Source organism: Leucopleurus acutus (assembly GCF_964270905.1).
Source record: "Leucopleurus acutus genome assembly, chromosome: X".
Classification (NCBI taxonomy): domain Eukaryota; kingdom Metazoa; phylum Chordata; class Mammalia; order Artiodactyla; family Delphinidae; genus Leucopleurus; species Leucopleurus acutus.
Window position 1 is genome coordinate 32,064,614 of NC_139148.1, and position 72,089 is coordinate 32,136,702.

The window sequence follows — 72,089 nt, forward strand, 5'->3', positions numbered from 1 at the left end:
CCCAACATGAATATATATGCTCCCTAAACTTGTTTTAAATTGAAATTGGAGGGTGGGGGAACTGGGATGATATTGGTCAAAGGGTACAAGCTTCCAGTTATAAGATGAACAAGCTGTGAATGATAATATACTCCATGGGGTTAACAGAAGCTGGCGCCTTAAGTGATTGAGTGTGTCTTACAGAACAGCAGATAAGGGAACAGTTTGTCAAAAACCCTTCTGTTTGGAACCCTTTACTTTACTTTAACCCTCCCTTTACTAGTTAAGCCTGCTTTAGGTGTTTTTTCCTTTCTTTAATTGTATACCCTCCAAGCTTCCCATAGCCTAGGCAATATATATCACCAGATTTCTTGACCAGATTTCTTTTCTTTTTGGTTGGAGCGTACAGTTCTGTTCCAACAAGATCACCCAGCTTAGGAAGCAGAAAACTAGCCTCACTTGGCAGACTGACAGTACCTGTAGGGCTTGGAAACTGAAAGAGGAAACGAACCCCGAGTCTACAGCATCCTCCAAGTGCCAGAAGGTGGGCAGGACAGCACAGTGAAGAAATGAACCCAAACTTCAGACACTTCCCCATCTTGTTGAGAGCTGTCAGGCATCAGGCTCCTCTGACTAAACAGTTAGGTACTTATGACAAACTCCAAACAAGGGGAACTGTTATCAGACTTGTACGATTTCATGTCCAGGATCGCCGAAGTATCTCTTCTTTGGACCTCAACCAGGGGGCAAGGAGAGCTGTCGTCATTGAAGCTACACAGGTAGAGACAACTCAAACGAATTTGAGGCTCATCAACATCCAGGCCGCTCTACAAAAAATGCAGATGTGTTCTCTGATTACCTTAATAGACACTGAGATGATGCCTCTGACTTACAGGTCACTAAAATAATATGGAGGCTCGAGTTGTTTTCCAGGAACTTGGAGTCAGCTCCTGTCCAGTTTAAGATGGCCAAGACTGGTTGGGACCATTGACCCCAAAACTGGGCCTGTGCAGGTGTCCGATGAACAAACTTGTGACATCTGAGGGCTGAAAACTCCACCCTCAGTTCATGCTAAGTGCATTTTTGAACACGTATCTCATGAAGAAGTATGTAATCCAGATATGCCTGCACAGAATACCGACTACCTCACCTTTTCCCTACCTCCAATCCCCTTTTCCATGCCTAAGACCACCTGTCTTTATCCCATAAATAGTTGAAGCCCCTCAATTCAGGAAGGTTGATCTGAGATTTATTCTCCTGTCTCCTTGCTTGCCTGCCTTGGGAATAAACTCTTTATGGGCTACAAACCGTGGCATCTCAGCATTTGGCTTGCTGTGTGTCGGACAAACAAGCCTGGTTTGGTAACATGGTGATCTAATTCATGACATGGTGATTATACTTAGAAATGTTGTATTATATACTTTAAAGTAGTTAGGAAAATAGATCTTAAATATTCTCACCACACACAAAAAAAGGCAATTATGTGACAGGATGGAGCTATTAGCTAATGCTTTGGTATTAATCATCTTACAAAATATAAGTGTATCAAATTAACATTTTGTACCCCTTAACTTTATGAAACCAAGTAGGACCCTGTGGGGCCTTTCTGGGTAGAAACCCCTCTGTGTCTCCAGCTTCTTGTTTGTAGAAAAAGCTTTAGTCTCCTAGGCCTTCCCCAGGTTCCAAAGAGCAGACTCAAACAGTTACTAATTAGAGAAATGAGGGAATGCCAAAAAAAAAAAAAAAAGACAGAAAGGAAAAGCAGTCTAGCAAGAAAAGTAATGATAGCTTAAACAACATTTCCACCATAAGAGAGAGTCACAGGACTCCTAGTTCCTCCTCAAGTGATACAGATAACAAGCTGATGCATATCCCTGAGTTTTGCAGAAACGAAGATCCCCACCAGGTAAAGGTTGTTGACTACAAGCTGACCACAAGCACACAGACCCCAGAATGGTTGGAACCAGAAGGCTGATGATTGAGAATCCTGAAATATCACCTTCCCACCAACCAATCAGAAGAACGTCCATGAGCTGATCTGGTACCCTGGCAACTCTTAACCCCTTAAGTTGCCTTTAAAAACTCCTACCTAAAAGCCATCGGGGAGTTCAGGTCTTTTGAGGTTTAGGTGCCTATTCTGCTTGTTTGCTGCCTTGCAAATAAACCCTGTACTATCCTTCACCACAACCCAATGTCAATAGACTGGTTTTGCATCTGCAACAGGTGACGTTTGGTAACATGTACAATGTTATATGTCAGCTATATCTCAGTGAAGCTGGGAAAAAAATCAAAACTGGAGTACCAGTTTTTATCACATAAAAGTACATAATTTAAAGCAGCAAACAGACAATTATCTGGTTCAATTGAATGTCCTTTGACTTATTTTTTCAGATAGACATGGCTTTTTGTGTGGGTCACAGAACACATATAGAAATTAGGAGTCATCTGTTTGTGATACTGATACATAATAGGCATGATGCCGTTCTTTGCACAGATCACAGGCAAATGTGTATCCTCTGAGACACAAAGATTCATGCAGAAATGAGGAAAACTGAAGGTCCAGTTCTCAAAAGAGGAAAATCCCAGAAACAAGAGGCAGCACGAACAGCTTCACTGATCATTTATCCACCTGGGATGTCAGAATGTTTGTCTAGCACAACGTTGATGATCTGTGACATATGTTATCTATGTTCTAATAGAGTAACACAGAAGAGACAATATTTGCATGCTTATGGATGATCTATTTCTGCTGATAAACTTGTAGCAGGGCTGCTAATCAAGAGAAAAATGCAGCTGTTTTTTGGTGATAACAATTGCTTTCCAGTGACTGACTGTGCAAGTCAATCTTCTGCAAGGGAAATCAAGAGTAAAGGATGGCCAGTAGTTCCATCACATTGCTGCACACCCGAAGAAAAGTAACTCATATGCAAAACACAGGAAAGCAACTCTTGAGAGAATGTCATGGGACAAATAAGTGGGGAAGCACTTCTAATTTGCAAATTCACACTGAGTTTGGGGGATACGAAAGGTTATAGGAAGTGGAGAAACACTTCACTGGGTTCATCTCTGTATTTTTCAGGTGTATTTGATCATAGATTCCTCTTTTCGTCCAACACCATGTAGCATGTCCACAGACATATGTGTACTGAGAGTTCTGGATGAGACTTGCTAATGTAAGGAAGGACAGACTTAAGTTGAGGAAAAGGATCCTGCAGCAGCAAGTAGGATAAAGGGGAGAGAAGAGGAGATACAGGCAGGGAGGAGTGTGGTGAAGAGAGAAAGACGAAGGTTAAGGAGAAAACCAAGGGAGAAGGCACGAGGGCTGTAGACATTGGCTAGACAGCTCTCTCCTATTTACAACACAACAACTACAGAGTTCAAAACGTCTTTTACATGCGAAATGACTTTTGTCAAATTTTGGACCAGTGTTCACTGTAACACTGTAGGAGTTTCCTTACTTTTTGGTTTGTTTTCCCTGAACATATAGGCGGTGCCCAACTTATGATGGTTTGACTTAGGATTTTTTGACTTTAAGATGGTGCTAAAGCAACACACATTCAGTAGAAACCAATCGTACTTCAAATTTTGAATTTTGATCTTGTCCCATGCTAGAGATCTGCCCTCTGGTCCTCTCTTGTGACGCTGGGCCCCAGCAGCTCCTAGTCAGCCGTGGCATCACGAGGGCAAACAACCGATACACTTAAATCATGCTGTACCCACACAACCATTGTTTTTCACCTTCAGTTCAGTGTTCAGTAAATATCATGAGATATTTAACACTTTCTTATAAACGGGCTTTGTGTTAGAAGACTTTCCCCACCTGTTGGCTCATGTGCGTGTTCTGGTGTGTTTAAGGAGGGCTACAGTAAGCTGTGATGTTCATTTTGGTAGTTAGGTGTATTCCATATATTTTTACTTACAATATATTCAACTCATCACGGGTTTACCGGGATGGAACCCCATAATAAATCGAGGAAGATCTGTGTATCCAGTGTATTTTCCTGTTTTATTTGAATGTGGTACATGTTCACGAATTTAGCCACTATCCCTAAAAAAATGCGGATGAAGGGCAGGAGGCAGAAGAGGATCTACAATAAAAATACATTCTTAAAATCCTTAAATCTAATTTGTGACCAGTGGCTAAGGAGGATCCAACCTCTAAGGAATCCCCTCACCCCACCCAAGTGAGCCACGATTGCCTGACTCCTTATCTCCAGGAGAGGCCAGGGGGCAGTTCTCTCCTCATCACAGTTTCTGGAAGTGGTCCTTAGGGTCCATGGATCTGCAATGGCAGAACTGAAATTAAATTTCCATCTAAAGAGGAGGAAATTGCCACATGTGGTTGGCATTTTCGAGTTTTCTGATGAAAAGTGACATTCATTTCTAAGCAAGGTTTAGTATCAGTAAATTAAATTGAAACGTTGACTAGAAAAAAAATCTGTCATAAACTCGATCGTACCACATCTCTTAATTAAAAATCTGTCTAAAATTAGTACCAGAACATTCTGGGTTTCAGTGACAGGTAACGCGCTAGCACTTTCTTACCACTGCAGCTAACAGTTCTCTGCCTGCCACTCACTCCAGGTTGAGTGCTGTAGATTTGTTCTCTCCCTACTCAAGGGCAAATCTGAATAAGAAATGGACGTTGCATTTTAAACTGAGGTGACATTTCTAAATGATTGAAGAAACTTGAATAATGAGAATACGGATTCTAAGTCAGTCATAGGAGTCTTAATTTAATTTTTTATTTTTTTTTACCTTCTCCATGCTTGAAGCAGGTTCTAATACTGTGCTGTGGACCTGTTACAAAGCATGTATAAAAAGGCACTGCAAAGATTATTTGCATGGCTCTTCAATGTGATAAAAACACTTTTTGTAATAAATTATTATAGAAGAGCCCTTAAATGTTAGTAGCATATTTATGAATGTTTCTTTACATTAAAGTGGCAATAAAATAGTTATTTCGTATGGAAAAAAACAACTGAAATAAAGATGTTATTTTTTCCAGACCAGAGTGAAACACATTTTCACCTTTTAAAAATTCTACTTATAGGTATTAATGTAGATGAAAATAACATATTTGAATGTTATATAAGACATCCAGCCTTTAGAATACAAAAGTGCTCTGTGAGAATATAAGTGAGATAGAGAAACTTTAAAACTGGATTGTGCACTATAATTTTAAAGCGCCCTGCTCTCTATAATCCTTAACCAGGAAAGTGTCTCTAACTAGTTATTCTCACTCCTGTGTAGTATATTTATGCTATCTTCTGGCAGTGGTCCCTTCAGCTAGGATTGTTCAATTTAACAGGCTGTACTAGCATCAAATAATTTGGTATTTCCACACAGAATCACTCGCTGTCACTTTCTCGGTTGAAAGTAATGCTCTAAAAGTGGAATAAGGCCAAAATAACAGCTCTGCTTAGTAAATAGAAATAGGATGATGTTACAACATCACTGTTCTGACAGTCTGCTAGTCCCAATATGCCAGGATAGAGGCTAAATATTCAAAAAAACAAAAAACTGTAAAAATTAAACATTTGGAAAATACCAAGTGAAGGGATGAAGCAACCCAAACTCTATTGCACATAGCGCCGGCAGAAGTCTAAATTGGAGAACAGTTTGGTATGTCCGCTGAAACAAACAAGAGCATAGTTGAAGACCCACAGTTCATTGTTTAGTAAGTAAGGCTTATACACATGCACTAAGCAATGCTTACAGAATGTCCTGAGCAGCATCGCTCCTAAAGGCAAAAAAATGTAATCAGCCTAAATGGCCTTATGTGGGAGAATGGACTAATTTATTCATTGGAGGAATATGCACTGGGGTATTATACAACAGGAAAAAATTAATGCACAGCAGCTGCATGCGTCACTATGCAGTTCAAAGAAGAGTGACAGAAAAAGACATGCTCTAGGATTACATTCATGTACCACTAAATGAGGCAAAATTGAAAAACAAATTGTTTATGTGTTCAACACATAAGGTAAAAGCAAGAGAATAAAAAATGCATTTGGACCGTGAGTACTTCTAGACTGAAGAGAGGAAGGGGAGTCCAGGGAGGAGCGGATAGGGGACTCTGAGCTACTGATAATACTCTCTTCTGAATTTGGTGCCGGGTACATGAGCACTCCTTTAATTGTCATTGTTTCAACTGGTATATGCCTTTTTATAAGTGTGCAGTTTTTCATAATAAAATCTGTGATTGTGAAATAAATTTATTTTAGGGTTGGCAGTTTGCTTAAGAGGCGGACTTTGCTGCGGAGCTGTTTCTCTAGAGTAGAGGACATTATTTACAATATTTACAGTGATTTGGACACAACTCCCTTTAAGGACCTGCCTACAACAAATTGGTCTTGATGTGTAATTTTTTAATATACTGTGGAATTCAATCTGCTAATATTTGTTGAGGATTTTTGCATGTATGCTTATGAGAGATGTTAGTCTGTTGTTTTCTCGTTTGTTCTTTTTTAAATTTCTTTTTGGCTACGTTGGGTCTTCATTGCTGCACACGGGCTTTCTCTAGTTGCGGCGAGCGGGGGCTACTCTTCGTTGTGGTGTGTGGACTTATTGCAGTGGCTTCTCTTGTTGCAAAGCACCGGCTCTAGGTGCGCAGGCTTCAGTAGTTGTGTCTCGCGGGCTCTAGAGCGCAGGCTCAGTAGTTGTGGTGCACGGGCATAGTTGCTCTGCAGCATGTGGGATCTTCCCAGACCAGGGCTCGAATCCGTGTCCCCTGCATTGGCAGCCGGATTCTCAACCACTGCGCCACCAGGGAAGCCCAATGTGTTGTTTTCTTGTAATGTCCTTGTCTGATTCTGGCATTAGGATAATGCCGGCCTCATAGAATGAGTTAGGAAGTATCCCCTCAGCTTCTAACTTCCGGGAGAGATTGTGGTAGAATTGATATAATTTGGTCCTCAAATAAATTGGTAGAATTCATCAGTGAACCCATTTGGACCTGGGGCATTCTGTCTTGGAAGGTGATTAATGATTGATTCTATTTCCTTAATAGATGTAGGCCTGTTCAGATTGTCTGTTTGATGAGTTTTAATTAGAAAATAATCTCAAGATACTAAGAAGTCAACCTGGATTTAGACTCCACCTAGATTTTTTTCAGATTATTTATAAGTTTTAACGTTGCTCTTCCCACATTTATTTTGACGATGTTTCTTCTCACCTTTATGGACTCACACCAAAGTACACAATCTAGTTTTCATACTAGCTACTCTCTCTTATATAGTTTGTATTGCTTTTAACTATTAATTAAATTATCCAGTTATCAGAACATGTCAAGTAGTATAAGGAATCTCATAAAAAACACAGGTTATTCTTGGAAAACTTTCATGTCCCTGTGGGAGAGGGCCTACAACAGAGCAGCCTACTAGTGCTGAGTCTTGAGTATGCCCATCGCATCAGCTGGCTTGCTGTACAGAGACAGTGGAGAGCACTTGTTCATTAGGTGAACTGGGTGAATAGACATAGGTTTGTTAAATGAGCTCATGATACATTAAATACGATATTCCATACAAAAGAAATCTGAACTAGAAAGCACGGGTGGCCTGACACTTATGATCTCTCAGTCTCCCAGGACTTCGGTTAATTCCTTGTACAATAGTGAGAGCGGAGTTACCCATGGAAGGGCTATCTTAGATGAGGGAATCTCTTGGGATTCCTTGGGGGGTGGTAGAGGAAAAGGGAGAGGAAATGCACATTTCTAGTGCATTTCACGACCTCTGCATATATTACGGAACACAGGGTTCTCTCTAGACCACACAAGTCTAAGGTCCTTATTTTAATCAATGCAAATTAAAAGGCTCCTTCTGTAAAACAAGATTACTTTTACCACACAGCAGTTGGCCAAGACAAATGACATTTTACAACTGATTATAACAAATAAAAGTTTAAAAAAATCCTGCATGCCAGATGTCTTCACTCAACCCTGGTTAATATAGTACTCATATTACACAGGTTTGTTTGTTTTATTATTGAGATCGTGCTCTACAAAATGTGAACCTAGTATGTGTTTTTTTGGTAAAGATGGCGGAGTCTGAAAGGTTAAGTCTCATGGTGAAGAGAAAGAAATTCCTGAAGTCAGGGAAAAAATGGGTTGAATGAGGTGTGTGTGTGTGTGTGTGTGTGTGTGTGTGTGTGTTTTCAGAAAATGTGAGTCACTGCTTTCTTATCCCAAAACAGTTTGTAAGTGGATCAGGTGAGAGACTATATATGAGAGAAACAAACAAACAAAAAGCAAGAAAAAGAGCAAGTTTTAAATAAGAAACAGTAATCATGTGTACTTTATTTTAAAGTGCCTTTTTAAAATTTCTGTTGTTTCGTCTACCTCTTCCTCTCCCTCCCTCCTCCCTCCCTCCCTCTCCGTTTCGTAGAGGGGCTTAGGAATAAATATTAAATAAATGAAATTAGAAAAGACTAAGAATTTAAAATACATCATAAATGAATGTAGAATTAAGAAGCATGGAATAACTTAAAGTATTTTATAAAGTATTTTAAAGGAAAACTTTTATCTATTTATTTTCTCGTACAATATTTTACAGTGAACTCAGAAACTGGAACAGTAAATGAAACCCAACTTGGTTTTTCTGTGTGCACATTTTGCTTCTTTCTCTTCAGATGAAGCCTGTCTCTGATATAAAAAATAAAAAAAACATATTCCAGGACAATCATGAGTATTAGGGGTGCCCATCAATTCAGTTTATGGAAGACGATGTGGCCCCCTAGGAGGCACATACTAAATCTTAAAACATATGACCAAATGAGTGTTCCAAAACTGAAACAAAAGTGGCAGTGAATTGGTAAAAACATTCAAACCATTAAAAAATTTATTTCAGTAGGTACCAAAAAGAATATATTGAGGGGAGAAAATATCTGAATGTGATCATGATTCACTTTATCCTTCTTACTTTATTAAAATTTGTGACAGCTTGTCAAGTAAAGATACTGAGGTATAAGAAACTCCAGCTTCCCTTTTTGTACTCCAAGGCAATAGTTAAAAAAAAGACTCTGCTCTTCATCACTGTGATTCTATGCCAGGCACGAAAAACTGCTCCCTACAGGGTTATCCTCTTGTCTTTCAGTCTTAACTGTCAACTCTAATGATCAATAATGCTTATTCCTCTTTTATTTTTTACATGACCTACCAACTATTCACATAAATTGAACCTTTATAAATTTTTTTTTTAAATATATTTATTTATTTTTGGCTGTGTTGGGTCTTCGTTGCTGCATGCGGGCTTTCTCTAGTTGTGGAGAGCTGGCTTCTCATTGCGGTGGCTTCTCTTGTTGCACAGCACGGGCTCTAGGCGCGCAGGCTTCAGTAGTTGTGGCACGTGGGCTCAGTAGTTGTGCCTCGTGGGCTCTAGAGCATAGGCTCAGTAGTTGTGGCGCACGGGCTTAGTTGCTCCGTGGCATGTGGGCTCTTCCCGGACCAGGGCTCGAACCCATGTCCCCTGCATTGGCAGGCGGATTCTTAACCACTGTGCCACCAGGGAAGTCCCGAACCTTTATAAATTTTATCAAAAACAAACTGTCTTTCATCCTAATTCTCTCTCCCTTGTCCAGTTCTCTAGATTCCATTCAGAATAGCTCTTCCACCCAATAAATTGGGGAGATGGGAGCTGCCCTCAGGTGCTGAGTCTACTGGAACAGCTCTTATGCAAGGCAGAACTGCTGGGGCCTGGGTACCATCTCTCGTTTGAATGCCATGGCGTCCCACTATTCTTACGTAGTTTTCATAGGTTTTGTTAAATAAATGCTTTTCTCTTTGTTGTATGCCCTTTGATGCATGTTTATCCATGAAAGACTTTAAATGCGTGTCTATGCCAATTTCACCAGCTCAACAGACATATCTCCAAGGAGAAGATTTCCCCAAATTCCGTACGCCACCATTCTGGAAGTCCAACCTCGCTCAGAACCTTAAGGGTGGGTATTTGAAGTGCCCTTGGAAGGGCATCATTATTTATCTTTATCCATCAGTTACCCATCACCAGATGCATGAGCTGCAATGAGAATAACAGCTCTGAGAAGTGGGAACATAATAAAGCAAGGTGGCTGAGAACCAGTGAGTCTAGAATACACTGATGCCAGATAAAACAAACAAAGCCAACTCACCATTTCCAACTGGACCAAGTCAGTGGCAATAGAGCGTGCTGATAAGTTGACATGAAATAAACACCTTTCTCCTGGTCACCAGGTAATGTGTTGAAGAGTAGGGTACAAAATGGTGAATTTTTATTCTGTTAGCAACTGCTTTGAATTGGCTTCTTTTAGTACAAGTTGAAGCTGGAGAGACCTGAGAAGATTCTGTAGATCAGTCCTTCTCAAACTTTACCTTGTGCATGAATCACTACGTATCCCATTAAAGTACAGATTCTGATTCAGTTGGTCTGGGGTCCGGCCAGGGATTCCGCATTTCTAGCAAACTCCCCAAGGATGCCAGTACTCCTGGTGTCTGTGGACCTTACTTTGAGTAGCAAGGATTTAGAGCCTTAGGGATGGAATCCACTGAATGAGCAGATGGAGAGTGGAGGAAGGGATGGCACTGACAGAGAAGAGAGGACAGATGTGGATTCTGAAGAGACAAGCAAGGTGTGAAGACTTTCCTCTTTATTATGTAGAACCCCTTCCTCATGACTTCGCAAGTCGTCAAGATTAGTAATTCAAAACTATATTTTTCTGGGGAAAAACAATCTTTTCGACAAACAGTGCTCAGAAAACTGGATACTCACGTGCAAAAGAATGAAGCTGGACCTATACCTTACGTCATATAAAAAAATAACTCAAAACGATTCAAAGACCTAAATGTAAGAGCTAAAACTATAAAACTCAGAAGAATATATAGGGGGAAGCTTCATGAAAGCGGCTTTGACAACGATTTCTTGGATAAGATGCCGAAAGCTCTGGGAACAAATGAAAAAGTAGATAAATTGCTTTTCATCAAAATTTAAAGCTGTCGTCATCAAAGGACAGTATTAAGAGAGTGAAAAGGCAACCCATAGAATGGGAGAAAATATTTGCAAATCATATATCTAATAAGTGATGCATATCCAGAATATATACAGAACACCTAAAACTCGTCAACAATAACGAAATCAACAAAAATACCCAATTTAAAAATAGGAAAAGAAGGTGAATAGACGTTTCACCAAAGAAGGTAAACAAAGGGCCAATGAGCACATGAATGTTCAACAGCAGTAATCATAAGGGAAATGGATGTTAAACTACCAGGTACCACTTCCCATGCATTAGGGAGGGAGGGAGGGAGGGAGGAAAAAAAAGATAATAAGTGTAGGTGAGGATGTGGAGAAATAGGAACCCTTGCTGGAGTGAAAGTAAAATGGTGTAATCGCTATGGAAAACAGTATAATATTTCAAAACATTAGAAACGGAATTTCCATATGATGGAAACTTTACACTTCTGAGTATATACCCAAAGCAGGTAAAAATCAGGATTTGATCAGATACTTGTAAACCAGTGTTCGAAGCAGCAAGATTCACAAGAGCCGAAAGGTGGAAACAACCCAAATGTCCACTGACAGGTGAATGGTTTAACAAAACGTGACATATGTGTATCACACACTCAATGGAATATTTCTCAGCCTTAAAAAGAAATTAAATTGTGATGCATGCTACAAATTGGATGAGCCTTGAAAACATTATGCCAAGTGAACTAAGCCGAAGTAGTTTTACAAATCCACTCATTTGAGATACACGAGAGGGGGACCACTTCCAGGAGCAAGGGGTGGGGGCGGGGCAGGCTTGAGCCTCTCCAGTCAGGAGCCAGAGCTGGACCCTGAGCCGTCAGGATGCAGAACTGCAGACCCTCCCCGGTGGGCAACGCCTCCAGCAGCCGGGGTGGGGCCGGGGCGGAGCGAGCACGGGCAGCGGGGCAGAACGCTGCGCGGGGTCGGCGGCGAAGGTTCACGGCGGGAACGACCCGGTCCCCGGCCGGCCGCCCCGCAGATATACCTTCGTGGCGCGGCGGAAAGCGCGCGGATCCCCGAGGGAGTGAGTCCCCGCGCGTGGCGGCTCGGCTGCTTCCCTCCGTGGGAGGTCGGGCTCCCGGCTCTCCGGACCCGCCTGGCATCCTAGTCTCCGGCGGGGCGGGCCGGCTGCGGCGCCCGGGACATGGCTTCGGCGGGCAGCGGCATGGAGGAGGTGCGCGTGTCGGTGCTGACCCCGCTGAAGCTGGTCGGGCTGGTGTGCATCTTCCTGGCACTGTGTCTGGACCTGGGGGCCGTGCTGAGCCCGGCCTGGGTCACGACCGACCACCAGTACTACCTGTCCCTGTGGGAGTCCTGCCGGAAACCCGCCAGCTTGGACATCTGGCACTGCGAGTCCACACTCAGCAGCGGTGAGGGCCCGGCGCGCCGTGACCCCTGCCTCCCGCCCCGGACCGCCCCGCGCCCCGCTATCTGGACAGCTACTGCCTCTACCCGCCTCTCCTGTGTCCGCCACCCTAGTCTGCCCCCTCCATCCTGGCCCTTCGCGGATCCTCGGGCTCCAGCCAACTCCCTAATCTCCACCCCTTAACCTCTCCCCAATCCCGGTCGCCAAACCCAGTGCAATGTCCCACGCCCTCTCCTCCCGTGGCCATTCCTCGGGCTCTGGAGTAACACGTATGCTATTTTGGGTAATTGTTATCATTTAAGGCGAGAACCATGTGGCTGTGTTGAAAATGCAACGCCTTCCACACCCGCGTTAAAAAAGACACAAGCAAAAGCGTTCCACCTCCACCAGGATGCTGTGGGTTCTCTCTGCCTTCCCCACTCACTTCTCCCTCCTCTCGAGAAAGAGTTTGCCTGAGTTTACCTCCTAGTGGCCCCATTTCTGCCTGTTCTACTCCACTTTATCCAGAGTTTTCCCCAGTGAGTTAAAGCTTGGATTTCACATCCTTAAGTTTTTGAGGGATGTAGCGAGTGGGGTAAGGAACAGGCTTAATTTCCTTTCCTTGTTTGGTGACACTGTCCTTGGTTGCAAGGTGCCCCTCCTTCTCTCCCACTCCAGTGCCTCCTCTGTCCTCCAGAACTTTCTTTTTCTTCTCCAGGAGCTACTCACAGAAGCCTGAAAAGTTGTGGCTTATTCGGCCAGCACTGGAAGCTGCAAATGGATCTTCACTGTGAGAGCTCGTCAGTTGATGTCAGAATTAGATCTTGGAGTGAAATAAAAATGCTCCAAAGGACATTATTGGAATGATTCTTGAGTTCAAATAGGGATATTAGACAATATTAATCAATGTTAAATTTCCTGATTTTGATCATTAATAGTGCGTGAGTAAACTATTTTTTATTTTTTATCTTTTTAGGAAATACACAGTGAAGTGTATGTTCAGGAGTAGAGAGGCACAGTATATCCAACTTTCTCTGAAATGATAGAAACAGTGTGTGTGTGTGTGTGTGTGTGTGTGTGTGTGCGCGCACACGCTCACACGCGCCTACAGGGGAGAGAAAATAAAGCCAATGTGACAAAATGCAATTGGCAGGTACTGGTAAATGGCATTGTTTGTAGTATTCTTACACGTCCATTTAAAATTTTTAACTTAAAAATAATATTGTTCACTGGTATCAAGTACTTTCAGCCCAGTGCATTTCAAAGGAGGATTTCCTTTCCTTTAAACAAAAATGATAAAGTAGGATGAAAAGTCATTAGCTTTGTGAAAACTCTAGAATATCTGCAATGTATTTTCCTTGAAAAAAACACAATATGAACAACCAGATTTTGTTTATGTCTTAAAAACATGAGCAAAATTGTACTCCAAACATTCTGTGATATTTGGTATAGGTAGTGAAGGTTCTAAATAGCATGTAGGTCACGACTAAGAACAGCACTTTATTCTATTTAGAGGATTTCATAGCTCGTGATTGGTCTAGGAATATGGCTACTTTAAGACAAAGCCAGTTATGTTAAAATACACACACACACACACACACACACACACACACACACACACACAATCATCTGAAGCAGTGTGAGAGTGAGAATCAAGATGTATTTGAATATCTTTAGCACATCTGACATCACTTGTTTCGTATATAGTGTTATTCTCATGGTTGGTGCACAGGAGTGGATCTTTCTATAAAGGTGCCTCTGGTAATGTCATTTGCAAGTGTGGAGCAGTTCCATAGAATTTGCACCAGTGCCTTCTGCTTTCCCATCCCTGTTCACCTTGAACAGCAATTGGTCTAGAGTAAAGAGAGGTGGAGAGGTGTCTTCTCAGAGTGGGGAGGGGCGTTCTGATATGCCTTTTCAAATGTTTTAATACAGTGTCACTATCTATTAGCTTCCTCTGCACTTTGTCTGTGGTCAAGCATGGTATGGTCATGACGGTATCTGTAACTTTACCGAACAAAGCCTTGTGTAAAACATGCTTCCACCTTGCTGAGATGATCGATCTCAGCTCAGCAGGGTCCTATGGAAATGGAGCCCTCAAAGACAGACCAGCACACAGGGGAAGTGAACCTAGGTCTGTCACCCACACAGTATTCTTAGGTGCCACATTCAGAGTCCTCTGAGAGGATAGTTTTTAACTGATAGCAATACACACAATTTGGGAATGCAGGTTTCAAATATACACCATGAAGGTAGGCAAATCTGTGAACATTTTAAAGAAATTGAAAATTTACTTATGTTTTTTTCATTATTTTCAAACTTGTCTTGATTCTTCGAATGTGCAGTCTTCTTTGCATTCACACTCAATAATTCCCTGTCTTATGTCTTCAAGAGGTTCATTAGCTCTTGAGTTGCCTTTTAATACTGAGTTGTTTTTTTCTCCTGTGAAGAAAACTAAAAAGAGCTATTATTATAAGCATAAAAAACATAATAAAGAACCATGTGGAAAGTTAACCTATAAGATGAAATCTGCTAAATGCTCTTTAGAAAATATAGCCAACACCCTAAACCTCTTTCTCTAGGTCAGCAGTGAAGTGACTTTCAGCTCTCAACCACCACATCTGCTGTCTTCCTCATCATGTGAGTGTGTCCTTTCAGTAGCAGTTGCCCTGGGCAGGGACAACGACATGATTAACGATGTTATATCCAGACTTTAGCACATTCCTGCCAACCATGGGTGTTTAAATATAGCAATAATGATACCAGTACTTGTGCTCATTACTGTAAGAGGATGCCCCCAGGCGTTCTGCTGTTGGACAGCAGCAATGAGATCAAAATCCAGTCTGTGGACTATCAGTCTTTGTCTGCCTAACTAAAAATAAATAAAACTCCAGTTGACCTAATATAAACCCCAAGACCCTTAGCTGTATGAAAAGAAGAGGTAATAAAACAGCATTGAGGACTTAAGATAAATGTGGCCATATCTATATCAAGGAAGAACTAATTATTTTTTTCTAAAAGTACTTGAGTAGTATATAGTGTGATGCTTTAACGTATCTAACCCCATTCCATTCGCCTTCAGCAAAAGAAAGTTCTTCTGTGTGATCTGTAGAGATATTGCACACAATCAAGATGAACACCCAAGATAGCCTATGCAATCAAAAGGCCATACACACACACACTTACGGGGAATTCTTTTTATTTTTCTATACAAGTAAATATAAGCTATAATTAAATTACATAACTCTAACAAGTATTTCTAGTGTGCAGACATAAATATAATGCCACCAGCATTTAATCCCTGTTAATGTAAAGGGTTTAGAAGATTTCTTAACCTTACAAACTCTAAGACTGAGAAAGGCACATTACAGACATTTCCTGATCATTTTTTAGTCTGTACTTTCCAACAAATTTTGTTAAAGTATTTGTTTTCTAAAGGACATGTTGAAATACATAAATGGAGAACAGAAAGTGGAAGTATCCAAACTGGAATCACCTAGATGCACTTGCATGTGGTAACAATGGTCAACCCACAATGACTGTTTCCACCCTTCCAACCTTATCATGGTAGCCATCTAGAACACAGACTTTGAGCGTGGCTGAATGAGCTCAAATGAACGAGCGTGGTAGTCGGCCAGTTCTCTTCCAAAAAAGTAACGACAAACTGGAGATAACCATTTCAGTACTCTGGAAGTTGATAAAAAGCATACAACAAACGAAGAATGTTTATGCAAGAATAACAGAATTTGTGGCATTCGTAGCCTAAGCTGCTCCTATTCTGCCTCCCCGCCCCAGGACTGGTATAGTAGTTCCACTAAGGTATAGGAGGCATGAGGCACAATGGCCTGGATGATCGAGAGGGTTGATTTCATTTACATGTGGAAAAATCTATGCTGAGGGCTGTTACTGAGAACAGTACATATCTCTGTGCCAAACCCTTTGGGAAGAGCTACATCACAGCTACCCTGGGGGTGCAGTCTGGGTTGGTGTGAACTAAAAATGGGAAAATCAGCCATAAATTTAACAGAGACTTCTGGCAACAGGGCAACTATCCTACACTTAAGAAGCTCCCACATATCACAGCCATTCTGGAAGGCTGTGTGCACTCAGGAAGGACCAGACAAGGCCACAGGTAGCTACCCGTCGCTGGCTGAACATGAAGCCTTGCATACCCAGGAAGTAAAAGCCAAGGCAGACTGGTAAACTTCCTGAACTTTGAGTGCCTTCCCCAATTCATGAGATATATCCATCAGGAAAGGCTGAACTTCTTGGCTCAGGTTGTATTATGGACAAGAAGTCTGTGTCCCCTCGAAATTCATTTGTTGAAGCTGGAACTCACAATGTAACTGTATTTGGAGATAAGATCTTTATGGAGGCAGTTAGGTTAAATGAGATCGTAAGTGTGGGGCCCTGATCCTATAGGTTTAGTGACCTTAGAAGAATAAACACCAGAGCCTTACTTTCCCTCTCCCCCATGTGAGGACATAGCAGGAAGGCCACCATCTGCAAGCCAAGAGAAAAGCCTCAGAATGGCCTACCTTGCCAGCACCTTGATCTTGGAACTACCAGCCTCCAGAACTGTGAGAACACCAGAACGGTGGCTTTGTTTAGCCGCCTGATCGACGGTATTTTCTTATGGCAGCACCAGCTGACTAAGGGTGTTTCAGCACAAAATCTGACCAATCAAAGCCGACCACTAAGGTATACTGACACTTGGGTGACCTCTAGGTAGCCAGGTTTGAAAATAAAGATAGGAATAAAGAAATGAGCATACATCAGCATTCACACACTACAAGGGAGACAGCCTCTACAGAAGAAATCCAGGCAGAAGTTGTAGATGCTACAGTACAGGATCTAAAATGTTCACATTTTAGAAAAAATTGTGAGATATGCAAATAGATAAGACATTTTGACAAACACACAGGAAATAAAGCAGTAAATAGAAACTCCCTGAAAGGGCTTAGATAGTAGACCTAGAAGACAAAGATGTCAAAGCAGCTTTTATTAATACATGCCAAAAAATTAAAGGGAAACATATTTAAAGATTAAAATGGGGCTTCCCTGGTGGTGCAGTGGTTGAGAGTCCGCCTGCCAATGCAGGGGACACGGGTTCGTGCCCCGGTCCGGGAAGATCCCACATGCTGCAGAGTGGCTGGGCCCGTGAGCCATGGCCGCTGAGCCTGCGCGTCCGGAGCCTGTGCTCCGCAACGGGAGAGGCCACAACAGTGAGAGGCCCGCGTACCGCAAAAAAAAAAAAAAAAAAAAAAGTAAAATAGGGAAATATCTATTTCATACAAACATAGAGTAGAGGAAGATCAGGGAAACAAAAAAGACATGAGATGTACAGAAAACCTATAGCAATATGGCAGACATAAATCAACCATATCAATAATAATATTAAAAGTAAATAAACACTTTAGTCGAAAGACAGATATTGTCACAAGGGATAAAAAAGGAGAGCCAATTACATACTGTCGACATGAGATACACATTATATTGAAAGATACAAACTGAAAATATAAAGAATAAGGAAGATATATCATGCAAAGACTGAACAAAAGAGTGGGAGTAGCTATACTCATTTCAGGAAAAAAATATATATATATTTTAAGACAAAAACTATTACTATGTGCAAAAGGAAACAATTTATAATGATAAAAGGCCCAAATCATCAGGAAGAGATAACATTATAAACAAACATACACATAACTAAAGAGTCTCAGATGCATGAAACAAAAACTGACACAGTAGAAGGATGACATAGCTAAGTCAGAAATAATGGTTGGAGTCTTTGATTCCCACTTTCCCTGGTAGAATAACTAGGAAGAAAAGCAACAAAGAAGTAGAAGACTTTACTAAAACTATAAACCAACTAGACCTAACGAATATGTATTGAACACTGCACCCAACAACAGATGAATACTCATTCTACCCAAGCACCTATGAGATACGCTCCAAGATACAGTTGATACAATATATTAGGACAAGCCTCAATAAGTTTAAGAGGATTACACTCTTGCAAATAATATTTTTTGAGCAAAATGGAACAAAATTAGAAATCAATAAGAGAATACACAAATATGTGCATCAATAAGGAAATGAAATCATATGAAATGTGCATCAATAAGGAAATGAAATCATATGAAATGTGCATCAATAAGGAAATTCACAAATATGTGGAAATTAAACCGCAAACTTGTAAATAACCAATGGGTCAAGGAAGAGATTACATGGGAAATTACAAAATACTTTGAGATGGATGGAAAAGAAACACAGTATACCAAAACGTATGGGATGTAGTAAATGCAGTGGTTAAAGAAAAATGTGTAGCTGTAAATGCTTATTTAAAAGAAAGAAGATGTCACATTACATCATTTTCCAAATTAAAAAAAAAAAGATGACAGCCAACTACACTCAAAGGAAGCAGAAGTAAGGAAATATTAAAGATTAGAGCAGAAGTAGAAGCAATGTAGGACAGAAAAGCAATAGAAATAATCAAAAAAAAAATCAAAGGAGGTTCTTTATAAACTCAAACAGCAGCCTCTGGGTAGACTGTACAATAAGAAATAAGAGAAGACACATTATTAAAATCAGGAGTTTATCTGCATTAGATAATTACATATAAGGGAATACTATGACCCAGAGCTAGGTACGCCACCTAGATGAAATGGAGAAACTGCTAGGAAGACACAAACTACAGAAACTGACTCAGAAGAACTAGAATATCTGAATAGACCTATACTAGGTGAAGTGATTAAAATAGTAATTTTAAAACTTCCCACAATCAAAAGCCCAGGCCCAAATGATGTCACAGGTGAACTCTATGACGTATTTAAAGAAGAATTAATACGTATTCTTTGCACACTTTTCTGAAAAATACGACAGGGAACATTTTCTAACAATTTCCCTGAGGTAATACTTACAGCACATTCAGAAAAAGGCATCCCAACAATACTACCGACCAATATCCCTTATGAATATAGATACAAAAATCTGGATTTGGGTCGTGGGCTGTAGTTTGACAACTCATGTTATAAAACAAACCAGTTTGTGATAAAATAGCGGAATGGACAAAATCCTGTGTGTGTGTGTGTGTGTGTGTGTGTGTGTGTGTGTGTATGTGTATGTGTAGTTAGCAACTGTTGATTCAATAATTGTTGAAGTTAAAGTAAATTTTTAGTGTGATTGGTCCAGGACTTGCATGATGGTCTGACTGAGTGAGTTGTGTAAATCGAGGCATCATCATTATTTTCCAGCTCTCCAGGTGATTCCACAGTGCAGCCATGTTTGAGTACCAGGTTGTTAATCCATGTTTTTAACACTTCAGAGTGCATATTCGTCACCTGAGATCTTGTTGAAATATAGATTCTGATTCAGTAGGTCGAGAGTGGGGCTTCAGATTTTGCTTTTCTAACAAGTGGCCAAGTGGCTTCTGATCCATAGACTATACTTTGGGTAGCAAGGTGCTCACACTGGCTTCCACTGCCTGCGATATCAGAGTCCTGCCCCAGGGGACTCTGATGTACTTGGTTTGGGAAGTGGCCTGTGCATCAAGAATTTTAAAAGCTCCACAGGCGACTTTAACGGCAGAAAAAGCTAAGAACCTTTGTGCTAAAGTGCATGATGTTTTATAAATTTTAATTTTTGTTTTATTGGGAGCCCTAATATGGTCCCTTTTGCCTGTTTCTTGCCCTATTGTACACTCTTCATGACAAACATCCATATATATGGTGGGAATCAGAGTGAACCCTTTATCCTGCTCTTGTCCATCTCTGACGAATGAGAAGTAGTTCAAGATGGAAAGAGAAGGATCAGGTAAGCCGGATTGGAGAATAAGCTAATCATGTCTAGGGGGCTCTTTACAAGGAAGGTTGGTTGAGACAAAATGGGCGGATTACCACGGAAATTTGTCACAGTAAAACTCATTTCCGGGCTTGGCTTGGGGCAACATAGACAAAAATCTTCCTTCCTGAGTCCTGGCTGAACCTGACAACCAGAGAAGCGGCAAAGGATTTTTTTTTCCTTCTCAGTACACAAGGTGACACGGTTGGCCAAAATGCAAGAGAGAATTCCAATGGCAAAGTCTAGACATGCGGTCTTTTCCCCCAAAGCATAAAGTACAACATGGAACTTAAAAGTGACTGGAGACTGATGATAAAGATGGTGATGTTTATGGTAATGATGATGACCAGATAGATGGCTAACACATAAAGTACTTCTACTGTGCCAGGTGATGTTCCAAGAGATTCACAAACATTAACTCGTTTAATCTTCACAGGAACCCAGTGGAGTCGACACTTTTATTATCCTTATTTTAAATGTGAGGAAACTGAGGCACAGAGAAATTAAATGCCTTAACCACAGTTAAGATGAGTGGCTAAACTGGCATGTGAACCCAAGCAAACTGAGGTTAAGAAACCCTACAGCAGAGAAGCAGGTCTGTTGTTTCCTTGGCAAATCTTTTTACTGGGGAATAATTTCTTTCTACCCATAGCCAAGACAAGGTAATAGGCTAACGCCTCTCCACATGTAGAAAGGAGAAACCAGCGGCCACACTGAAGTTAGGAACAGGCTTATTCTGAGACAAGCTCTGAGCAGACACAGGTGGCCACAGTCTGGAATGAGGTAATGGTCCAGGTGGGGCCAGCAGCCCTCCGGATGTTCCAACACCTCATCCCATCCTCTGAGTGTTAGCTGCCCTGGGTGTGGGGCTGCCTGTGCCATAGTCTCTCTCCACGCTTTTGCTAGTGAGTTTATCCACTCTTATGACCCCAGCACCATCAAAAGGATGATGTCTCCCCTTGTTTATTTTCAAACCTGATATTCCACCTTGTTACTCAACCAAACTCTGGTCCACTCCCCCAAAGCACAGTGAAGCCAGTCTACTGGCATTGGTTTGGTGAAAGAAAGTACATTTTTTATTACAGACCAAGCAAGGAGAACCAGCCACTCATGCTGAAAAGACCCGAACTCTCCAGCTACTTTACGGGGAGGGTTTTTAACAACAGTGTGAGGGAGAGGGTCTCGGGGTGTATGATCAGCTTGTGCTCAAGTCTCTGATCGGTTGATGGTGAGGTAACAGGGTGATGTTTTCAGGAATCTCAATCATCAGCCTTATGGTTTCAGCAGGTCTGGGTTATACATTCTTGTGGTCAGCATGTAGTTAACTTTTTCTACCTGGTTGGGTTTTAGTATCTGCAAAACAACTCAGGGATATGGCTCAGGATATTATCTAAAGCCCTGGAGAAGAAACTGAAGGTCCTTGACTTTGTTTTATGGCTAAGCTCTTATTTTGTCTTAGTTGACTGTTTTCATTTGTTTCTGCACATTCTCGCTTCTCTGATGCAATTTGCTCTAAGCTTTTCTTCAAACAAGAGGTGGGAGGGGGGCCTACGGGGTCCTATCCCCAGAAATGACCCACAGAGTAGTGCTTGATTTCAACCTGAGATTCACATTCAGTTTTCTGGCTACGTGCAAGACATTTCCACTTGCATATCTAATAGGCATCTCAGACTTACATGACAGGCTTTCCCCCATCGTTTTTGTATCGCTGCTAATGTTCCCAGATGAATTTATAGCAACACCTTCAACCCACGTGTTCAAGTCCAAACACTGGAACGTAGATTATTTTCCCTCATTTCCCATTCCTCACCTCTTGCCCATAGCAAATCTTGTGTCCTTGTCCAAAATCCATCTGGAATGTGTGCAGGTCTCTTCATTTCCTCAGTGACCACTGTATTTCAAGCCACCACTCTCTCTCTGGACCTGCTACAATGCCTCCTAACTTGTCTCCCAGCCTCAACTCACCCTCACTCCCCTACATTCCTCAAAGCAGTCAGAATCACTGGCTTAACATTCAGGGAGTTTTATTCTATTTTATATTCAGTATCAAAAATTTGACCTTCACAGTGAGCACATATTTTTCAGCCCTCCTCATGAGGTAATTTGAGCTTTTTTTGGTACTGTGTTAGTTTAATGGAAGAAAGGATACAATGGAAGGGGGGAAAATATATATATATATATATGTATGTATATATACATATGGATGTTTTTTAAGGGCAATTTGCATGACTAGCATGTGACCTAGGAAGTCACTCCCATGCCTATGGGAAAGTCAGCCTCTGGCTCAGTTACCATTATCACTGTTGTCCTGGGTGACATTGTCATAGAGGGACCCTGCCATACCTGTTCAGGACCCCAGGCTGCTACCCAGAAGTGATAAATGTTCACATTCACATAATTTAATGAACTAAAAGTTTTCAGGAAAAGTTGAAGACACCCTTTATTTTATTTCCTGTCCAATCCCATTCTTCACTTCTTCCTAAAAGGCAACCAGTATTTTGTATTCCATACTAAGGTTTTTTATATATTGATATATAATTTTACCATGCACAGGTACCCACATAGACTAGGGCTTAGAAGACCCACCCCACCCCACCCCTCTACACTGATTTTGTTTATAAGGGGAAGATCGATTTTGTGTTTTCCAGGGTCCCAAGGAAGACCATCTCCCTCCCTCTGTGGTGATCCTGAGCTGCATGTGGACCAAGCCGGGATGTGTTCAGAGACTCCTGGATGCCTGCTTTAAAATTTAAAAGGTGAGAGATTTGCCCACATGAATCAACCAGAGACCTTTATTTATTTATGAACCAATAACTTTATTGGAAGAAACGGAAAAACTGGAAGAAAAAAACTTAAGTGAACTTCTTCTGCAAGGGCACTATTGCCGTCTGCATGGCAGGCACGATGACCAGGGCTCTGGTCACCCCATGGCTCTGGGGAAGTCCAGTCCAGGCTCAGTTCTTGTCGCTGTCGCCCAGGGTGAGCTTGTCAAAGAGGTACCCTGCCAGGTCGACATCCGGGGCCCCCATCATGCTCAGGGTGGTGACACGACCCTCCAGCTCTCGGATGAACGCCACCTGCTGGCGGAGGTAGTGAGTTTCCAGGAAGTGGTGCAGGTGGGGGTTGCTCTTGTCGGTGACCACCTGGTACAGGTGGAGCAGGCGTTCACGAGCTTCTCCAGAAACAAGGCGCACTTCATGGCCTTGAGGCCGCTCTTCCACTTGTCCCTGACTGGCTTCCTGATGTGTTGGAAGTTGAGGCGGCCCCCACGCTGGTTCTGCGGGCGCATCAGGCCCTGGGCCCGCCCGCTGTGCTCGTGCGAGCGGCGCAGGAGAAACCGGGTGAAGTGCTTCAAGGCCACGTCGTTGCGGTAGAGGTAAACGGCCGCGGCCAGGCACACGAAGGAGGCGTGGAGCTCCAGGGTGAAATGGCTGTTGATGGCGGCCTCGCAGTCGGGGTGGTAGCTCTGGCGCACCTGCGAGGGCGGCGCGGGCAGCGTGGCGGGCCTGAAGGTCAAGGTGAAGGCGAATCCGCTGGGCCCGCGGTAGGTGCCTCAGAGCACTCCCATGTGGTCGAAGACGGCGGCCGCTCTGCGATGGACTGGAAGGCGCGTCCATTACCCGGGTTTGGGAGGGGGGGAAAGGAGTTTCCGGTTCCGTTACGGGGGGGTGGGGTCAGGAGGCGGGGGATTGGGAGGGTGGATGTGCATGGAGGGCGGGGAGCGAAAGCTGTGTCCCAGGTTCCATCCAGGCCTGGGTGAGGCAGGCTGACTGCGCTGAGCACCTGGCATCTATTAATCTTTAAATTTTGCAGTAATATTTCTATTTTCCCAGGACTTTCTCTTGTTCTCTAATTGCTCCCTTTTACAGCACCCTGTTCTCATTTTATAAACCGACTGTCTTCCTTAAAATTCTGAGAATATGAATTTGGATTTTTTTGGTAAATTCTTTTCCGTTTCCTGTATTATATTTATTTTTTCTCCAGAAATAGTTCTGTTTGTTCATCGTGATCCTCTCTTTCACTTTCCTCAAATATCTGGCAAACATTTGTCCATTCATATTTGGGAGTAAAGGACTCATGTGATTAGCCTAGGTAACTAGCATGGATCTGATCTACAGTTGGGACGTCCATTTCATTACTAGGCATCTCCTCTGTATGGGAGAGTGGAGCATGTCAATTAGGGAGCAGTCTTCTCCTTTGCGAGTACGTGGCATAAAACTTTCAGGTAGTATAGGGACCCTTCCAAATGCCCAAAGCATGGCATTTCTCTGACATCGGAAGACTTAAGTGGATCTCTCTTCAGATAGATGTGTCCTTCTGTTTTGTTTCCCTTCTGTTGTGCGGGTCTGCAGTTGTCTCAAATCTGCTCTAATTTGGGTTCACTTCCTCGACAAGTAATTCACTGTCTTTGGAGTATAGTTTTGGGAGATTAACACAGATCAAATGCCACTTTAACTTTGTCCAACGTAAGAAAGATTGGCGTAGGGTCAGAGCATGGTAGCGGCAAACAGAACTGTTGTTCTGAGAGTAGTTCTTTAATCTAACAGTCCACTCAGTACCTTCTGCACTGCTTTGATTTCATTGACACTGTTCTTGAACTTTCTTTGAATGTGCTCGGCTTTCTACTACAGGTATATTGTTTTATTTTCCTTTATTTTTAAAACTTGAAGTATAGTTGATTTACAGTACTATATCAGTTTCCAGTGTACAACATAGTGATTTAATATTTTTATAGATTATACTCCATTCAAAGTTGTTATAAAATATTGGCTCTCTTCCCTGTGCTATACAATATATCCTTGTAGCTTATTTATTTTATACATAGTAGTTTGTACGTCTTAATCCCCTACCCCTATCTTGCCCCTACTCTTTTTTTTTTTTACATCTTTATTGGAGTATGATTGCTTTACAATGGTGTGTTAGTTTCTGCTTTATAACAAAGTGAATCAGTTATACATATACATATGTGCCCATATCTCTTCCCTCTTGCGTCTCCCTCCCTCCCACCCTCCCTATCCCACCCTTCTAGCTGGTCACAAAGCACCGAGCTGATCTCCCTGTGCTATGAGGCTGCTTCCCACTAGCTATCTATTTTACGTTTGGTAGTGTATATATGTCCATGCCACTCTCTCACTTTGTCACAGCTTACCCTTCCCCCTCCCCATATCCTCAAGTCCATTCTCTAGTAGGTCTGTGTCTTTATTCCCATCTTACCCCTAGGTTCTTCATGACATTTTTTTTTCTTAGATTCCATATATATGTGTTAGCATACGGTATATGTCTTTCTCTTTCTGACTTACTTCACTCTGTATGACAGACTCTAGGTCCATCCACCTCACTGCAAATAATTCAATTTCGTTTCTTTTTATGGCTGAGTAATATTCCATTGTATATATGTGCCACATCTTCTTTATCCATTCATCTGTCGATGGACACTTAGGTTGCTTCCATCTCCTGGCTATTGTAAATAGAGCTGCAGTGAACATTTTGGTACATGACTCTTTTTGAATTATGGTTTTCTCAGGGTATATGCCCAGTAGTGGGATTGCTGGGTCATATGGTAGTTCTATTTGTAGTTTTTTAAGGAAGCTTCATACTGTTCTCCATAGTGGCTGTACCAATTCACATTCCCACCAGCAGTGCAAGAGGGTTCCCTTTTCTTCACACCCTCTCCAGCATTTATTGTTTCTGGATTTTTTGATGATGGCCATTCTGACTGGTGTGAGATGATATGTCATTCTACTTTTGGTTTGCATTTCTCTAATGACTAATGATGTCGAGCATTCTTTTATGTGTTTGTTGGCAGTCTGTATATCTTCTTTGGAGAAATGTCTATTTAGGTCTTCGACCCATTTTTGAATTGGGTTGTTTGTTTTTTTGTTATTGAGCTGCATGAGCTGCTTGTAAATTTTGGAGATTAATCCTTTGTCAGTTGCTTCATTTGTAAATATTTTCTCCCATACTGAGGGTTGTCTTTTGGTCTTGTTTATGGTTTCCTTTGCTGTGCAAAAGCTTTGAAGTTTCATTAGGTCCCATTTGTTTATTTTTGTTTTTATTTCCATTTCTCTAGGAGGTGGGTCAAAAAGGATCTTGCTGTGTTGTATGTCATAGAGTGTTCTGCCTCTGTTTTCCTCTAAGAGTTTGATAGTTTCTGGCCTTACATTTAGGTCTTTAATCTATTTTGAACTTATTTTTGTGTATGGTGTCAGGGAGTGTTCTAATCTCATACTTTTACATGTACCTGTCCAGTTCCCAGCACCACTTATTGAAGAGGCTGTCCTTTCTCCACTGTACATTCCTGCATCCTTTATCAAAGATAAGGTGACCATATGTGCATGGGTTTATCTCTGGGTTTTCTATCCTGTTCCATTGATCTATCTTTCTGTTTTTGTGCCAGTACCATACTGCCTTGATTACCGTAGCTTTGTAGTATAGTCTGAAGTCAGGGAGCCTGATTCCTCCAGCTGCGTTTTTTGTTCTCAAGATTGCTTTGGCTATTCGGGGTCTTTTGTGTTTCCATACAAATTGTGAAATTTTTTGTTCTAGTTCTGTGAAAAATGCCAGTGGTAGTTTGATAGGGATTGCATTGAATCTGTAGATTGCTTTGGGTAGTAGAGTCATTTTCACAATGTTTATTCTTCCAATCCAAAAACATGGTTTATCTCTCCATCTATTTGTATCATCTTTAATTTCTGTCATCAGTGTCTTATAATTTTCTGCATACAGGTCTTTTGTCTCCTTAGGTAGGTTTTTTCCTAGATATTTTATTCTTTTTGTTGCAGTGGTAAATGGGGGTGTTTTCTTGATTTCACTTTCAGATTCTTCATCATTAGTGTATAGGAATGCCGGAGATTTCTGTGCATTAATTTTGTATCCTGCTACTTTACCAAATTAATTGATTAGCTCGAGTAGTCTTCTGGTAGCATCTTTAGGATTCTCTATGTATAGTATCATGTCATCTGCAAACACTGACAGCTTTGCTTCTTCTTTCCCCATTTGGATTCCTTTTATTTCCTTTTCTTCTCTGATTGCTGTGGCTTAAACTTCCAAAACTATGTTGAATAATAGGGGTGAGAGTGGGCAACCTTGTCTTATTCCTGATCTTAGTGGAGATGCTTCCAGTTTTTCACCATTGAGGATGATGTTGGCTGTGGGTTTGTCATATATGGCCTTTATTATGTTGAGGAAAGTTCCCTCTATGCCTACTTTCTGCAGGGTTTTTATCATAAATGGGTGTTGAATTTTGTCAAAAGCTTTCTCTGCATCTATTGAGATGATCATATGGTTGTTCTCCTTCAATTTGTTAATATGGTGTATCACGTTGATTGATTTGCGTATATTGAAGAATCCTTGCATTCCTGGAATAAACCCCACTTGATCATGGTGTATGATCCTTATAGTGTGCTGTTGGATTCTGTTTGCTAGTATTTTGTTGAGGATTTTTGCATCTAGGTTCATCAGTGATATTGGCCTGTAGTTTTCTTTCTTTGTGGCTTCCTTGTCTGGTTTTGGTGTCAGGATGACGGTGGCCTCGTAGAATGTGTTTGGGAATGTTCCTTCCTCTGCTGTATTTGGAAGAGTTTGAGAAGGATAGGTGTTAGCTCTTCTCTAAATGTTTGATAGAATTCACCTTTGAAGCCATCTGGTCCTGGGCTTTTGTTTGTTGGAAGATTTTTAATCACAGTTTCAATGTCAGTGCTTGTGATTGTGATTGGTTTGTCCATATTTTCTATTTCTTCCTGATTCAGTCTCGGCGAGTTGTGCATTTCCAAGAATTTGTCCATTTCTTCCAGGGTGTCCATTTTATTGGCATAGAGTTGCTTGTAGTAATCTCTCATGATCTTTTGTACTTCTGCAGTGTCAGTTTACTTCTCCTTTTTCATTTCTAATTCTATTGATTTGAGTCTTCTTATTTTCTTGATGAGTCTGGCTAATGGTTTATCAATTTTGTTCATTTTCTCCAAGAACCAGCTTTTACTTTTATTGATCTTTGCTATTGTTCCCTTAATTTCTTTTTCTTTGATTTCTGATCTGATCTTTATGATTTCTTTCCTTCTGCTAACTTTGGGTTTTTTTCTTCTTCTTTCTCTAATTGCTTTAGGTACAAGTTTAGGTTGTTTATTTGAGATGTTTCCTGTTTCTTAAGGTAGGATTGTATTGCTATAAACTTCCCTCTTAGAACTGCTTTTGCTGCATCCCATAGGTTTTGGGTCATCCTGTCTCCATTGTCATTTGTTTCTAGGTATTTTTTGATTTCCTCTTTGATTTCTTCAGTGATGACTTCGTTATTAAGTAGTGTATTGTTTAGCCTCCATGTGTTTTTGTATGTTTTACAGATCTTTTCCTGTAATTGATATCTAGTCTCATAGCGTTCTGTTCGGAAAAGATACTTAATACAATTTCAATTTTCTTAAATTTACCAAGGCTTGATTTGTGACCCAAGATATGATCTATCCTGGAGAAAGTTACATGTGCACTTGAGAAAAATATGTATTCTGTTGTTTTTGGATGGAATGTCCTATTAATATCAATTAAGTCCATCTTGTTTAATGTATCATTTAAAGCTTGTATTTCCTTATTTATTTTCATTTTGGATGATCTGTCCATTGGTGAAAGTGGGGTGTTAAAGTCCCCTACTATGAACGTATTACTGTCGATTTCCCCTTTTATGGCTGTTAGTATTTGCCTTATGTATTGGGGTGCTCCTATGTCAGGTGCATAAGTATTTACAATTGTTATATCTTCTTCTTGGATTGATCCCTTAATCATTATGTAGTGTCCTTCTTTGTCTCTTCTAATAGTCTTTATTTTAATATCTATTTTGTCTGATATGGGAATTGCTACTCCAGTGTTCTTTTGGTTTCCATTTGCATGGAATATCTTTTTCCATCCCCTCACTTTCAGTCTATATGTGTCCCTAGTTCTGAAGTGGGTCTGTTGTAGACAGCATATATATGGGTCTTGTTTTTGTATCCATTCAGCCAGTGTGTGTCTTTTGGTGGGAGCATTTAATCCATTTACATTTAAGGTAATTATTGATATGTATGTTCCTATTCCCATTTTCTTAATTGTTTTGGGTTTGTTTTTGTAGGTCTTTTCCTTCTCCTGTGTTTCTTGCCTAGAGAAGTTCCTTTAGCATTTGTTGTAAAGCTGGTTTGGTGGTGCTGAACTCTCTCAGCTTTTGCTTGTCTGTAACAGTTTTAATTTCTCCATCAAATCTGAATGAGATCCTTGCTGGGTAGAGTAATCTTCGTTGTAAGTTTTTCTCCTTCATCACTTTAAATGTGTCCTGCCACTCCCTTCTGGCTTGCAGAGTTTCTGCTGAAAGATCAGCTGTTAACCTTATGGGGATTCCCTTGTGTGTTTTTTGTTGTTTTTCCCTTGCTGCTTTTAATATGTTTTCTTTGTATTTAATTTTTGACAGTTTGATTAATATGTGTCTTGGCGTGTTTCTCCTTGGATTTATCCTGTATGGGACTCCCTGTGCTTCCTGGACTTGATTAACTATTTCCTTTCCCATATTAGGGAAGTTTTCAACTATAATCTCTTCAGATATTTTCTCAGTCCCTTTCTTTTTCTCTTCTTCTTCTGGGACCCCTATAATTCGAATGTTGGTGCATTTAATGTTGTCCCAGAGGTCTCTGAGATTGTCCTCAGTTCTTTTCATTCTTTTTTCTTTATTCTGCTCTGCAGTAGTTATTTCCACTGTTTTATCTTCCAGGTCACTTATCCGTTCTTCTGCCTCAGTTTTTCTGCTATTGATCCGTTCTAGAGTATTTTTAATTTCATTTATTGTGTTGTTCATCATTGCTTGTTTCCTGTTTAGTTCGTCTAGGTCCTTGTTAAATATTTCTTGCAATTTCTCTGTTCTGTTTCCAAGATTTTGGATCATCTTTACTATCATTATTCTGAATTCTTTTTCAGGTAGACTGCCTATTTCCTCTTCATTTGTTAGGTCTGGTGGGTTTTTATCTTGCTCCTTCATCTGCTGTGTGTTTTTCTGTCTTCTCATTTTGCTTACCTTACTGTGTTCAGGGTCTCCTTTTTGCAGGCTGAAGTTTCATAGTTCCCGTTGTTTTTGGTGTCTGTCCCCAGTGGCTAAAGTTGATTCAGTGGGTTGTGTAGGCTTCCTGCTGGAGGGGATTAGTGCCTGTGTTCTGGTGGATGAGGCTGGATCTTGTCTTTCTGGTGGGCAGGTCCACGTCTGGTGGTGTGTTTTGCGGTGTCTGTGGCCTTATTGTGATTTTTGGCGGCCTCTCTGCTAATAGGTGGGGTTGTGTTCCTGTGTTGCTAGTTGTTTGGCATAGGGTGTCCAGCACTGTAGCTTGCTGGTCGTTGAGTGAAGTTGGGTGTTTGTGTTGAGATGGAGATCTCTGGGAGATTTTCGCCGTTTGATATTGCGTGGAGCTGGGAGGTCTCTTGTGTACCAGTGTTCTGAAGTTGGCTCTCCCACCTCAGAGACACAGCACTGACTCCTACCTGGAGCGCCAAGAGTCTTACATCCACACAGCTCAGAATAAAAGGGAGAAGAAGTAGAAAGAAAGAAAGAAAGAGAATAAAAGAAAATAAAATAAAGTAAGATAAACTAAAATAAAGTTATTAAAATAAAAAATAATTCTTAAGAAAAATTTTTTTTTGAAAAGTAAAAAAAAAAACAAAAAACGGATGGACAGAACCCTGTGACAAATGGTGAAAGCAAAGCTATACAGACAAAATCTGACACAGAACCATACACATACACACTCACAAAAAGAGGAAAAGTGGAAAAAATAATAAATCTTGCTCTCAAACTCCACCTCCTCCATTTGGGATGATTCGTTGTCTATTCAGGTATTCCACAGATGCAGGGTACATCAAGTTGATTGTGGAGGTTTAATCCACTGCTCCTGAAGTTGCTGGGAGATATTTCCCTTTCTCTTCTTTGTTCGCACAGCTCCCGGGGCTCAGCTTTGGATTTGGCCCCACCTCTGCGTGTAGGTCGCCGGAGGGCGTCTGTTCTTTGCTCAGGCAGGACGGGGTTAAAGGAGCCGCTGATTCGGGGGCTTTGGCTCACTCAGGCCGGGGGGGGAGGGGCACAGATACGTGGCGAGCCTGCGGCGGCAGAGACCAGCAGAAGGTTGCACCAGCCTGAGGCGCGCTGTGCCTTCTCTTGGGGAAGTTGTCTCTGGATGACGGGATCCTGGCAGTGGCGGGCTGCAAAGGCTCCCGGGAGGGGATGTGTGGATAGTGACCTGTGCTCGCACGCAGGTTTCTTGGTGGCAGCAGCAGCAGCAGCCTTAGCGTCTCATGCACGTCTCTGGGCTCCGCTCTGTTAGCCGCGACTCACGCCTGTCTCTGGAGCTCCTTTAAGCAGCGCTCTTAATCCCCTCTCCTCGCGCACCAGGAAACAACGAGGCAAGAAAAAGTCTCTTGCCTCTTTGGCAGCTCCAGACTTTTTCCCAGACTCCCTCCCGGCTAGCTGTGGGGCACTAGCCCCCTTCAGGTTGTGTTCACACTGCCAACCCCAGTCTTCTCCCTGCGATCCTACCGAAGCCCAAGCCTCAGCTCCCAGCCCCCGCCCACCCCGGCGGGTGAGCAGACAAGCCTCTCGGGCTGGTGAGTGCTGGTCGGCACCAATCCTCTGTGCGGGAATCTCTCCACTTTGCCCTCTGCACCCCTGTTGCTGCGCTCTCCTCCGCGGCTCCGAAGCTTCCCCCCTCCGCCACCCCTGTCTCCGCCCATGACGGGGCTTCCTAGTGTGTGGAAACCTTTCCTCCTTCACAGCTCCCTCCCACTGGTGCAGGTCCCATCCCTATTCTTTTGTCTCTGTTTATTCTTTTTTCTTTTGCCCTACCCCAGTACGTACGTAAGGAGTTTCTTGCCTTTGGGGAGGTTTGAGGTCTTCTTCCAGCGTTCAGTAGGTGTTCTGTAGGAGTTATTCCACGTGTAGATGTATTTCTGATGTATCTGTGGGGAGGCATGTGATGTTTGCATCTTACTCTTCTGCCATCTTTCCCCTCTCTGCCCCTACTCTTTTCTTTCTCCTTCTTCCCTCTTCCTTTCCATCTCCCCTTTCCTACTAGTGGAGCCTATTAACCACTAGTTTGTTCTTTATATCTGTGAGTCTGTTTCTGTTTGTTACATTCAATCATTTGTTTTATCTTTTAGGTTCGAAATATAAGTGATAACATACATTATTTGTCTTTCTCTGTCTGACTTATTTCATGAAGCAGAATACGCTTCAGGTCCATCTATGTTGTTGCAAATGGCAAATTTCATGTTTTTATAGCAGAGTGGTATTACATTGTAGTATTACATACAGACATCTTTATCCATTCATCTGTTGATGGACACTTAGGTTGCTTCCATGTCTTGGCTATTGTAAATAATACTGCTGTAAACATTGGGGTACATGTATCTTTTCAAATTAGTGTTTTTGTTTTCTTCAGATATATGCCCAGGAGTAGAATTGCTGGGTCATATGCTAGGTCTATTTTTAGTTTTTTGAGAAACCTCCATACTGTTCTCCATGGTGGCTGCACCAATTTACATTCCCACCAACAGTGTATAGGGTTTCCTTTTCTTCACATCCTTGCCAACACTTCCTATTTGTGGTCTTCTTGATGGTTGCCATTCTGACAGGTATGAGGTGATTTCTCAAGGGTTTTTGATTTTCATTTCTCTAATGATTAGCTATGTTGAGCATCTTTTCATGTGCCTGGTGGCCATCTGTATGTCCTCTCTGGGAAAATGTCTACTCACTTCTTCTGCCCACTTTTCAGTTGGGTTGTTTGGGTGTTTTTCTTTGTTTTTTTTTGGATATTGACTTGTATGAGCTGTTTACATATTTTGCATATTAACCCCTTATCACTCATATCATTTGAAAATATTTTCTCCCATTCATTTGGTTGTCTTTTTGTTTTGTTGATGGCTTCCTTTGCTGTGCAAAAGTTTTAAGTTTAGTTAGGTCCCATTTGTTTATTTTTTCTTTTGTTTCCTTTGCCTTAGCAGACAGGTCCAAAATACTGCTACCATTTATGTCAGGTAATGTTTTCTCTTCTATGAGTTCTGTGGTTTCTGGTCCTGCATTTAGGTCTTTAATCCATTTTGAGTTTGTTTTTGTATATGGAGTGAGGAAATGTTCTAATCTCATCCTTTTACACATAGCTGTCTAGTTTTCCCAGTACCACTTATTGAAGAGACTGTCTTTTTTCCACTGTATATTCTTGCTGCCTTTGTTCTAGATTAATTGACCATAATGTGCATAGCTTTATTTCTGGGCTCTCTATTCTGTTCCATTGATCTATGTGTCTGTTTTTGTGCCTATTTTAGCTACTGCTTTGATACTGTAGCTTTGTAGTATAGTCTGAAGTCAGGGAGCATGACAGCTCCAGCTTTGTTCTTTTTTTCTCAAGATTGCTTTCGCTATTCAGTGTCTTTGTGGTTCCATATGAATTTTAGGATTATTTGTTCTAGTTTTGTGAAAAATGTCATGGGTATTTTGATAGGGATTGCATTAAATCTGTAGATCGCTTTGGATGATATGGACATTTTAACTATTAATTCTTCCCATCCATGAACATGGGATATTTTTCCATTTCTCTGTATCATCTTCAGTTTCCTTCAGCAGTGTTTTTATAGTTTTCAGAGTATAAGTCTGTCACCTCCTTGGGTAAGTTTATTCCTGTGTATTTTTTGATGTGACTTTAAATGGGATTGTTTTCTTGCTTTCCCTTTCTGATAGTTCACTCATTACTAATTCAAGTTTACTACTAGTGACCAGTCTGTTCACATTGTTTATTTCTTTCTGATTCAGTCTTGGAAAATTGTGTATTTATACAAGTTTATCCATTTCTTCTAGGTTGCCCAATTTGTTGGCACATAACTGTTCATAGTATTATGATTTTTGTATCTTTGTGGTATCGGTCATAATTTCTCCTCTTTCATTTCTTGTTTTGTTTACTTGGGTCCTCTCTTTTTTTTTCTTGAGGAACACGGCTAAAGACTTATCAGTTTTGTTTATCTTTAAAAAAAACAGCTCTAGGTTTTATTGATCTTGTCTACTGTGTATTGAGTCTCTATTTCCTCTCTGATATTTATTATTTCCTTCCTTCTACGGACTGTGGGCTTTGTTCTTATTTTTATAATTCCTATAGATGGTAGGTTAGGTTGTTTCTTTGAGATTTTTCTTGTTTCTTGAGGTATGCCTCTATCACTATAAACTTCTCTTGTAGAACTGTTTTCGTTGCATCCCATAGATTTTTGTTGTTGTTATTTTGGGGGGGCATGCACTGCGCAGCATGTGAGATCTTAGTTCCCCAACCAGGGATCTAACCCACACGCCCTGCATTGGAAGCATGGAGTCTTAACCACTGGACTGCCAAAGAAGTCCCCTCATCCCATAGATTTTGTAAACTTGTGTTTCCATTGTCATTTGTCTTGAGGTATTTTCTGATGTCCTCTTTGATTTCTTCATTAACCCATTGTTTTAGTATTTTCCCATTTTTCTTCCTGTAATTGATTTCTAGTTTTATACTACTGTGGTCTGAAAAATGCTTGATATAATTTCTGTTCCCTTAAATTTGTTGAGGCTTTTTTTATGGCCTAGCATGTGATCTATCCTGGAGAATGTTCCATGTATACTTGAAAAGAATGTATATTCTGCGGCTTTTGAGTAGAATGTCTTATAGATATCTAAGCCCAACTCTTCTAATATGTCATTTAAGACTACTGTTTCCGTATTGATTTTCTGTCTGGATGATCTGTCCGTTGATATAAGTGGGGTGTTAATGTTCCCTACTATTATCGTATTATTGTCAATTTCTCCCTTTATGTCTGATAATACTTGCTTTATATATTTAGGCGCTCCTATAATAGGTGCATATATATTAACAAATGTTATATCCTCTTCTAGTATTGACCTTTTATCATTATATAGTGCCCTTCTTTGTCTTTTGTTATAGACTTTGTTTTAAAGTCTCTTTTGTCTGATGTGAGTATTGCTACCTCCACTTTCTTGTCATTTCCATTTGCATGAAAAATCTTTTTCCATCCCTTCACTTTAAGCCTGTGTTTGTCTTTAGCTCTGAAATGAGTCTCTTGTAGGCAGCATATAGATGGTCTTGTTTTTTTTTTTTTTTTAATACAGTCATCCACCCTTTTTCTCTTGATTGGAACCTTAAGTCCATTGATATTTAAAGTGATTTTTGATAGGTATGTACTTATTGCCCTTTTGTTATTTGTTTTCTGGTTGTTTTTATAGTTATCCTCAGTTCTTTTCTTCTTTTAGTTTATTCCCTTGTGGTTGGATGGTTTTCTTTAGTGACATGCTTGTGTACCTTTCGCTCTAGTTTTTGTGTATATGTTGTAGGTTTTTGATTTGTGGTCACCCTGGGGTTCAGATATGTTGACCTGTAACTATATCTACTTGTTTTAAACTCGTAGTTATTGAAATTCAAACACATTCTAAAAGATCGACAGTATGTTAACTCCCCTCCCCTACATTTTGTGTTTTTGATGTCATATTTTACATCTTCGTATTTATACCTTAACGGTTATTGTATTTATATTTGATTTTTCAATTTTTTGTCTTTTAACATTTGTACTAGCATATTTAAGTGGTTGATCTGCAGCCTTTACTATATATTTGCCTTTACTAGTGGGATTTTTTCCTTTTCTATAGATTCTTACTTCTTGTTGTAGCCTTTGATTATCTACCTAGTGGAGACTCTTTAACATTTCTTTTAGGGTAGGTTTAGTATTGATTAATTCTTTTAGTTTTTGCTTCTCTGGGAAGTTCTTTATCTCTCTTTCAATTCTGAATGATAATCTTGCTGGGTAGAGTATGTTACGTTGTAGGTTTTTCCCTTTCATCACTTTAAATATATCATGTCTCTCCCGTCTGGATTGCAAAGTTTCTGCAGAAAGATCAGCTGATAGCATTATAGGTGTTCCTTTGTATATGACTCTGTTTTTCTCTTGCTGACTTTAGAATTCTTTCTGTGTAACTTTTGCCATTTTAATTATGATGTGTCCTGGTATAGGTCTTTTTGCTTTCATCTTGTTTGGGACCCTCTGTGCTTCCTATGCCTAGATAACTGTTTCCTTCTTCAGTTCTGGGAAGTGTTCATCCATAATTCTATCAAATTCATTTTTGACCCCCCCTTTTTTTTACTCTTCTCCTTTTGGGACCTCTATAATGAGAATGTTAGTACACTTGATGTAGTCCTAGAGGTCCCTTCAATTGTTCTCATTTTTTAAACCTGATTTTTTTTTTGTTCTGATTAAGTGGTTTCCATTATTTCATCTTTCAGATTACTTATGCATTCTTCTATATCACCTTGTCTGCTGCTAATCCCTTCTAGTTTTGTTTTTTTTGTTTTTGTTTTTTTTCATTTCACTTATTGTATGCTTTGGCTCTGACTGGTTCTTTTTATATTTTCTAGTTCCTTGTTAAAATTCTCACTGTGTTCATATATTCTTTTTTTTTTCATATATTCTTTTCTGTAGTTCAGTTAGCATTTTCATTACTAATTCTTTGAACTCTTTATATGGTAAATTATTTTTCTGTTTCAATATTTTTTTCAGAGTTTTTTTCCTTGTGCTTTTGTGTGAAACAAATTCCTTTGTCTTCTCATTTTGTTTAATTTTGTCTCTATGAAATTAAGTGAAACAGTTACCTATCCCATTCTTTAAGGAGTGTTGTTGTGTGGGAGCATCCCTGTGCAGTTTGTGTGTGCCCAGTAGCTTTGGTGGCATAGCTGAATCTGAAATGAGCACAAGTCACATCTTCCCCCAGGGTTTCCTGGCAACTATCACCTTGGTGGGCAATGGGGCTGGAGATGGAGGAGCTCGAGTCAGAGCCAGATATGAGGTAGGGCTTCTGCCGTGCTCAGTGGCCAACACCACCCTATTAGGGGTGGGGTTGTGTCCCAAGGTGCTGGAGCAGAAGACTAGAAAGTCGGCTCTGAGCTAGTTATGTTCCCTCTAAGTGTATGCTATCCTTTCTCCCAGCATCGGCAGTTTTGCCCTGGAAGGGAGCAGTGCTGGATCAAGAGGGGCCAGAGTGGGTTCCTGGTGTGGGCTGGGCTTCTGCTAGGGTGGTCCCAGCACACCAGGCTGAGTTCCAGATGTTCCTGATCTGCTGCCTCCTGTATGCCAGCAGTGGCTGCCCTTTCCCCACTGAGATGTAGTGCTGGTTCTGAGCCAGCTCCATACCCCCCAACTATGCACTCTCTTCAGCAATGGCAGCCTTTGCCCTAGTGGGGTGCTGCACCATGGAGCAAGATGTGCCAGAGCAGGCACTTTGTGTGGACTGGGGCATGCACTGGGGTGGTCGCAGGGAACTGGCCAGGGTCCCAGTCAGTCTCAATCTGCTTCCTCCACCTTGTTTTGACAGCAAGCAAACGTGTACATGAGTGAAATCTAAGTTTCTCACAGCACCCTTGCCAGTACTATTGGTCTTCAAACCAGCCAAGGGGACTCATCTTCCTGGTGTCATACCCTAGGTCTGGGGTGCCCAATATGTGGTTTGAACCACTCACTCCCCAGGGAGGACCTCCAAGCACATGTAATCCTCCCCCTTCTGTGTTCCCTACTAAGGGCACAGGTCCCAATCCTATTGCTTCTCTTCCCTTCCTTCCTGACTGTGTGTATCTTTCTTCCAGCCTTCATTGTAGAAGAGCCTTTCTGCCAGTCTCCAGTTTGTTTTGAGTGAGAATTACTCCATGTGTAGATGTATTTTTCATCTGTTCATGGGGGGAGGTGAGCTCAGCCTCCTCCTACTCTGCCATCTTGATCTCCCAGTAGCCTACTGCAGGTACTTAAAATTCTCTGGTTTTATCATTGTGAAAGCATCTCCTGTTTTTATCTTCCAAGCATTCCTCACAATCTCTGGTTTGCTAACTATATCCTTTGTCATTTGATTACGTGTAGATAGTAGTTTTTGTGTCTAGTCCACCACTATGAGTAAGTTATCACTTTTTACTTTTTGAAAATACAAATACTTATTTTTTGAAAAGTTAATGCATCTGTATGGCTTAAAACCCACATAGTTTTCTCTCTGTAGTCAATCAATGGCGTATTACTTATCATCAGGAGAAGAAAGAGGAAGAAAAAGAAGAAATAATACTCATGTTAAGAAAATCATAGACACATAAGAGAGGAATCTTTAGAAACATATTCTTCAGAAGCATATTATTTTTGAGTACATGTGGAGCATTTACCAAGACAGACTGTATTCTGGGCCACACAACAGGTCTCAATAAATTTTAACAGATTCAAATCATGTGAGGTATGTTCTCTGACCACGATGGAATTAAACTAGAAATCATTAACAGAAAGATGTCTGATAAATCCCCAAATATTTGAAAACTAATAGTAAAGTATACTTCTAAACAATCCAAAGGTCAAAGAAGAGATTAAGGGGCATTAAAATTATTTTGAATGGAATGTAAGCAAAATACAACATATCAACATTTGTGAGATGGAGCTAAATCAGTGCTTAGATGGAAACGTATAGCCCTAAATGCCTATATTTTAAAAAAAAAGGAGTCTCAAATAAATTATCTAACTTCCAACCTTAAGAAACTGAAAGAATGAGGAACAAAATAAATCTAAATCAAACAGAGGGAAGGAAGAGTTTGTTGCAAGCCAGGAAGTGTTTTATAACCTGGGACAAAGCTAAGATGTTGAGGACTCTGAATAAAGCAACGGTGAAGCATGTCTACTGTTATTGGGGATTGGCCCCAGGGAGAGGCCAGTGGGCCATATTTAGGGTCTGTGGTTGAGCTGGTCATTTCAAATAGAAGTCTCAGTGACAACTCTTTCTACCGTATGGTGACAAAAGATACTGAATCAAAGACCTAGGACAGACTGAGGGTTCCTTTTAGGCTTTGGGTCAAGGTAAATTGAGGTGACTACCCAAGGCTTGGTCCTTTGAATGACATGTACCTGTATGCCTGGAAGCAAGTGACTGGACAAAAAGAGCCAATTCAAAATCATATATCCTTCTTGTCAGTTATCTTTCTAACTTCCTGCCCCTAGGGAAAAAAATGGAAATCCAACCTTCATGCTAAGATTGTCCTTGAATAATGATACTTCTCCTTTCTAGATTTTCCTTGATGTTTCTTTTAATGTTATTTTACCTGTGTCTAAGTGTTCAGAGTAAGAAGAGAGCTAACAGCATAATTTTACTTAGGCTCTGCCCTGGCCCTCTCACTGGGGAGGATCTACATATTCATATAAAAAATGAAGAAGAATAGACATGTGCTGCTACTTTCTATAGGTGATGTAATGGTTTCTCCCCAGGCCAAATTCGACATAGAATGTAAATTTAAAAGAGGAGTGGTAGTGATGGTGGTGGTCATAATGGTGGTTTGGTGCATGTCACAGAGAGAGAGAGTGTGTTTGTGTGTCTGAGTGTATATAGGCTAAAGTCACAGTCCAGGGAGTTCTGGAGAGTTCAAGTTGACAGTCTTAAGATCTGTGATAAGGACACAGAATTTAAGTTAACAAGTCAAGATTGCTTAGATATTATCATATATGTCCATCAGAGCTGAGATTATGTTCACCTTTCATTCCTTTAGTTTCACTCTCTCTTTCCTTTATTCTCAGTTTTACTCTTCCTCTTTCCTTCAGTGAGTAACTAGAGATCCAGAAAGTGAGGTGATTTGGGGAAAGATGAAAAAATCATATTTATTTAGCAACAGAACAACCTAAGGAAAGTGGAAGAATTAAAGTGGCATAGTGTCAGAACCTGAACCAGACAAAGCCATCACAAGAAAAGAAAATCACAGACAAATAACATTAATAAACATTGCTGCAAAAATTCTGAACGGAACACTAGCAAACTGAATTTAGCAACATATAAAAATGATTACATACCATGATCAAGTGGGCGTTATCCTAGGAATGCAAGGCCGTTTCACCATATGAAAATCAGTCAATGCAGTGCATCATATTAATAGTATAAAGGACAAAAGCAACATCTCAATAGATGGGGGAAAAGAATTTAACAAAATCCACCACGCTTTTATAAACAAAACAAAACCAAAACCAAAACCAACTAAGAAGAAAAGGAAACTTCCTAATCCCCCACAATTAACATCATACTTAAAGGTAAAAAACTAAGTATTTCCCCTAATGTCTGGAACAAGCCAAAAATGTCTGTTCTCAGCACATCTATTCAACATTGTAGTGGAGGTTCTAGCCAGGTATATTAGGCAAGAAAAAGAAATAAAAGGCATTCAAATAGGAAAGAAAGAAGTAAAATTATACTTTTTCTTGGAATCATATGATATGTAATTATATCTCAGTAAGGTTATTTTTTTAATCAAAGGAACAGTGTGTCAGCCAAAGATCAGGCTGTGCAATGGAGATGAAATTCAGAGTAGTGACTACGCAGCTCATTTGTCATGAAATAATATTACTTTCATGATTTGGCAATACTGAAGGAAGCAAATTTTCATGTTAATGATGGCTTCTTTTCTACCACCCAGCAGTATAATAAGATGAAGAAAGCATTCAGAAAAAGGGGCTTAATACTCCTTAAGGGAAAAGGAACCTGGTAAAATTGAATTCATCAATAGTTACTTGTTAATTTCTGTATGTGAGGCTCTGTTCTAGGTATACCATAGAAGAAAGAAATCCTTGAGAAACAAATTCCTAGCCTATAAATATTTTGTCCTTAACATAGGTTAAATTTGACTTTTCGGCCATAGTCATAGTAGATGTACTGTTTGTTTTCGCTTTTGTTTTTCCCGTAACATGCTTTATTCATCCGTCTTGAACAGTGGCTCTTGGTGGCCACTAGATGGAAGCCTAACAACACCCCACATTTTCAAATGCTTTTTTTTTTTTTTTTTTTTTTGTAATCACTTGATTTGTTCAAACTAGATTTGAGGCATGAGCAAAAGCTGTCATTGGCTTTTTTTTTTTAAGCTGTCGTTGGCTTTTAAAGTCTGAATTGTCATCTGTGTTTATTGCATAATTGCCCAGTGTGAGTACTTTATTGTTGCTGTCACTCATTGCAGTCATCCAAACCATAAGTCAGTCTAGGTCTGCCACCTGTTTGGAGACCCAAGATAGAGTGAGCTTGGGCTCTTACCATTCACCTTCTCCATGCCACTCCAGGAACTCTGTTGTACTCTCTTTCCTTGTGGTAGGTTGTATTATTTACTCACAATTCTTTCTTCCCTCCCTGTCCTAATCATGACTTCACTGGTGGTGGTAAATACTTCCTTGCTCCCTGATTTTGGGTGTCCCAAGTCAACTTTTTTGGACAGTAGTATGTGAGAAGACATAAGGTTTGCCAAATTTGACCAAAAGATGTAAATGTCCCTGCATGGTTGGGCTTGGCCTCTTATGTATCTTGCATCCACCATTTGAAGAACATGTCCTGGGCACATTGCAGAATAATGGGACATGTAGAACAGACATGAATCCAGCCCAACTAAACTCAACCCATACATAGCCAAACCTAGCAGGTACCAGCTGACTCCAGCAAAAGTCATTCTGTAGACCTGTGAATGAGATTTTGAGGTTGCTTGCTAGACAGCTTTACTGCAGCAAAATTGCCTAAGGCAGCTCCCCCAAAATGCAAGTTTCAGACCTGTTATACTAACAGCAGCCAGAATTTTGTTACTCTCAGTTATGCATACAGTGGCTATTAGCCATTGCAGATTGGTGCCTGGTAAAGTCAATTTTCATGTTCTAATTCACCTTAGCAAATGGTTTAATAAAAATTTGTCAAAGAGGAACTTTACCTTTATGTAGTTTCTAAGACTCAGTTACCATGAAAACCAGTAAACTTCAAGGAGCAACATGGCACTGTATTATACACACAAAGAAAAAAGTACCTCCTAGGTGCAAGTTATTTGGCTTTATTTCTTTTTTTTTTTTTTATAGAACATGTACAGTCTGTTTCTTTTATAAAGTAACTTGCGGTGGAGATGGTAGACAGGCACATGAAAAGATGCTCAACATCACTAATCATCAGGGAAATGCAAATCAAAACCACAATGAGCTATCACCTCACATCTGTCAGAATGGCTGTCGTCAAAAAGCACAGAAATAACAAATGTTGGAGAGGGTGTGGAGAAAAGGGAATCCTCGTGCACTGCTGGTGGCAATGTAAATTGGTGCAACCACTATGGAAAACAGTATGGAGGTTCCTCAAAACACTAAAAACGGAGCTACCATATGACCTCGCACTTCCACTTATGAGTATACATAGGAAAGAAACAAAAACACTACTTCGAAAAGATACATGCACCCCAATGTTCATAGCAACATTATTTACATTAGCCAAGATGTGGAAGCAACCCAAGTGCCCATCAACAGATGAGTGCCCATCAACAGATGAGTGGATAAAGAAGATGTATATATATATATATATATATATATATATATATATATATATATACACACATACATATATATGTATATGTATATACAATGGAATACTACTCAGCCATAAAAAGAATGAAATTTTGCCATTTGCAACAACATGGATGGACTTGGAGGGCATTATGCTAAGTGAAATAAGTCAGACAGAGAAAGACAAATACTGTATGGTATCACTTATATGTGGAATCTAAAAAATAGAGCAAACTAGTGAACATAACAAAAAAAGAAACAGACTCATGCATATAGAGAACAAATTAGTGGTTACCACTGGGGAGAGAGCAGGGAGGAGGGGCAATATAGGGGTAGGGGATTAACAGGCACAACCTGGGCTTCCCTGGTGGCACACGTGGTTGAGAGTCTGCCTGCCGATGCGGGGGACACGGGTTTGTGCCCTGGTCTGGGAAGATCCCGCATGCCGCACAGTGGCTGGGCCCGTGAGCCATGGCCGCTGAGCCTGCGCGTCCGGAGCCTGTGCTCCGCAAAGGAAGAGGCCACAACAGTGAGAGGCCCGCGTACCGCAAAAAAAAAAAAAAAAAAAAAAGAGGCACAACCTATTATATATAAAATAAGCTACAGGGATATATTGTAAAACACAGGGAATATAACCAATATTCTATAACAACTATAAATGGAGCATAACCTTTAAAAACTGGGAATCACTACATTGTACACCTGCAACTTAGGTAATATTTTATATCAACTATATTTCAATTAAAACAGGAAAAAAAAAGTAGCATGTGGTAGGCAGAATAATGTCCCCCCAAAGATATTTACACCCTAATCCCTGGAATTTGTGAATATATTACTTTACATGCCAAAAGGGAATTAGTCTGTGTGATTAAATTAAGAGCTTTGAAATGGGGAGATTGTCATGAATTACGTGGGTGGGCAAAATCTATTCACATGGGTTCGTAAAAGAGGAGAGATTTTCCCAGTCAATAGTCAGAGGAAGATGTAACTACGGAAGAATAGTGATAGAGATGGGCATTGCTAACTTTGAAGACTGAGGAAGACGGATACAAGCCAAGGAATGTTGGAAGCCTCTAGAAGCTGGAAAAGACAGAGAAACAGATTTTACCCTGGAGCTTCCGGAAGGAATTAAGTCCTGATTACACCTTAATTTTAGCCCAGTGAGACCTGTGTTAGACTTCTGACCTACAGAACTATAAGAGAAATGTATGTTGGTTTTTTTGGTTTTTTCCCATGGAACATGTTCCTTGATTTGATTTGATTCACAATGTTGTGTTAGTTTCAGGTGTACAGCAAAGTGAATCAGTTGCACATATATCCTTTTTTTTTTTTTTTTTTGTGGTACGCGGGCCTCACTGTTGTGGCCTCTCCCATTGCGGAGCACAGGCTCCGGACGCGCAGGCTCAGTGGCCATGGCTCACGGGCCCAGCCGCTCTGCGGCATGTGGGATCTTCCCGGACCGGGGCATGAACCCGTGTCCCCTGCATCGGCAGGCGGACTCTCAACCACTTGCGCCACCAGGGAAGCCCTATCCTTTTTTTTTAAAGATTATTTTCCTGTATAGGTCATTATAGAGTACTGAATAGAGTTCCCTGTGCTACACAGTAGACGCTTATTAGTTATCTGTTCTATATATAGTAGTGTGTATATGTCAATCCCAATCTCTCAATTTATCCCTCCCTGCTGGTAACCATAGGTTTGTTTTCTACATCTGTGACTCTATTTCTCTTTTGTAAATAAGTTATTTGTACCATTTTTTTTTAGGTTCCACATATAAGCGGTATCATATAATATTTGTCTTTCTCTGTCTGACTTACTTCACTCAGTATGACAGTCTCTAGGTCCATCCATGTTGCTGCAAATGGCATTATTTCATTCTTTTTTATGGCTGAGTAATATTCCATTGTACATATGTACCACATCTTCTTTATCCATTCCTCTGTCAGTGGACATTTAGCTTTCTTCCATGTCTTGGCTATTGTAAATAATGCTACAGTCAACATTGGGATGCATGTATCTTTTCAAATTATGGTTTTCTCTGGATGTATGCCCAGAGTGGGATTGCTGGATCATATGGTAGTTCTCTATTTAGTTTTTTAAGGAACCTCCATACTGTTCTCCATAATGGTTGTACCAATTTACATTCCCACCAACAGTGTAGGAGGGTTCCCTTTTCTCCATACTCTCTCCAGCATTTATTGTTTGTACACTTTTTGATGATGGCCATTCTGACTGGTGTGAGGTGATACCTCCTTGTAGTTTTGATTTGCATTTCTCTAATAATCAGAGATGTTGAGCATCTTTTCATGTGCTTTTTGGCCATCTGTATGTTTCTTTGAAGAAATGTCTATTTAGGTCTTCTGCCCATTTTTCGATTAGGTTGTTTGTTTTTTTTGATATTGAGCTGCATGGGCTGTTTGTAAATTTTGGAGATGAATCCCATGTCGTTTGTTTCATTTGCAAATATTTTCTCCCTATCTGTGAGTTGTCTTTTCGCTTTGTTTATGGCCTTTTATGTTACCCTTGATTTCAATACTGTACTTCTGACTTACACATGACATTTCTGTATATATATGGAGGTGGTTTTCCATCCTTTTTCACTGGGAAAGATCAATAGCATATTGTCAAGGTAAAGAAGAGATTTGGATTGCCTTTCCTTGTTGGACTAAAACTAGTTTTAGGGAAAGGTGTTTGACCCCCTTCTCCCAACCTAGTTTTCCTTGGTCAATTCAACTAATAGGCATTACTATTTCTATATGCTTATTTCCAACGAGAGTGTACTTTGTGAGGGCTGCACAGTATTTTATCCCCCCCTCCCCTCTCAACAGTTTGGAACACATAATAGGTCTCAAATAATTGTTTAGTAGATTAACTACTAGTTACTTGGATTAACTAAACCAGCACTTCAAATGTGGCCCACAATTACCCACTGCCATTTTTTTCTATTATTATTATTTTTTAATTGAAGTACAGTTGATTTACAATGTTGTGTTAATGGCAAGTATTCCAAATTACAGGTAAGAATTTTTTTTTCTATTCATGCTGGAGTCAAGGGAATAAATAAATAAGCTCTTTGTTTCCCTCTTGAGCCAAAAACCAGTTGAGACATAAGACACAAGAATCAAATAGATAAGCGAGAAAAATAACAGCTTTGTCACTCTAAGATTGAATTGCACAATGAAACGGAACATATGGCCATAATGAGTCCCCCAGAACCTCCCTGCCTGACAGCATGTCTGAGAATGCAGCCTCCCACTTGCAGGGGGAAATCATTCCCGGGGAACTTACCACAGGGAGTTTGTGAGAGAGGGTGAATCTTTGGGGTGGCGGAGGAGAGAGAGAGAGACAGACAGACAGATGGACAGAGAAGGGGTAAAGCTACAGAGCCACACTGTGTTTGTTGGGTCTCCTGAGAGGCCGACTCTGAGACACAGGAGTGCAAACATTTTATTGAGAGGTAAAGTTTTGAAAGATAAAAGAAGGAGAAAGCACAGTTGGGCAGGAGAGCCTGGGATCTCAATGCACATTTGACAGGACGTCTGCCAACCCATTGGGGAGCTCCACAGCAAGCACTGTCTATTAAAGGGGTACCACCTTGGGCTGAAATGCCAGGCCTTGGCACTCCTGCTACGTTCAGTCATTGGTTGGGGCTGCCCAAGAAGAACATGGCTTTCAAAACCTGGAGGCTGTCAACTAACTTCACTCGTTGCAACTCACTGTCAAGTTCTTTCTTGAAGGGGGATCTGAGTGGCACCCCTCCAGGGCTGCCACACAGACCTACTGTGTTCCTTTTCCTACTGTCTCTGATTAGAAAAGTTACTCTTTCATCCCTGAAGAGGAATGGACAAGGGAGCAGAGAGAAGCTAGCTGTGTTGCTCCCATGTGTTTCTTTCTCAAGGGATGAAGTGGAAACACAGAAAGAAATACCAGTTAAGGAAAGGTCCTTTACACAAACGTGAGACATAAGAAATAATTCCCTCTGCTTCTTGCAACCAATACCATGTCATCCCATTTGCCTTCTCAAAAGGTCCTGTTAACTGGAGAACTTGTTATGTTGCCGAGCTAGAGATCTGGAGGGGACTCTGCGTAGCAAGAGGAAAGAGAAAATAAGTAGGGGTGAGGATGACCAGAATGGAGCCAATGACGCTGGGCACTGTATGGAGGAAGGACAGAGAGAAAATCATTGTATCAAAGAAGGCTAAGAAGGGATTTGGGAGAAGATAAATGTCAGAGATATTAAAGTTGATTACTTTGGGTAGCATGACATCAATTCCTTCTTGATCTCCACTGTGGAATCTTAAGAAAGGCTACATTGCCCTCAGCTGCCCTTGTGCGAGTGGATTCTTCAGAGGATCCTCGATGAGGTATTGACATGTATGCCTGGATGAATAGACCACGCAACAGAACTGAGTAGCTGAGACACAGTCTACCTTAGGTCTGCGTGATGCCCAAACCTATGCTCTCAACTGCTCAGCTTATACTGCTGTTGGTTGGCTTCCAAGGAGGGTGGCAGTGGTTCACAAAGTCAGCGGAACAGCTTAAACATTCTTTTGCCCTGAATATGCCAGAATTGTGGAGTTCCTTCTCTAATGGGCTTGTGTTCCAAAACCCGGGGTGTGGACCCAGAGAGTAGAGACACACTCTTCGTTTTCCACAGTTGCTCCAGAGTAACTCTGCCTGGTTAGTCAACCCCCAAGGGTTGACGTGACTTGACAAAGAAGATAGCCGTGATCCTTCCTATCGTTGCCTTCAGCCGTTACCGTGGAGTTTCTCCTGGGTCCCCCCTGGAACAGGTTACAGGTGATCAGAAGCAGTCCCTCTGGGCGGAACTACAAGGCCAAACAGCCAAAGCAAAGGAAAGAAGATGCAGTCTTTGGTGAAGAGCAACGGAGAGAAGCTAAAAGCACAGATCCTGGATATAGAAAATGAATACCCTCCAATCCTCCCATCACCGCCATTATTGTTATGACTAATAACAGATCAGTTGGAGGAGTCAGAAAAGGTCTGTTTCTATCTCTTCCTTTTCCCCTAGGCTGCAGTGAGTATTGCTCGCCCTGCTTCTGTCCAAACCCCGCTGCTTCTGATTCTCTCCGGTCCTCATCCCCTGGCCTCATTGCCCACTTTTCTTCTTCCGCCGCTAGTCCACTTTCTCCTCTTCCATAGGCCAGCCTTTGGTCTCCTCTTACAATAAACATGGCAGCACAGAGCACGTAGTGTACTGAACTGCCACAGACAGAGGCCAAACAAGAACGGGACAAGTATTGACCTCACCTCTGGTGAGCAAGCCCCATGTTTCCTTTTTATTTTATATATATACAGATAGATATATTTTAAAGTTGAAGGATAGTTGATTTACAGTGTTGTGTTAATTTCTGCTGTATGGCCAAGTGATTCAGCTATACATTTTTTATATATATATATATATACACATATATACACACATATATATATATATACACATATATATTCTTTTTCTTTACGTTCTTTTCCATTATGGTTTATTATAGGATATTGAATATAGTTCTCTGTGCTATGCAGTAGGACCTCGTTGTTTATCCATCCTATATATAAAAGCTTACATCTGCTAATCCCAGCCTCCCACTCCATCCCTTCCCCACCCCCTCCCCCTTGGCAACCACGAGTCTGTTTTCTACATCCGAGATTCTGTTTCTGTTTCATACATAGGTTCCTTTGTGTCCTACTTTAGATTCCACATATAAGTGATATCATATGGTATTTGTCTTTCTCTTCCTGACTTACTTCACTTAGTATGATAATCTCTAGTTGCATCCATGACGCTGCAAATGGCATTATTTCATTCTTTTTTATGGCTGAGTAGTATTCTATTGTATATATGGACCACCTCTTCTTTATCCATTCGTCTGCCGATGGAAATTTAGGTTGTTTCCATGTCTTGGCTATTGTAAATAGTGTTGCTGTGAACATAGGGGTGCATGTATCTTTTTTCATTATAATTTTGATTATATATGCCCAAGAGTGGGATTGCTGGGTCATGTGGTAATTCTGTTTTTGGTTTTCTGAGGAACCTCCATACTGTTCTCCATAGTGGCTGCACCAACTTACATTCCCACCAACAGTGTAGGAGGGTGCCCTTTTCTCCACACCCTCTTCAGCATTTGTTATTTGTAGACTTTTTAATGATGGCCATTCTGACTGGTGTGAGGTGGTACCTCACTGTAGTTTTGATTTGCATTTGTCTTACAATTAGTGATGTTGAGCATCTTTTCATGAGGCTCTCGGCCATCTGTATGTCTTCTTTGGAGAAATGTCTACTTAGGTCTTCTGCCCATTTTTGGATTGGGTTGTTTGTTTTGTTGTTGTTGAGCTGTATGAAGCTCCATGTTTCCTTAATTCTCAAAAAGGAAACCATTGAACAAAATATAAGCCAACAAAAGTAAGCTATCATCATGACAATTCTAACATGTTCCATGTTAGGATTCCATGAAGTATGGTTGCCTCATGAGGCGTACTTCAGAAAAGAGGTTAGCTGTTTAAAATATGTATTAGTACGCATCCAACACCATGGAGAGGAAGGTTGGTTGGTTTCTACAGGACCAGTTCCACTTATTCAGAAAAATTCCTATAGTAGAAAATTTACTCATTAATTCATATTACCTTATTGTGACTATCACTTGGGAGAAAAAAGGTGTAGCAGATGCTGTTGATGCCCCACTCATATCGCCTTGACATTTCCCATGTCCATCCATGCTGCCCAACTTCCAGCTGCCAGCACCTGCCACTCTTTGCCTGAATCCTCTGTCTGGACACTGGAGCCCTGTCTGCCCTCTGCCCTCCCAGAAGCAACCCTCACCCAATGGCCGATGGAGTTACTGGATAAATATCCCCACTCCCTTGCCTCAGGAGTAGAATAAATCTGAGGCCTGTTCTATCAGGAAGTTGCCCTTAGTGATCCTTGTCATCGATGCAAATTTTACTGGCTTCCTTCCCTTCCCTGCTTTTTACTTTTCTACTTGTTACTGGTATTTCCAGGGATTTTCTGCCAAGTAAATACTTGGCATTTAAACCATTTTCTCAGCGTCACTTCTGGAAGAACAAAAACCAAGAAAATTTGCCTGACCCACTGCTTACTAAGCAGCCTTTTGATGTGTAGTACAGTTACATTAATGGCTAATTCCTGGTAGGACGTTCTTGGGAGGTAATCTGTCCTGGTCATATGTGAGTCTTATCTGGCTGATGAGTGACTCTTGGAAATACTGTTGGTGTAAGTCAATCTTCTAGAACAGGGATTGGCAAACTACAACCTGTGTGTCAAATCTGACCAGCCAGCTAGTTTTATAAGTAAAGTTTTATTGGGACTGCAGCGACACCCATTCATTTACATATTCTTTGTGGCTTTCACACTGCAGTAACAGAGTTGGATAGCTGTGACTAAGACCATAGGTCTGTAAATTCTAAAATATTTACGCCTTAGAGAAAAAGCCTGCTGATCCCTCATGTAGAACTGTTCACATTTGGGTTCACTGAGAAAAAGCAAGCCATGTATTTGTAAAGACGAGGGTCAGAACTTGGACCAGTGGCTTCTCACCAAATGGCAGCAGCTCAGCCTGAAATCCAGACTGATCACCACCCTCTCAGTTTGTCCCAGTGTTTGGTTATAGCATGTCCAGAATCATGTCTTGAGAATTCTAGAGTAAAAATGAGCAGGAGGGCATGGGCTAGAAAGGAGTATTGAGAAAGTGTCTTTGATTTTATTTTACTTTTTTTTTTAGACATAGATAAATCCATTTTTATGTTATGTATTTTTTCACATCTTTATTGGAGTATAATTGCTTTACAATGTTGTGATAGTTTCTGCTGTACAACAGAGTGAATCAGCTATATGTATACATATATCCCCATATCCCCTCCTTCTTGAGCCTCCCTCCCACCCTCCCTATCCCACCCCTCTAGGTGGTCACAAAGCACCGAGCTGATCTCCCTGTGCTATGCAGCAGCTTCCCACGAGCCATCCATTTTACATTTGGTAGTGTATATATGTCCATGCTATTCTCTCACTTCGTCCCAGCTTCCCCTTCCTCTGCTGTGTCCTCAAGTCCATTGTCTACGTCTGCATCTTTATTCCTGCCCTGCCACTACGTTCATCAGTACCGTTGTTTTAGATTCCATATATATGCTTTAGCGTATGGTATTTGTTTTTCTCTTTTTGACGGACTTCACTCTGTATGACAGACTCTAGATCCGTCCACCTCACTACAAATTAACTCAATTTTGTTTCTTTTTATGGCTGAGTAATATTCCATTGTATACATGTGCCACATCTTCTTTATCCATTCATCGGTCGATGGACATTTAGGTTGCTTCCATGTCCTGGCCATTGTAAATAGTGCTGGAGTGAACGTTGTGGTCCATATCTCTTTTTGAATTATGGTTTTCTCAGGGTATATGCCCAGTAGTGGCATTGCTGGGTCATACGGTAGTTCTATTTTTAGTTTTTTAAGGAACCTCCATACTGTTCTCCATAGTGGCTGTATCAATTTTCATTCCCACTAACAGTTCAGGAGGGTTCCCCTTTCTCCACACCCTCTCCAGCATTTATTGTTTGTAGATTTTTTGATGATGGCCATTCTGACGGGTGTGAGGTGATACCTCATTGTGGTTTTGATTTGCATTTCTCTAATGATTAGTGATGTTGAGCATCTTTTCATGTGTTTGCTGACAATCTCTATGCCTTCCTTGGAGAAATGTCTGTTTAGGTTTTCCACCCATTTTTGGATTGGGTTGTTTGTGTTTTTGATATTGAGCTGCTTGTGTATTTTGGAGATTAATCTTTTGTCAGTTGCTTCATTTGCAAATATAGAAAGTGTCTTTTCAAATGTGGTTCATCCGCACACTTGAAAATTTCTCTCCAAAAAACGTTCTTTCTTGATTGACATGGTGCTTGCTTATCATCCCATTGTGCTATACCCTCTTGTATCTTAGAGGCTCAGCATTAATTATTAACCAATTTGAAACTGGTTAGTGGAGGTCCTCTGTATGTGATCCTACGCTGTGGATGCCCTGATTCTAGCTAGCTTGAGCTCCTTCTGCATAGAGACACTTTCTGTTCTTTCTTGTCAACCGTCTAACCCCCAACAATTGATCAAACAGTATTCTATATATAATAAATGCTCAGTAAACTTTGTCTCATGTTCATGACACACAGACTCCTACCCTTGAGCCAACATGGTAATAAAACTGGAATCATATGCCAAATATGAAGTAATTGTGCATAACGGGTGAGCGAGAAGGAATATAGGTTGGAAATATGCGAACACAGTGGGTGAAATCCTTCGTCCTGGCCATCCAGGCTTATGTTCAGACATTCAAATGGAACAAATTGCTAAGTCACAAAATTTTAAACCTGAGCCCTTCCTGAGTAGGTAATAATGAAACTAGAAAAGAAAGAATAAATCTGACCCCTTTGGGAAATTAACCAGATTGCATAAACTTTATGTCTTGTTATGAGATCCTTTTGGCCAGAGACTAATTACTAAAAACTTGTTTTTGCTCTATCATCCACAATCTAGTAGGGGGATAAAATAGGTACGCCGATAACGACATTTAGAAAGACATTTAGAAACGACCTTGGAAAGAATAGCCTAGCACTACATTTATTGTCTCGTCTCTCTCACTTCTATGCATTTTTTAAACCACTGTGATCTGGCCTTTATGTTCAGTTAGGTTCAGCTTACCATTTTTTTTTTAAAATTCCTATTACATGTATGCTAGTGCTTAAGGAGAGGGGAAAAGACCCCACATACTCCCTGCCGTCAAGGATTCTATAGCCTATTAAGGAATGTGTATAATGTGCATGTGTATAAAAAAATTGTCATACAGAGTGGTAAGTGTGATTGAAAGAAATGAAGTAGGAGTTGTATTGCCTGTGTTTAAGGGTGGATTTTAGGTTGAGTGTTCTGGAAACAGAGCCCGAGACAGGGGTTTATTGAAGGAGTATACTCAGGGGAAAACTGTACACAAGTAAGGGAAGCCGAATAGGGCAGGAGAAGGAATCAAGCAAGGATGTGATCTTAGGGAAAATCTAACCTTGGCTTGACACAAGACAGATTCTGGAGCACAAATCTCACTGCAGAGACGGGGCAAAGTGTTCAGGTTCTTTTGCCTTTATCATTGGCCGTCCCAGTTAGCCAGGGGCACTCCTGAGAACATCACAGACGTAAGCTGTCAGCTGCAGCACGCACAAGCAGCTGGGGGTTTGGCTGTCCTGGCTGGTCAAATTGATCTGGGCAGAGCACCAATAGCATCTACAAAAGGAGGGTTAGAAAAAACTAGATGATATGTTTATCCCTTTGGACAGCTCAACGTCTGAGTACCCTTCCTGTTTGGTGAAAAATGTGAAGGCTGGAAACACTCCCATTTACCATTGCAACAAAAAGAATAAACCTAGGAATGAACCTACCTAGAGGAGGTAAAAGACCTGTACTCAGAAAACTGTAAGACACTGCTGAAAGAAATCAAAGATGACACAAACAGATGGAGAGATATACCATGTTCTTGGATCGGAAGAATCAATATTGTGAAAATGACTATATTACCCAAAGCAATCTATAGATTCAGTGCAATCCCTATCAAATTACCAGTGGCATTTTTTTACAGAACTAGACCAAATAATCTTAAAATCTGTATGGAGACACAAAAGACCCCGAAGAGCCAAAGCAGTCTTCAGGGAAAAAAACGGAGCTGGAGGAATCAGACTCCCTGACTTCAGACTATACTACAAAGCTACAGTAATCAAGACAATATGGTACTGGCACAGAAACAGAAATATAGATCAGTGGAACAGGATAGAAAGCCCAGAGATAAACCCATGCACCTATGGTCAACTAATCTGTGACAAAGGAGGCAAGAATATAAAATGGAGGAAAGACAGCCTCTTCAATAAGTGGTGCTGGGAAAACTGGACAGCTACATGTAAAAGAATGAAATCAGAACACTCCCTAACACCATACATAAAAATAAAGTCCAAATGGATTAAAGACCTAGATGTAAGGCCAGACACTCTAAAACTCCTAGAGGAAAACATAGGCAGAACCCTGTATGATATAAATCACAGCAGGATCCTTTTTGACCCACCTCCTAGAGAAATGGAAATAAAAACAAAACTAAACAAATGGGACCCAATGAAACTTCAAAGCTTTTGCACAGCAAAGGAAACCATAAACAAGACGAAAAGACAACCCTCATAATGGGAGAAAATATTTGCAAACGAAGCAACTGACAATGGGTTAATCTCTAAAATATACAAGCAGCTCATGCAGCTCAATATCAAAAAAACAACCCAATCCAAAACTGGGCAGAAGACCTAACTAGACATTTCTCCAAGGAAGATATCCAGATTGGCAACAAACACATGAAAGGATGCTCAACATCACTAATCATTAGAGAAATGCAAATCAGAACTACAACGAGGTATCACCTCACACGGGTCAGAATGGCCATCATCAAAAGTCAACAATAATAAATGCTGGAGAGGGTGTGGAGAAAAGGGAACCCTCCTACTCTGTTGGTGGGAATGTAAATTGGTACAGCCACTATGGAGAACAGTATGGAGGTTCCTTAAAAAACTAAAAATAGAACTACCATATGATCGGCAATCCCACTACTGGGCATATACCCTGAGAAAACCATAATTCAGAAAGAGTCACGGGCTTCCCTGGTGGCGCAGTGGTTGAGAGTCTGCCTGCCAATGCAGGGGACACGGGTTCGTGTCCCGGTCCAGAGGATCCCACATGCCGCAGAGCGGCTGGGCCCGTGAGCCATGGCAGCTGGGGCTGTGCGTCCGGAGCCTGTGCTCCGCAGCGGGAGAGGCCACAACAGTGAGAGGCCTGTGTACCGCAAAAAAAAAAAACAAAAAAAAGAGTCATGTACCACAATATTCATTGCAGCTCTATTTACAATAGCCAGGACATGGAAGCAACCTAAATGTCCATCGACAGATGAATGGATAAAGAAGATGTGGCACATATATACAATGGAATATTACTCAGCCATAAAAAGAAATGAAATTGAGTTATTTGTAGTGAGGTGGTTGGACCTAGAGTCTGTCATACAGAGTGAACTAAGTCAGAAAGAGAAAAACAAATACTGTATGCTAACACATATATATGGAATCTTAAAAAGAAAAATGGTTCTGAAGAACCTAGGGGCAGGACAGCCATAAAGACGCAGATGTAGAGAATGGACTTGAGGACACAGGGAGGAGGAAGGGCAAGCTGGGACGAAGTGAGAGAGTGGCATGGACATATATACACTACCAAATGTAAAATAGGTAGCTAGTGGGAAGCAGCCGCATAGCACAGAGAGATCACCTTGGTGCTTTGTGTCCACCTAGGGGGGTGGGATAGAGAGGGTGGGAGTGAAGGAGACGCAAGAGGGAAGAGATATGGGGATATATGTATACGTATAACTGATTCACTTTGTTATAAAGCAGACACTAACACACCACTGTAAAGCAATTATACTCCAATAAAGATGTTAAAAAAGAAAAAAAGAGGGAGGGGATATGGGGATATATGTATACGTATAGCTGGTTCACTTTGTTATGCAGCGGCAATTAACACAACAACGTAAAGCAATTATAGTCCAATACAGATGTTAAAAAAAAGAAAAAAGAAAACAAGGCTCTGCTCCATATGATGCTTCCCATTTTCTGAGCAAAGTTCTAGGGCTTCCCCATCGGCTACCAGACATCCTTCTAAAATGCCTTTTCTGTTTTGATGAGCCAGGGTCCCATTTTGTGGTTTGCCACCAAGAACCCTGACAAGTACAGAGATTATGGAAATTGTTAGATCATAGATGATTAGAGCCTGCAAAAGATGGGGGTGTCAGGTAAGAGAAGAGCTAATGGAGAGGAAAGAGATGTTCAGACTGAGTAAGACCAGAAGTCTAGGGTCGACTCTGAAATGTTTTACTTGTGACACTCCCAGAAGGTGTGTCAAATCTAGGGGGAGTTTAGTGAAGGGGCAGTGAGTTCATCTGGGGACTTGGGGAATCTGAGTTTTCTGGCGACATCCAGAAGGAGATGTTTCACAGATGGCTGTGCAAGTGTCATAGTCAAGGGAAGCGTCTGGGAGTGGGGGCAGAGAGAGAGAAAGAGAGAGAGAGAGAGAGAGAGAGAAAGATTGGCCCATGGATGTGGCTGAATTGGAGGGGAAATATATATTGAACAAGGGTTGAAGAGGCCAACAGCAGAATGCAGGAGGATGGTTCGCTTTATATAGTTCTCTATAGATAAACCTTAGGTAAACCACGAAAGGACAAGGAAGGTAAGAAAAGAAGGACACTGTTAAGAACTGCGGAATGATCAAGCAGAGCAAGTGCTGAAAAGGACTTTTGTGATGTGAATTAGTAAGCCAGTGATTACTTTTGAGAGAGGAGTTTTGGGAGAGTTCCTTAAAGGGGAAAAATCTCTCCCTCCTCCTGTGTCACGTAAATCCACTGCCTCTCCCCTGTCTCCTCTGGGTCTTCTCTCATTAACTGTATCCCAGTCCACTCCTGAATTTGTAACCTTTCCCACTCTGTTGGCTCCTCTGCAGTAAATGAACATAGCTAAAATACCCTTTCCACTCTTCTCCACTTGTAGAACTCCAGTTCCTCTCTGAAGACTCAGTGTTACCTCCACAGTGGATGTTGCCTTCGACCCAGGTAAGATCCAGACTCTACCCTTTCCTCTCCTGCACTCACACGGCACCTTGTAAGCCTCCTCTTTTAGCTCTTACTCAGATAGATGGGTGGTATCTCTCTGTGTGTGCATCTTTTCCACCACGCTTGTGAGCAGGAACTGTGCCCTAGTCATATTATATTCCTAGTGCCAAGCATAGCGCAGAAAACTTCCAAGAATCCAGGATAATTTGTTGAAAGAATTTGGCTAAAAATTCTTGGCTATTTTAATTGGGCCATTTGGCTAAAAATGTCAAAAGCTGCATGAATGCTCCCTCCTAGAATGTTTTCTTTTAGGTTTGTTTCTTGAATTACGGTTCTAAAACATATTTTAAGGTGGAACTTTTACTTCTCCATCAACTTTATAGAAGAATTAAACTTTGGGGAGAAAAAACAATCATGCCCAGGGAATTAGCGCACAGAAAAAAAAAGAGAATAAATCTCCTCGTTGCATGTGGCATAGTTAATATCAGATATAACATGTTGTAAACCAAAAGTAATGTTACCAAAAAATAAACGTTAAAATACAGATGAAAGGGAAGGAGTCTATTCCTCCTCAGGCAAGGCAGTCGCTTTGCATATTAATGAAACTTAAATGCCTCACAGTAAGAAAAATGATTGGAATGGATTGCAGTAACTTAAAAATGAGTACACTTTAAACAGCTTCTGTGAGGAATATGTGATTATGGAGAATCAAAATGGCTAGTCCCACTCTGATGCTCCCAGAAGAGAGATGACTGCTGGCCCTTAATTAACAAAGCCACATGTGGAGCCCAGGAAACTGAAGACACAAAGAAAGTTGACAGGTTGACTTGCTGAAATTCGCAAAGATGTCAGTCTGGAAGGTGACAACTACAATTCTGGGGAGTGTGAGGGTTAGGGATGTGTATAAAATATTATAAACATCCAAGCCATTCTAGAATATTCATTGAAAGCGACCAAAAAATGGAAGGAAACGGGAAAAGACAAAGAGCTGCATAAAGACAGGTGAAAAGTTCAAAATATTTGATGGCTTGAGATGACTTCAGGGCTTGCGGCAAATTACTGTAAAACATGGCTTGGCAAAGATTTCCTGTAACGTGTTAGGCTTTGCAGGCCACACGGTCTTTGTTGCAATGGCTGACTCTGCAGTTGTAGTGCTAGTGCGTATGTAGCCACAGACAATGGGTAATTGATTGGGTGCAGCAGTGTTCCAGTAAAACTTTGTTTATGAAAACCCTTGGGGGCCAGATGTGGCTTGCAGTCTGTAGTTTGCCAAGCCGTACTCTAAAAACACCAGTTTGTGACAAAACAGCACATTGCGCAAAAGCCGGTATGTAAATATGTGTGTGTGATCGATAGTTGTTGGTTCAATCATTGTTGTTCGGGTTTTCATTGTGCTTGGTATGTTTTTGTTGTGTTTGGTCCGGTACTTACATGAGGGTATGGCTGAGTGAGTTGGTTAAATCGAAGCATCAGTGTTATTTTCCAGCGTCCCAGGCGATTCCAAGGTGCAGCCACGTTTAACAAATAGGATGCTGAAGAATGCTGCGCAAAATTCAATGTGCATATTATTCATCACCTGGGGTCTTGTTAAAATGCAGATTCTGATTCGGGAGGTCTGTGGTAGAGCTTGGGATTGTGCATTAGCTGTCAGATGACACTGACCTGCCGGTCCAGGGACCACATTTTGAGTAGCAAGGTGTGCTTGCACTGGCTTTCAATACCTGGGATGTCGTGGTCCTGCCCCTGAGACTGATGTAATTGGTCCTGGAGGTGGCCTGGGCATTGAGAGCTCTAAAAACTCCCAGGTGGCTCTAAGGTGCAGCAAAGCTTGAGAACGTCTTTGCTAAATCAAGTGCGTGGTGACATAAATTTTCGTTATTATGTTATCAGTAGCCCTGTTGCCCGTTCTCCCCTTCCAATCCACCCATTCCTCTCCTTTTCAGGTCCAAACATCCAGAAGATGGGTGGGATCAGGATTAGCTTTTCATCCTTTCAGTCTTTCCCACCTCTGAGGAGTGGACTGTAGTTCAGGATGGAAAGAGGAGGGAGGCTCAGGCAACCTGGGTCGGGGAAGAATAAGCAAAACAATTGTTCTAGGGGCCGACTTAAAGGGGAGGCTGATTGAGACAAATGGGGAATTACCACAGAGGGTTGTCACAGCAAAACTCACCTCCAGGCTTGGGCCTGAGTTTGGGGCACTGAAAACAGCAATCTGCCCTCCCTGAAGCCTGGCAGCAACTGGCAGCCAAGCAGCTAGGAAGGATTTCTCCTTCTTGATATGCAGAGTGACACAGTTGGTCGAGATGCAAGAGAGCCCCCTAGTGGCCAAGTATAAATGTGAAATCCTTTCATCAACAAATCATAAACACCACAAATGAACTTAGAAGTAAGTGAATGATAATGATGGTAATGATGATAAATGGTGGCTTACAAATATATGTACTATATGTGCCAGGCACTGTTGTAAGTATTTAGAAAATATTAACTCATTTAATCTCAGCAACCCAATGGGGTTGATGCTTTTTAAAAATTTTAGTTGATTTACAATATGTTTCTGGTGTACAGCAGAGTGATTCAGTTATACATATATATCCGTTTTTCTTATTGTTTATTACAAGATATGGAATATAGTTCCCTGTGCTATACAGGAGGACGTTGTTGTTTATCTGTATTGTATAGAGTAGCTTGAATCTGCTAATCCCAAACTCCTAATGTATACTGCCTCCCCCCTTCACCTTTGGTAACCATAAGTTTGTTTTCTATGTCTGTGAGTCTGTTTTTGTTTTGTAAATAAGTTCATTTGTATCATACTTTAGGTTCCATATATAAGTGATATCATATGACATTTGTCTTTCTCTGTCTGACTTAACTTCACTTAGTATGATAATCTCTAGGTCCATCCTTGTTGCTGCACTTGGCATTATTTCATTCTTTTTTACGGCTGAGTAATAGTCCATAGTATATATATATATACACCACATCTTCTTTATCCACTGATCTGTCGATGGCCACTTAGGTTGCTTCCATGTCTTGGCTGTTGTAAATAGTGCTGCTATGAACACTGAGGTGCATGTCTCTTTATGAATTATAGTTTGGTACAGATATATGCCCAGGAGTGGGATTGCTGGATCATGCTGTAGCTCTATTTTTCGTTCTTTAAGAAACCTCCAGACTGTTCTCCACAGTGGCTGCTTCAATTTACATTCCCACCAACAGTGTAGGAGTGTTCCCTTTTCTCCACACCCTCTCCAGCCTTTGTTCTTTGTAGATTGTCTGATGATGCCCATTCTAACTGGTGGGAGGTGAGACCTCATTGTCCTTTTGATTTGCATTTCTCTAAGAATTAGTGGTGTTGAGCATCTTTTCATGTGCTTCTTGGCCATCTGTATGTCTTCTTTGGAGAAATGTCTTCTGCCCATTTTTTGATAGGGTTGTTTGTTGTTTTTGTTACTGACTTGTATGAGCTGTTTGTATATTTTGAATATTCAGCCCTTGTCAGTGGCATCATTCGCAAATATTTTCTGCAATGGGGTTGACACTTTTATTATCCCTGTTTTACATCTGAGGAAACTGAGGCACAGAGAAGTGAAATAACATGCCCAAGTTCCCCCAATTTAGTAAGTGGCTAAACTGGGATTTGAATCGAGTCACCCTGTGGTGAAGGATCCAAGACACCGAACTGCTTCTCCAAAACAGGAGAGTAAGAAGGATCTTCAGTCAATTTATAGCTGTAAACACTGATGAACAGCTGCTCAGCCTGTGCTTCCTCATATCTAGAGGAGAACAGTTTATATACATATATATGTATACATATATATATATGTGTGTATATATATATGTATGTATGTATTGAGACTGTAACAGAGAGAGAGCAGGGACCTCAAAGCAGACAGAGAAAGAGTGAAAAAAACAAGTTTGACTAAAAAGAGTAAAGGGGGAAATACCATTCAACACCATTTTCTGGAAACTAAACTCAAAGGACCATAATCCTCATTTTTAAGAAAGTATTGAAGCAGAGTTATAGGGAAATGTAGAAAGAAATTACTCCTTAGCTACACTTGTTCATATTTCAGTAAATGTTAACAGGAATCTAGTTAACTCTAAAATGACGCAAGCTACTCATGTGTCTTTGAATATAGGGTACGAAGTCTGAAAATTTCTAACTCTGACCCTTGTAAACTATACACGACACAGAAGAAATTATATGTTTTGAGTATTTTTTTCTCAGACCTAGACAACCTTAGGGTTTACATGGGAACAGATTTCATCTGCTCAAATAGAGAATGGACCGAGAGAGGGGAAGAGTTGTAAAAGGGGAACGGAAAAAAACCCAAAAGCCAAACATAGAAAAGCAGGTCTGTCGTCTCCTTGGGAAATCCTTTTACTGGGAAATAATTGTCTTTCTACCTATAGTCAAGAAGGCAAGGTAATAGGCTAACACCTCTCCACATCTAGAAAGGAGAAACCAGAAACCACACTGAGATTAAGAACAGGCTGATTTTGAGATAAACTCTGAGCAGACACAGGTGGCCACAGTCTGGAATGAGGCAATGGTCCAAGCGGGACCAGCGGCTCTCTAGGTGTTCCAGTGTCTCATCCCATCCTCTGAGTGCTGGCTGCTCTGGGTTTGGGGCCGCCTGTGCCATCATCTCTCTACTTCCTTTCTAGTGAGCTTATCTACTCCATGACCTCAACCCATCTATGTATATATAGGCTAATATGTCCCATATGTATTTTTCCAAACCTGACATCCCCCCCTGAGCTCCAGTTTCATTTTTCTGGCTACCTGTATGACAGTTCCACTTGGGTATCTAATAGGCACCTCAGATTTTACATGACATGCCTTCCCAGCTCCTCGAGTCACCCTGCAAATACGCCCAGCTTAATAAATAGCACGACCATCAGCCAGGGTGTTCAGATCCAAACTTGAGCCCTAGATTATTTTTGTCCTTTCCCATTCCTCACCTCTGGCCCATAAAGCAGATCCTGTAGACTCATCCAGTTCATCTGCAATTTGTCTGCATCTCTTCATTTCCTCTACCAACACGCAGTTCAAGCCACCATTGTCTCTCTGGGCCTGCTACAGTGATCTCTTAACTGCCCTTTCAGCTTCAACTCTCCTCATCCTCTACATTCTTCACAGCAGCCAGAGTCAGAGTAACGTGGCTTAACATTAACAGAGCTTTATTCTACATGATATTCAATATCACAAATTGACCTTCAGCCAGGACCTTATATTTTTCAGTCCTTCTGTTGAGTAATTTGGGGTTTGTGGTAACATGTTACCTTAATGGAAGAAAGAGTACAGTAAAAAGTCTACATTTGCATGTGTTGTAAGGGCAATATGCATGTCCAGCATGGTGACGAGGGAGTCACCCCTGTGTTTGTGTGCAGGCCAGCCTGCGGCTCAGGTATCATTATCACTGTTGCTCAGGGTGAGCTTGTCAAAGAGGGACCCTGCCAAGCTGGCTTCTGGGGTCTCCATCTTGCTTCCCAGAATCAACAGACACTAACATTTACATATTTTAGTAAACTCGAAGTTTCCAGGTAAAGTTTTAAGGACCCTTTATTTTAATCCCTGTCCCACCCCATTCCCTTCATTCTTCCTCCAGAAGCCACACTACTGTGATTTTTATACCGTGTTTTTATACTCCTGCTATTCGCAGGCACCCGCATTCAGCAGCGCCTCACCTCACCACCCCCCATATACCCACATTGTTTATAAGGGGAAGATGGATTTTGCACTTTCCAGGGCCCCATGGAATGCCTTCTCCCTCCCTCTGTGGAGATCCTGAGTGGCATGTGGGTGGGGCATGGGTGGGTGGAGAGCCTCCTGGATACCTGTTTTAAAAAGTGAGCGATTTGCACACAGGAACCAAGGAGAGACCTTTATTTCTTTAGGAACCAAATAAGTTTATTGGAAGAAGTGGCAAAACTGGAAGAAAAAAACTTAAGTGAACTTCTTCTGCCAGGGCACTATTGCCGTGTGCATGGCAGGCACGGTGACCAGCGCTCTGGTCACCCCGTGGCTCTGGGGAAGTCCAGTCCACGCTCAGTTCTTGTCGCTGTTGCCCAGGGTGAGCTTGTCAAAGAGGGACCCTGCCAGGTCGACGTCCGGGGCCCCCATCATGCTCAGGCTGGTGACATGACCCTCCAGCTCCCTGATGAACGCCACCTGCTGGCTGAGGTAGTGAGTTGCCAGGAAGCGGTGCAGGTGGGGGTCGCTCTTGTCGATGGCCAGCTGGTGCAGGTGGAGCAGGCTGTGGTTCATGAACTTTTCCAGGAACAAGGTGCACTTCATGGCCTTGAGGCCGCTCTTCCAGTTGACACTGACTGGGCTCCTGATGTCTTGGAAGTCGAGGCGGCCCCCGCGCTGGGTCTGCAGGCGAATCAGGCACCGGGCCCGCATGCTGTGCTCGCGGGAGCGGCGCAGGAAGAACCGGGTGAAGTGCTTCAAGGCCACGTCGTCGCGGTCGAGGTAAACGGCCGTGGCCAGGCACACTAAGGAGGCGTGGAACTCCAGGTTGAAATGGCTGTTGATGGCGGCCTCGCAGTCGGGGTGGTAGCTCTGGCGCACCTGCGAGGGCGGCGCGGGCAGCAAGGTGGGCGGCAAGTGCATCGTGGCGGGCGTGAAGGTGAAGCCGCGGCGCCTGCGGTAGCTGCCTCGGAGCGAAGAGGGCAGCCGCTCTGGGGTGGACCGGAAATGGTGTTCGTTTTGGGAGTCAGGCGGTGGGCTCCTGGTCCTGTTACCGGGAGAGGTCCCGTGGTGTTGGCGGGGCACAAACGCTGCACCCACGTTGCGTCACAGGCTGGGTGAGGCAGGGTGACTTTGACGTACGCACTTGGTATCTATTACGTTTTTAACGTTGCAAAAATATTTCGGTTTCCAAGGGCTTTCTCTTGTTCTCCAGTTGCGCCCTCTTATAGCACGCTGTTCTCATTTTATAAACCCATTGTCTTCCTTAAAATTCTGAGAATATGAATTTGTAAGTTTTGGTAATGTTCTCTTCCGTTTCCTGTATTATAGTTGTTTTCTTCTCCAGAAATAGTTCTGTTTGTTCATCATGATCTTCTCTTTCACTTTCCTCCAGTATCTGGCAACCATTTGTCCATTCGTATTTGGGAGTAAAGGAGTCATGTGATCAGGCAAGGTAACTGGCATGGATCTGATCTACAGTTGGGACGCCCATTTCACTAACAGTCTTCTCCTGCGAATGGAGGGGCTCAGTGTGTCAGTTAGGGAGTCTTTTCTATTTGGGGTACATGGTGTGGAGCTTGTAGGTAAGATAGGGACCATCCCAAGTGCCCAAAGCTTGGCATTTTCTGACATTAGAAGACTTTCGTGTATCTCTTCTGTAATAGATCGTGTCGTTCTCTTTTGTTTCTTCCTCTTCTGCTGAGCGGGTCTGCGGTTATCTCAAACCAGTTGTCATATGGGTTCCCTTCCTGAGCCTTTGAATGACACAAGGAGACTATCACCCCATCGCCTGCAGCACCACTGTGCACTGGATCTTGGTAAGAACAAAAAATAAAAATGTACTGTCTTAGGCCAGCAAGACTTGGGATATTTGTGACAGCAGTGAGCCTACCCTGACTAGTTACCCAAAGGAAGTTCTGGCTGACTACGGATTATAAGCCATTGTAAGCTTGTAGCATTTCCTCTTGGTGGAAATGCAGATGCAAAAGTTAAACAGTCTAGATAGAGCCGAATCATCATGCTCTTCTTTCTTTTGCTAAATTCATCAATAATATGTATCAGTCCTGCTCCCTTTTTCCCTCATGGAGAGTGGAATGAAAAATCCCTCAAAGACCCATGAAGCACAAGGAGTAAGTTTTTCCGTTTCCCTCAGTGCTGGGGAAGAAACCCAGGCTGGGCCTCAGGTGGCCGACCTTAAGCCGACAACAGGAGGCGTAAGGGGTGGGACTGGCTGACCCCTGAACCAGTCAGCTGTGGTGAGGGAGATGTGGGTCACGTAGGAACGGGGGGCGCCCCCGGAACCACATAACCGGAGGATGTGTTTGTGTGGGGCAGCTCCCCCGAAGAGGAGGATACTGGTCCAGAGCTGGCAGCGGAGCTAGGGAGATGGTCCAGGGATTGTACCAGTTAGCCTTCCCGATTGGAGTGTGAGGGCTGGAGGCTGCAGGGAGTCCCAGACCTGTGTGTGTCCTCTCCACCACACAGCACGCCGGGCGCTGAGCACCTCATTCCCTGAGCAGTTGTTCGCCTTTGGAAAAGAGTAGAGAGAGAGAAAGGGGCAACAACAGTGGGCTCAGAAAGGCCTGGAACAACGAGTTTGAGCCATCTGTGGGGGTGGAAAATGGCTTCAGCTCCCAAACGCAGCCTCGGGAGGCCCTGGGGCAGCGCTCTCCACGAAGGGCAGGGTTCGGGAGCCTGGCCGCAGTGAGCACCGGCTAACCAAGGGGACCAGGGCGCCATTCCCAGGGAAAGATTTGATGATCCTCACCAGGCCCGGTGATTCCTTGCCTTCTCACTAATCCTCGCGATTCTGTGAGGGAGGATTGTTTTTATCATGTCCCACACGAGGAAACTGAAGTCTGCGATATAAACTTCTTGAGCAAGGTGATGTGGAACCTGGAGTAAAGTCAGATCTGACTCTCAGCTACACCCCTGGTGACCTCAGTCAATAAAATGGGGTATACACAGGACACTGTCATGTGGATTCCTGAGGCCTCTCCCAGGTTTCCATAATGAGAGAACAAAGGTGCAGACAAACAGCTGTTCTGCCCTGTAGCAGCTCAGTTACCCGCCTGCCCCCCTCTCGGCACAGTCCTAACCTTGGCAAGGCCAGGTTTCCCGTACGCGGCCATGCAGGACAGTCTCTTCTTGCTCAGCTTCTACTAGGAAAGAAGTTTAAGTAAATTTTTGAAAATTTGTGGAGGACCACAGTTTGAGATGGAACAGAACTTTTCCTCAGCAGGCCGCCAAGCCCCTGACCATGGCCGGGACGAGGGCGTTGAACTTGGGCATCACTCCTGTCATGTGCCTCCTGGCCAACGCCTCCAGCGGGGTTGTTCTTGATTTACATTCCGCTGGTCTAATTGATAGGTGACATCTCCTCTGAAGTTTGTGATCTCTCATCCTCTTTCAATGGGGGCGGTCAATATTTCATCCTAGGGTTAGAACAGAGACTTGGCCTGCCTGTCCACGTAGACTAAAATCAGTTTTCTAGAGAATTATTTAGCACCTCTCTCCCAAACTCCTGTCCCTTGGTCGATTCTCCAAATAACCATTGACACGTGTGTATGCTTCTTCCCAACCAGACTGTACTTGGTGAGGTCTTGTGAAGATCACCACCCGTCTCCCTCTCTCCACAGTTTGATGCACGTAAATCCCCCCAAATTGCTTACTGGTTCTGTGTACCTGTTTGGTGTAAGTAAACCACACTTCTCAAATGTGGACGGTAAATCTTCACACCTGAGTTTTTAATCTGGGGGAAGGGGTGGGGCTGATATGTTCGAAAACCACCCATGTTCTGCACTTAGTGGCCAGCAATGGACTCAGACCCATTTCTTGGAGAAACGACCGCAAAGAGCGATGGGGATCATCCCTGGTCCTCCGTGCATTCCTGACCGTTACTTTATGATTGAGCACGTGTTGTTCAAAAATCCAGTACCTCAGTTGTACTTCTTCATGCAGAAGGAGTTCAAATGATTCCTCTGTCACGTGTGCGCAGAGACTGTGACTCTCTTGTGGAGAGTTGTAGTCTAGCTGTGGTCCTGTGGTTACTGACTGCTATCAGAGGATCCATTTGACCCAAGGAGGGGTGAGGAAGAACCCCTCCAGGAGGAAGGTAAACAACAGAAGTCTTGGGGGTGGGCTCAGCCTCTCAGTAGTGATGCTATTGTCCAGAAATGCCTGGGGCACTCACCTGGGCCATACTGCTTGAGGCAGCCCTCACAGTCATTTCCCCTTTGGGAGCCAGTATTGTGATTAGACCCGCCCTCCCCCCCACCCCCCACCCCCCACCCCCCACCCCCGCCACCTTGTGGTTCTTATTATGATTGCAAGACACACTTCAGTAACAGCCATCAGAGAACTTTGAAGAAAAAACATGGTTTATTACTCACAGGTCCCGGAGGATACATGGCATGCGTGGAGGCACACAACGAGGTCATGGGTAGAAAGAGTACGTGTGCAGGCCTGGGCTTCTTTGACTGGGGTCTAGCACGGGATGCCTAGGGGTTCACAGGTTCAGTCTTTATTGGTGAATTTAAAACATGAGCGGGAATTACAATGCCAGAAGGGAAAAACAAGTGGTCAGGTGGTCAGTTCCCTCAGTTGACCAGAGATCTCCGAAACAAAGGAGGCTTCTGGGGCGGGGCCGCCTGACTCTTCCTCTAGTCCTGTAGCTGGCAGTGTGTTTATTCAAGATAGCTGTCTTTGATGTGGGTGCCTAGGCAATCCGAAGCTTAAGGTCAGGCACTTGCATTACAATAAAAAAAATTAAAAAGAAATACTAACTCAGCTGCTTACAGTAGAATGCCCCCTGTGATGCTGAAGCATCTGAGTTAGTGGTGAGGACGTTAACAACCTTCAGTCACTTGTAGGCGGGGAGCTGTCTGGTTTGGAGCGCACATTGTGGCCTGCTTCCGTGGGGAAATATGATACAGTGCTGTCCTGCTGTCGGCGGGGGACAAACTCACAGTCTGGCGAGCCTCTTGGTATAGGGTAGGGTCAGCCAGCAAGGACCTAGCAAGTTCTGCAAAATCATATCATAGTAGGTCATCCCCCGATGCCACCGGGGCACTGCATTTACTCCACTGTTTCTGGAAAGTCTTAGTCTCCATGGCAGCGTTCCGCAATATAAACTGGGAAGTCGGGCCATCTGGGTGAGCAGCTAGGTCTCCAGCTGGTGCCACGGCCCTGGGGTGTCATGTCTGGTATAGGACGCATAGGCATCTCCAGTGGTGAGCTCTTGGGCTGGGGCGGTATTGTCTGGGATGGTATCCTCTCCAGCAGTGAGTCTGTCTCACTCAGGGGTGAGGTCCTCTGGAGTGGTGGCCACCCAGGGGCGGGTGCATCCTCCCATGTGGCTGTGCAGTTGGGGTATTGATCATGGGCTGGGCATAGGCTAGCCTGATATAACTTAGAGGCTTCCCCGAGGACCGAGCTGCACGTCTGGTGCCTGCTGCTAGTGGAACAAATGGTTAAGAGCTCTCTGGGGTCATCAAGGGCACCTTTAGCAACAGAGTGGGATGCTGTCCTTGCCTTCCCGGAGGAGCTCATCCAAGCACATAAAGATTCTGGGCACATTTATATCCCAGGCTACGGGAGATCTTATGGGTGCTACTTAGGCATTCCTGGGCTCAAGCCGTGAGGGCAACCAGTGGACAAATCCTGGGAGCACAGTCCCTGTGCCCAGGTGGGTTTTATGTACGAGCAATCATAGGGCCAGTTAGCTTGTAGCAGTGTTTGATGTTGAAATTGGGCGAGTGTCATTTAGACATTGCTTCCAGCGGGCCCGTTGCCTATAAAGGGATGCGATCCCCTTGCCGCTCAGACTCAGTGGCACACTAGCCTGAGCCCTTCCAACAGGGCTCGCCAACATTCCCTGCTTTTCCACCCTGTGGTGCTACTGTGGGCCGCAGCAGTGTTTTGACAGCATTCTATCTGGGTGAGGGTTAGGCCCAAGGGCTCTACCAGTAACCCTATCGCCCAGGCGGTACAAAGCAATAAGAATAGCCATCAGCAGATGGAGCGCTGACGTTCGAATGAGCTGGGGTCAGGTTCCTTCTGGATGAGCTCTCTGTGTATTGCTTAATGGCTGAGCGCGGTTGCTTGTTGGGGGAAAGTACTGGGTCGCCTTGCCTGGCGTGGGGTCAGGCCACGACTTGTAGCTTGCTCGGCATGTTCTCATCCCCAAATGTGGCCTGCGTCCACCAAGCAGAGTTCCTTTCCCTCTTTCAGACACCCAAAGTGCGCCACTGGTTGGTCCCGGGGCGCTGACTTCTGCTTCCTCTAAATTAGCCGGGCGTTGTTTCATCAGCCAGCTCTTGTAGCCACTGTATTTGGTGAGAGCGGCCGGTGTGGAGGTGGCTGCTTTTGGAGAGTCGTCACCGTTGGCAGGATTTCCAAAGAGATGATCTCGCACTGACTTGGTGGGCTTGTGGCCTGTGGGGCATTCAGTGGTGAGGGGACCATATAGGACTCTCTGCCCTCGATCAGGCTATATCAGAGGGAAGCGGATGGTCAGATGATGAAAAAGAAAATCATAGCAGCATAGGGAAGTGGAGTCAGAGGTCAAAACGTAAAGGGCGTCGTGCTAGAGTGTGAAAGCTTGAGAACTGCCAGAAACGACCCGCGGTGGCATTTTGGAGGGTGTGTGATAATTGTGTAATCATTGGTATGAGGGGTATAAAGGCTCAGGGGGTGAGAATTAAGCAAGATGAGGGCCTGCGGCAAGAGTTGCATCCATTTCGAGAACCACTTGCTTGCAAATAATTTAAGTGGTGTCTCTTTAAGGAGGTCATTAAGATGCTTGATGAGGCCAGCCACCTGGGGGCGGGATCCTAGATGGAAGTTTGGAAGAATGTTGGGTGGGAGAGCCCACTGTTGAATGTCCTGAGAGGTACAGTGGGTGCCCTGGTCAGAGTCAGCAGTGTTTGGCCATCTGAAGGGAGCAGCATTGAAGGTAGTAAGGAAAGAGATTACCTGTTTTGAGGAGGAATTGTGGGCGGAGTTCACCAAGGGAAGCCTCGTGTTAAGTATCAGTGATGGTGATGGGTTATCTGGAAGCCCCAGCAGAGCGGGAGTATGGTCGGTCTCCCCGGGGGAGTGGGTCCCCGTTGTTCGGTTTGGGTGCAGAGAACGCGCTCATCTATCACCACCTTGGCTGCCGCTGAGGAGGGGGGCGTCCCCTGGCATGAGCACGAGTTGTTAAGGCACGAATTCCCCGATGACCTGAGGTTGTGCGGGTCCATTTCGCAAGCTGGGGAGAAGGGTCGGTACCCTGAGGCATCTACAGGGCAGAGAGTGGAGGGCTGAGTGAGGGGGTCTGACCGCAGTATTCCTAAAATGGCCTCAGGTGTGGAGTGGTTAGCGTGAGCAGAAACGTGAGAACTGATGATAGGGATGGGGGATTCTCCTAGTTCCTTGCGTATCTTGGAGCCCCAGATGGCCTTGCCTTGTATGAGAAAATTGTCCCGTAGCCATTGGCCAGACCCAACTGCAAGGCTGTTAGCAACAGCCCGGGAGGCTGTGAAAGGCCCCTTTTTGTGGCCTCCTTAAGGGCTGGGTGAACAGCTACAGGTTCTGCCAGTTGGGCTGAGCCAGGAGTGTCCTCCTCGACTAGAAAGGTGCCCGAGGCCGGGTGGATGACGCAGCCCTCCAGCGAGCTGCATGGCATGCAGCGATGGCACTGCCCTTGGTGAAGAGCACTGACTCCCTGTCCATTTCAGACAGGTGGTCCCAAGGGGCTCCCCAAGTAGCCACAGGAGGAGAAAGTGGGGTGGGGTGGGGATGGGGGCTGTCACCTCTCGAGGCTCTCCGGCAAGGGGCTGAGCATGGGGGAAACCACATCCTCCTGTCATTTGGAAAGGCCTTTGACATCAGGTTTAGCCCTCCCCTGAAGGTACCATTTCCCTGTTACCAAGGAGGCATCAGTGGCCGTGCTGAGCTTTTCTCTTAAGAGGCATCTCTCACCCAGGGCACTTGAGGAACTTGTGTTCAGAGTGATACCAGGGGGGTGGCTGGCTAGGGGCTCAGTTCCTAAAAGAGGCCGAGAGGCTGCCGAAAGCTGGTGCCCAGGGGGCGTCTACGGGCCTGCCGCTGGGGTAGGTGCTTAGTCCACAACCCCATAGGAAGCCAGGTAGACTCCTGTTTGGTCCCGAGACTGCAGGAGGCCACTTGGCATGGAATGTGGAGCCAGTGGGGACTAAAGGTAAGACTTGCTGGACTGCGTGCTGGGCACCTTGCAAAGCACACTTGTCGGGCTTTGCCCCAGTGGAAGGTGGGTGACTTGTGTGCGATTGCGTATATGATAGGGCGGGATGAGGGATGTGTTGCCTCCAGAACGTGAAAAGGCCTGATATGTGTTGTGCTTGTCTGAGTGTCGTGGGTGGTTGAATGGTGAGTAATTGATGTTTGGCCGTTGGGGAAATTTCTCAGCCCTTAGAGGACTAGATGATGCCCAGAAACAAGACAGATGAGGCCGGGCCTTGGCTCTTGAGGTCCGGGTGGTGTGCGAAGGGATGCGAATCTGCTCGTACTGCTTTCTCAGAGGAACCCCTGAGCATAATGTCATCAGCGTAGTGCCAAAAGCGGCACTTTTCCAACTGTTAGGTGCTTAAGTCCTGGTGGCAGAGGTTATGTATGGTTGCAGGGCCGTTTCAGTATCCCACTGGGAAGCACGTAAATGTATAATCTGCCCCCTTCAAAAGTGAAGGCAAACGGAGCCTGGGATTCCTCCAAGGTGGGAACAGAATAGAAGATGTTAGTAGGTCAGTGAACACAGAGGACGCTCCTTGGGCCGACTGGACATCCTCAGTCAGTTCTATGTTATTAGGAATTGAAGCCTTACTGGGGAACCTGAGCCACTGAGGTTTTGATGGCCAACGGTCAGGTGCCTTTGGTTGGTGGCTGGCTTAAGTACTGGCCAAATGGGGCTACTGAACGGGGAGATGGTGGCTTCGTGACTCCAGTCTGCAGCACCTCTTTAACGACGTAGGCGTAGGCCTCCAGCGGCCTGTTTAAGTCCCTACTGGGGAAGGTTTACCGTCTTGACCAGGGGACGAAGAGTCCCTGGCGTCCATTTGGAGAGTCCCACCAGCAAGGCCAAGAACTTGGGCTTATTCCATGTGGCACGGTGTTGTGTCAGTGCCTCCATGCCTATAATAGGAAAGAACGAGCTGGGGGGCCACCACCAGAGGAAGCCATTTGAGGTGAAGGGTCCCAATAGTGATATCCGAGTAGCTTTGTGAAGCTTTGATTGTTTTACCAGCAGTGCCCTGTGGGTGGAAGGGCTTCCCTTTTGGGGATACAGAGGGATTGCCTAGAATGACAGTGACTTGGGTCCCCATGTCTAGTAGGGCCAAAAAGGACTGTGCATTTTTATTGTCCTAATGGACCACCAGAGTGGTACAGGGGTAATTGTCCCCAGGTGGTGGGACAAGCCCCTGGGAGCGGCTGATTTCCTAGGGTAGGAGCTTAAGTGGCTGCCAGTCCTGGAGGTTAGGGAAGGGGGCAGAGGGGGTAGTGGGGACGGGCTTGGGGCTAGATGATGGCCGGCAGAAGAGGGCCGTAGCTGGGAGAATGTGAGTTTCGGGGCCTGGAGTTTAGGGAGTGGCTGTCCAGAGGTTAAGTAGCCAGGAACCCCAGGTTTTCCTAACTCCCAGTAGAGGTTTTGCCTGTGTATTCCCATAAGGGACAAAATTAAATCAGAGGTTTATTAGGAAGGGAGTGGGGAACCCTTCCCATTGAGGGACATTTGTTCGAGGGAGACCTTCCTGGGGCGGTGGTGACGGAGGGCCTTGAGTGTGACGTATTGGGGCATCTGGGCAGCAATCTCCTCTGTGTCTAGCAGCCATGTCAGTGCCCTCCAGTTGCCTGATGGATGGTTTCAGGAGTCCCCCCGAAATGTAGTAGCGCTGCCCTGTGATTAGGGGGGCGCCTTGTAAAAAAGAATTCTCTGGGCTTAGGGTCAGATGGGGCCTATTCAGGGTTGGAAATTCAGGGAGTCGTTTGGGTCACTGTGGTGATGGAAATGACAAAGCCATTGGATCATGCCAATTTTGCACAGCAGGAGGCACGGAGGACCCTCACGTGCATGAATGGTCAATGAAGGCCTTTTAAATTAGTGGTCTGACTGTCTCATTCGACCGTATGGCCTTGATCACGGCTGCTCTGGGGAGATCATTGAATTATTATG

At 42.8% G+C, this 72,089-nt stretch overlaps 1 protein-coding gene and 1 pseudogene across 2 annotated transcripts; both read right to left on the minus strand.

The window, feature by feature from the left end:
* Positions 1-23,117: 23,117 nt before the first annotated feature.
* LOC309977992 (ferritin heavy chain-like) lies at positions 23,118-49,247 on the minus strand (annotated as a pseudogene). Its single transcript has 3 exons — positions 49,156-49,247; positions 47,590-47,742; positions 23,118-23,669 (listed from the first exon to the last, which is right to left on the minus strand). The product of its transcript is annotated as a ferritin heavy chain-like (transcript).
* Positions 49,248-62,254: 13,007 nt separating this feature from the next.
* On the minus strand, positions 62,255-66,128 carry LOC309977993 (ferritin heavy chain-like; the record flags this gene model as incomplete). The annotated part of the gene is made up of 3 exons (XM_082864367.1): positions 62,255-62,945; positions 64,093-64,277; positions 66,093-66,128. The coding sequence occupies 3 exons, from the start codon at positions 66,126-66,128 to the stop codon at positions 62,255-62,257; spliced, it is 912 nt and encodes a 303-aa protein (XP_082720493.1).
* Positions 66,129-72,089: the final 5,961 nt, after the last annotated feature.